This window comes from Fulmarus glacialis, unplaced genomic scaffold (genome assembly GCF_000690835.1).
Source record: "Fulmarus glacialis isolate BGI_N327 unplaced genomic scaffold, ASM69083v1 scaffold16641, whole genome shotgun sequence".
NCBI lineage: Eukaryota > Metazoa > Chordata > Aves > Procellariiformes > Procellariidae > Fulmarus > Fulmarus glacialis.
The window spans coordinates 11,081-82,985 of NW_009194841.1; the positions used below are offsets into that span (position 1 = coordinate 11,081).

Sequence of the window (71,905 nt, forward strand, 5' to 3'; positions counted from 1 at the left end):
CGAGGGCACGTGGTGCTGCTTTGGATACTGCTCAGTCTCCAGCTCCCAAATGGGGTAAGTGCCTTTCAGTGCTCACGTGTTGTGCCACTGAATTCTGTGGGGACTCAGTAGGTTTGATTTATTTCCCTGCCTTGCCTCCCTCTTTGGGAATGTCAGTTCTTTTTATGTCTTACAGGCTGTAAGTTAATTAAATTTTTGGAGGAAAAGATGACTAGGGTATTTTGATTTACTGCAGGAATGGAACAGCTTTGGAGTATGCTTTCTGGAGCAATCATTCTCAGAGTAACTTATTTACAAGAGAATATGAAAAACATGATGTCTGCATGGTTGAAGTGCTTTCTGATGGAGGTGGTAGGCTGTGGGAGTTGAAAGGTTTGGTTTCTTTTCTGGATCTTCCTGGTGCGAAAGTACAACAAAGGTATCATACTGCTTTTGACAGGACAGCCAGGGCACAGACATATTTCCATACCTCGTGAGTATATCAAACCTTAGCTTTGTAATTTATGCTCAAGTTAGATTATATTTGGGGAAAACTACATATGTTAAAAAAAAAACCAACCAACCACAAAAACCAAAACAAACCACAAACCAAAAAACAAACCAAGAAATAGGTCTTGGTCTTCAGACCTGCAAATGTTGTGATGCGACTGTTGGGATGATTGTATTTCCCACATCAGGTGACATCCTGCAGCAATTGATATTGCTTGCTGTAGGTTTTATTTGGGATATGAGACAAAGGTTTTGGCAGCTGACCTGAAAATGTGCAGATTTGTTTTCCTTGGAAGCTAAACAGAACTATTTCTTTCACTGGCTTCAAGAGAAAATGCAAGACCAGGTTCTGTTGTGAATCTTCTGCAGATGTTAAGTTATTTGGTATTTTATTTTCATCTGAGCTCTCCAGATACCAGCATTACTGTAATGTACACCCAGGTAGACAACCTCTTGATGTATAATCTGAAGGCATCCAATACTCTGAGATATACCTGCATTGAGCTGCAGCAGCAATTTAACATGGACCTGTCTAGTTAACAAGGAGACTCTAATGTGAACTTCCAGCTGTGAAGAGATTTGACTTGACACTTGCGTATCTGTGCACACGATGATGTGAATAATTAAACTGGTATGTAATACATATGTCAGTAATGCTATTTCTAGGTATGGCTTAACTGTAGTGTTTATCCTAAGGAACACAAGAAAGCTTTCCAATAGATGCTTGAAAGAAAGTTGAGGTTTGTTTGGTGGGGGTCTGGATTGTTCCTACATAGTTTTCAGACTGAGAACAGCAGAACTAATCTTATTTCTAACAAAGAAGGCATAGAACAGCTTGACTTCTTGTATTTCTTGATTAACAAATTTGGAGCTTACTCTTTGCTACTTTTTTTTCTCAGTGCAGCTGTTTCTCATCTACGTTGGTTTGTTTACAAGGCAGATTTCCCCACTGCCCTGCCCTACACTGTGCCTCAGGTATCAATTACCAAACTTGCCGAATCTTTCTAGAAGGAGAAGTGTGAGCATCAAAGTGTACTGGAAAGGAAGGCTTTGTTTCTGACTGAAGCATTTCTCAGTTACTTTCATGGCTGCCTTCTGTTGTGAAGTTACAAGAGTACCCGCTGTTTCTGTATTTTGCTGTGGGAGTCGGTAGTCCACTAGATGGAGCAGAGGGTACAAGCTTGCTCAGGAGATTGCACTAAGTCATGCTACAAGATTGGAGGCTAAAATAAAATGGAGTAGAAAATTAGAGCAGTGATTGGCCTGCTTTAAACTTGTCTATTAATATACCTGAACAAAAGTGGTGAGAGGAGGTTGAAATCCACTGGCATATAATTAACTACTCATGTACTTTTTTTAAATTAAGGGAGTATTGTGCTAGTGATTTAGGTGCTGGAGTTTGATTGTTAGAATAATTATATTGCTGTAAATGTTGCAGCAATGAAGAAAATGGCTTTAAATGTCTTTTAGAATCTTACATTCCTGAGTTGTCACTGGTTATCTGGCTTTAAAAACAAATCCAGTCTGCTGTAGCTTCTGTGTTCATGCTGACTTCATGTTGGATTTTCTTAAAAAGTTACTTGCTTCAATAGCCAAATGTATAAATGAACCATCTCACTGTTTTCAGTCAAAACTTTGCTCAGTGAAACGCTATTTTGGCCGGAGACTAGGCGAGAAGTTGGTACTAGATCCAATTTTTAACTTGATTTTGGGTAGAAGTTGGCTTGTATATATCCCTGTTCATTTGAATTTCAACCTTTATGCAGGGTATCCTGGCATATGGTTGTCTTTATATTAAATGGTTGTAGCAGAACGTTTAAGGAGATTTTTTAAAGTTTTATGTCAGGTTTTGTGGTGATAAATTAAAGTGATTTTGTGCATCTGAGACATAGTAGATACTTGAACAGTCCAGAAGTGTCAGGGATAAGACCATGCAGCTGTATGTGTTGATATTTGCTATCAAGAGAGCATTCTTGACAGCTAAATTATCTTCATAATTGAAAGTGCCCTACTTTTTAAAGTGAGAACTAGTCTTGTAGTTCGCAGTGGTAAGAGCTACTTGAAGATGTTGGTCTTGCCAAGGAGTCGAATTTATCACTTGCTTTACAAATCAGTTTTCTGTGCTGCTTATTTCCGGGTCTTATCACCTTCAGGTTAAATACTTGTTTGATAGCTTCAGTCCATGGTTGATGTGTGTGCTCTTTAGCAACTACTTAATAGGTCATAAGGTGCTACTGGATCATGGGTTTGATTATGCTTGATCTGTATCTTAATTTCGGTATGGGAACTGCTTCTAAGAATGGAGCTGGATGAAAGCTGTCCAAGGAGAGCCCTCAGATAGTCTTAGTGCTAGGAAAGGCTCATTAATGAGCTGGATCTCTGTCCTGGCTTGTGTAGCAGGAAATTGTAATTCCTCTTGAAGGCATCGTACTGGTTGGATTTGGCGTTCTAGCAGGTCTGTTTCTCTTTCTCCCCCTCAGGCTTATCAGCAGTTTGAGGCAGAGGACAACATACAGATGGAGGGTGTTCCAAACTTGGTAAAAGCCATCAGACTTGGGAGGTAAGCTCTGACTTTTGAACAGGCAGGGTGGGCAGCTTTGCTGCCTAATTCTTCGTAATGCTGTCAGGAGGCAGAAACTCCTGCCTCTAGTTTGCTATAATATTTAATCTCCCATTTTTAGGCTTGATTGGTTTGATTTGAGACAACTTTGATTAGGATTGGTACTTGAGGTCATTGAATGTGTTACCATATTGACAGTGCTGGAGAAGGTTGCAGGTAGTCTTTGGGCATGAGCTTGTGGTGTTGTTCCAGTGGGATGCTTTTGTATCAGCCTAAAAGTACTAGAATATTTGCATTTTATGGTCATACTTATGATACTGAAAGACCTTTAAAATTTTTCCATGTAGACGTGCAACCGTGAGTAGTGAAACTTTTTAGATGTGTATTATATTTTGCATATGTGATATCTTGCACAATGTAATTTTGCAACGTAATATCTTCCATGATATAACAAGGATATAATAGCTTTATAAAGACATCTTACAACAGAGACAATGGATATTTTGCTTTTAGGACGTATATCATGAAACTGATTTAACATCTACCCATTAAGAATTTGACATCTTAGTGGAAAAAAGTCTCAGACTGAAATATCAGAGGAGCTTTTTTTTATTGTTACTTAAAAGTCAAATTGATGGGAACCATGTCTGGCTGCCACTTCGCAGACTCAGAGTGTGTCAGGCAGTGCCAGTGCCCAGCTCTGTTCCTCTTGGGGGGATGTTACAGGGTGGTGGCAGACTTCCACTCTTTTGCGCGCTGGTGGAGTAAAATGGAACCGGCGACAATTCGGTTTTAAATGTACTTCTGGGTGCCAGTGGAAGGCATTTTTTTTGTCTCCTATTTAGTTTCCTGTTGCTGCTGATGGGAGTGTACCTTTAATAGGGACTTAGTAAGCGTCTCCAAGGTTTTGGGGCCAGAATCTGGTGGTCTTCCTCAAAATTCTTCTGGCTGTTCTTCATTAGGTTCAAGTATCTTCTGTGTTCAAGTCTCAGGGAATCCTCAGGGAATATCTGATCTCTTCCACAGTGTTTAATTGGAAAAGGGAAGTGTGTTTTGTTGATTCGTTTATCAAGATCTTGTCTTTGATGGGAGGCATGTTTTGGGTAGAATAGCCTTCCGGTGTTGTGTATCATCCTGCTGGTATTGGAAAAGCCTGTTTTGAGGACTGTTAATGTGGTGTCTGAGGGTGTATAAACTGAGTGTACATCCGCTTATGACTGAAACTTCCAGCTGTAGAACTGTAATGTGTTACATAGCTGGAAATGACTTCCAGAAGAAAGTGCTGAATGACAATTACATCATCTTCTAGGGCCTTCATTTTCTTTAACCTTTGTATGTTACAAAAATAATTATCAGGTTTAATGAACATATCCTCCTTGACTATGCAGTACCTGTATCTATGTACATTTGTCTTCTATGACTTGATTTAAGGAACTATTTGAAATGGGGCCATAGAAGGAGAAGAGAAAATGGTGTGCTTCAATATGGAACCTCAACTGTTGTGAAAGTGTTTGTTATATCCATAACAGTGGGAAACACTTCTGTGGATTTCATGAAGGTAGGTTATGGACAGCTACGAAGAAAGAAGAGTATTTGTAACACCTAATGTAGTGTTCATTTTCATTAAATGCACTGTCAAGTACTTTTCCCAGAATCCACCAGATAAAATTAATCTCTGGGAGCCAGTGTTGGCTGCACTGTCTAGACAAAAGCATACCGAACAACGTCAGTGTGCATCGCCGTGGTTTCTTTGCAGGTTCCTGGTGAGGCTGCATTGAACTGCAACTTCATCCAGTATGAAGCAGTGGTGTTTCACAGGGAGGCAGGACAGGCGCGGAGCTGCGGCAGGGCTGCCCGCCTCTTGCGGGGTGCTTGGACACTGTTTCTAGGGAAGGGAGCTGGTTTCACAAAACAGGAAGCCAATTAGTCATGCAGTTTGCACTTTCTGATTTCCAGGCTATCTGCCTGTCCTAAAGCAGGTCTAGCACAGCGGAAAGGTTACCAGGCCCTTGGTCTGCCGGGAAGGGAGAGACGCTGGGAACTGTAACACAAAGCCCGGAGATGGTGGATTCCGAAGCGAGCACAGCCGTCACTGGATGGGGTGTGGGCAGCTGAAGCTGCTGAGCTCTGCCTTGTAGCTACCGACTGGTTACTGCTAGGATGTCTCTGATGGTCAATTGTTGTAAAATGTAGTTACTTCTGACTAGAATACTGGTCAGTCTAAGTGGGTAAAATTTGGTGGTCATATCATGCTTTGCAACTACAGATTCTGACACTCATTTCTGTAGGCGCTTACCACAAGCTTCCATATAACCTCCCTTTAAACGTATGAGGAAGCTTAAAAATATCTGTTGCCTAAAAATAATAAACTAAAATCTTCCATTCGTTAGATATTATTTATGTCCCGCATTGCGTCTCAAAAATACATATTTATGTATGTATTGTGCTGTAAAATATATTTTTGTATATGTTGTGCTGTAGACACTTATATATCGCTTATTGCTATTTGACCCAAAGAACTCTTGTTCAGTCTCGTAACAGTGTAGAAATGAAAGTGTTCAATCTTGCGTTAGTATAAATAAAATTTGATTTAATACTTTTGGTCAGATATTTATATGTGGAGTGCAAAAGGTTGTGTCAAGGAACTTAATGTTCTTATAAGAGCAAGATTAGATTAGGAGCTAAGAATGTTGAGTAGACCATTGTGTATTTTGCTTCCAGCATTTGACTCAGGCAAAGATTTTTTTTCAATTGAACCGTATTTACAATAAAATACTGTGCCAAAATACAGATACATGGAGCAAAAAGAAATGGTATACTGAGAATTAATTTTCAGAAGACCCAGTTGGCAATATGAAAATGTGCAAATGGCAGAGAAGATGCTGGCATTTGTCTTCGGATAATGTGTGTTTGGCAATGAGTCTCTGGAGACGAGTAACTATAAATTTGAAGTTTCCCAGGGGTATTTAAACATGGCAAGTGGAATAAGAGAAGCTCAGTTACAGAATTTGAAACACATGCTTACATCACATAAATATGGTGCTCAAAAATACCTAAACAAAAAGATGGAATTCACATCTAAGCAGCAAAAAATGTTTTCTGTTTGAATAGAAGGAATTAGTTGTGTGAAGATAGTTCTGAATTCTCTTTGGTTTTCTGCAAATCAATTGCATATTTTGTTCCAGCTCATCTCTTCTTAATATGAACTTATTGTCTAAAGTTTTACCAAATCTGCTAGATGTATTTTTAATTTCTTGGAATACCTACAGAAATATTAAAATGTTTTCTTTCCCTGAATCTATTGCCTTAATACTCAGTGGAATATGAGTGAATGCCAGCAGAAGTCTTAATTTCTGTTACCACAACATATGACTTGAAGCTATTTAAAAAATACCTTGTTTATGTTTGTCCTAGTTAAACACCTCTGGAGATTGTGTGGTTATATTCTAGAAAACCAATGTAGAGCTTTAACTGGAGCTCACAGCTCTCATCCGAGATTGAGTCTAGCTCACGTGGCTTCTGCCTCTTCCTATGTTTTCCATGTGCACGTGTGAAACAATCTGGATTGGTGCAAGCAGTAAGCTGTCCTTGATCATAAAAATCCCCTCTCATTGGACTAGCAATCAGCTAGGGAGAATAGTACTTGGGCTTTTTACGAGGACTGCAAATCTTAAGATTACGCTGCTGATGATGTACTTGGAAAGCTCAAGTGTTGAGAGTTTAAAAACACAAGAATCAACGTACTTTTTATCCTGCTCTTCGCTCTTCACTAGTAAGAATACTCTCATCTCTGATCTGGTTGCCTAGTCCTGGGCAAGTCACAGTCTCATTTACTAGAACTCTGAATTTAATTTTAATTCCTTTTTTAATTTTTCTTTTTCCAGTTAGCAGACTTGAGGAGAGGGAGGCAGAACTCAAGAAAGAATATAATGCACTTCATTCAAGACATACAGAGGTAGGTCGCTATGCCAAGATGAATTCAGGGTATCTGTAAAAATGTAGATCTATGGAAAACTTTGTGTTGTGAGCAACTGGGAAAATTATTGGGTGCTTTAGTTTATTCACTGATGCTTCGATGTTTGTATTGGTAATGTTCGTTGTAACCAGGCTTCATTTGGTGTGTAGTTTTTCTAATTCACATCTAAGTGTCTATTTTTCCATGTTAGTTTGATTACACGTTTGTCAATTTTATAGCTTTCTCAGATATTCAGAAGTTTTTAAAAAAATAGGAATTTGCTTTTTCATGTTTCAAAGACAATTCTTCAAAGCACGCTAATAAACTTCAAAGAAATAGAAATGAAATTGCAATCTCAGTACTCTTTCCAGCAGTTTTCTGTGTTGGTTTTACTTGTACCATTGAAGGAACAAATACCTTCAAAAATTGGCCTCCTACTGAGATTCAAGATTAAAAGAAGTCACTGCCATACTTACTAATAGCTATTGAAAACAGTGTTTGCTGGTGAAGATGGGACAAGTTTGACTTTGTTAAATTAAATAAGAGCCACACTTTTAAAGTTGGTTCTAGAGCATAAAGGCACTTGCAGTGCTTTGATTTTTAGCAGCAGGTTGTCTTTCCCATGCAGGGGTGCTTACTGCCTAAATGGTATATTTATTTTAGTGAGGAAATCACTAGGTTCTCTGAACAATTCTGATTAATCTGAAGGCCCAATATTGAGCACAGTTCTTCTACTTACTCTGATTGCTTTGCCTTTGTTTGAAGGGTCAGATAGCTGTTTTTAGATCATCACTAACAGTGGGGAATGCAATACTGACTGTTCCTAGTTCAAAAGACCACATGTGGGGAAAGGGAAAGCAAACACAAATGTCTGATTTGGTTACCTCTAGTACTTCCTTAGCAATCTTAAGATGAGTATGTTATACTGACAACAGCTGAAAGTGGCTTGGAACCACAACCAGCAATACTCTTGAGTATTGCATGACAAGATTTCTGCAGTTCTTAAAAATATTCAAATATTTACTTAAATCCTGATGTATTTAAGATCACGTTTGTTACTAAATAGTTGCTTTAGAATGCTGCATCTGTTGAAAACTGGAAATTTAAGTAAAATGAGAAGTGACAAAGCTTAATGCTGCCCACTTAAGTTTTACACCCTTTTGAATTGGAAGTACTTCAGAGTACTGTGTGCTTGCAAAGTTTTGGTTTATTTTAGTTAGAACCTATGGGTACGATCACAATAGATGGCACAGGTTTTTGTTGAATCCCGTTTTGCAGAGTTCAAGATAACTAAATGTATTGGGCACCATTAATTCAATGAAATGCTAATGAAATGTTCTGAATATCTTTTTATGTAGGTTTTGCTCCAAAATGGACAACAACCTCTTCTGGTTTGATTCCAATTTATTAAATGCTTTTACATCTTAAATTCACTTTCTTTGGTGTAGGGAGAGGTGTTTCCTTGGGCTTTGTTGTTACTGAGGTGACTATGTCCTTTCTTCATAAAGAAATAACTTGTAATGCAACATGGTATATTCATACCTCTGTGCTCCTAAACTCAGCTCTCGTGTTTTCTGTGCCCCTTTCTTTCAGCATGTTTACTTCCTTCTTTCTTTGTTTCCCAGTCTCAGCATTTTAATTTTTTTCCTTTTGAATGTTTCACTTCTCTCCCTTTGTTACATAGCTTCTAAAACCAAAAACCTTTACCTTAAGTTATTTCTGGTTTTGTCTATGAAGATTTTGATCTCTGTCTTCAGGTGACAAGTGTGTGTACACAATACTAGAGGTACTCAAAATTCTCAGACCACCAGCTGGCAGCTGCTGAAATACAACAGTATATTCAAGATAGGACATGGAGAGTTGATGGGGTAATGGGTTTGTGGGCTGCAAAAGCTCAGCTCTGGGCTGGGAACTAAGGGCAAAGAATAGCTACCAGGAGTGTGATTGTTTATTAAAGGTTGGGAGCCTTTTTAATAACTGTGTGACTAACCTTGGGAAGTTAACTAGATACTCCTTATCTTCATTTGCAAAGACATTTTTGAGCACAATTAGAGAGACCATTGTCAATCTTGCAAAGTACGAACTTCCTGATGTACTTTACTTTAGTCATGGACTGTCTCAGGTCAGCATTTTTAATGCTGGTATCTGGTGTGTGTTTAAGACTCAGGGACTGAAATCCCTGGGGACTGGAAAGGACTGTCTGATAATAGTGCCGGTCTTCCCCCATCCCCTTTGTGATTTCCTGCTTCCCCTTCTCCCAACAAATTCTAGTGTGTTAGGTCTGTGTAGTAACTTTTTTCTTTTAATGCAAGATATTTTGGCAAATATCCAACCTACTTTAAGCATTAAGTTATCAAGTTTATTGGCTTAAATACTTCTATCACAATACTTGTTTCTGAAACCTTTCTTATTTTCATGTTTTTCTAGGAAGGAATACCTTTTTCCTTCTGAATCAGCTTCACCATTGTCTTTGCAAGTGATCCATCTTTGGTACTTACTGAAATGGCAATTGTTTTTCTATCAATTGGCCAAATACTGAACAGAGCATTAGAAAGATTTTTTCTTTTTTTTTTTTAAATCTCTAAGATGTTGGCAGTGATTACTTTGACAGATGTCGCATTAAAGATGTGACTTGACTGCCTTTTCTGCAGTCTTAATTTCTAGCAATTTTTTCTGTTCTGCCTGTCTTTGGTATTTGCTTCCCTTTATTTCCCCCGTATTCTTTAATTCACAGCTTAGTATTTCAGACTTCTTTCTCTTCCAACTCTTGACTTCACTGAGGTTCTGTAACCATGTCCTCTTTCAGCACTAACCCTACCTGCTTGTGGCTGGTAGATCACTGCCCAGCAAGCTCGCTCGCTCAGCAGCTCGTGGGAATTTCACCTAAACAGTTTCAGTCAAAATGGACCAAGACCTACTTAAAACTGATTAAGCCGTGGGAAGTTACACCAGTGATGCGAACCAGAGAACTGAATCCCTCTCCCGCGGCGTGTGTGTTGTGATGAGTGCTGGGAGTGCTCCTTGGAGCTCAGCCTGCCAGCGACAGGGCTCTGCATTGCAGCTCTGGGGCACCAGCCTGCCCTAGCAACAAGGTGTCTTTGCAGCTGCAGAGACAGCAGGGCTGCTGTGACTTGTTAAAGCTCTGGGAGGAGGCTTTAGCCTTCTTCAACCTTCTGTCAAATTAGCCTCTATCTTTCTTGCTGCTCTCTATAGAGTGGGAGGTGAGCTAATGAGTGTGAGTGGAATATATCCCCTTAAGCTTCCTCCCCTGGTAAGTCTGTGCTTGAGCTAACTGGCTTGATTTTAAATGGATTAAGGTATGATAACCTGAGCAGTTGAGTTGGTAGATTGGAAGATGGAGTGTAGCTGGGCATTTGTAGCAAGTAGTGGAGAGCATAACATGTTCAGTCAGAACATCATGTGTGAATACAAGCTGAACACGTTCTGACATCCATGTCATGATTCCCTGCTTAGTTAACATGCTCTGGTCCCTTGTCTTTCCTCTGCTTGCAGCCTATTTTGATCTTGCGCTGATCTTGCTCCGTTCTAATGCTCAGAACAAATGAGCAATAAAGCTGCATGCTGGAGTTCCTGAATCTGAACTTCTGGAATTTAACTACACAAAGTCTCGTTTCCATCTTTCTCTGGCTATAAAGGACCAGATGCAGGAAATGATCGTACAGCCACAAGGACATACGCTAGAAAGTTGAATGGTTGACAGTGGTCTAATCCAAAAATGTTTGGACCTTTGCTCTATAGACTTAGAAAGGAATTTTATTACTTGGTTATAGCTTTTATCTCAAATACTGTTCTGTTTAATAGAAAATTTACTTGTTATATTACCTGTATAAAAGCAGTCTTGTCTTCTGCACGTACCTGCTGGTGCTTTTTGCCTTTGCTGCAAAGAGATGATGCGCTGCTGCTAGTGACTCTTTCAGAGCAAACCTCCTGAGTAGGAGGTGAAGGGTCTTATTTTCTTTTTCTGCGTAGTTAATGGGGCACAATTCATAACTATGGCACTGGCTTTTTAAAGGCTTGGCTGCAGGCTGTTTTACATTTACTACTCAGTTGGGAAATTGAGGCAAAGCAGTACTATAGCATCTACTTGAGAGTTGACTAACACCTGTGGCACTTCTCTGCACAGATTTCCAAATTAAAACTTTTTTTTTTCTGTTAAGGAAGTGATTCTTTTTAGCCTTTGGGAAACATAAGGCTAAGATGGTTCAATATCTCTTTAAACAGAATATGGGCTTAGTTTAATGAAGCATAATTGGGCCATGGAAATTTCTCAGTGTTTTGCGCTGATACAATGTGACAGAACAGTGAGCCTGTCTCTGGCATTGGGAATGTACTTTGTCAGGTTCATTTGGATGAACAGATAGCCCCAGCAAGTCCCTGTGAAAGTAGGGAAACAGGAAGAGAAGGCTAAGTGGAGATGTCTAATTACAATTGTGGCTAAGCATGGGTACCAGTCCTAGTGTTTTTGAGATTAGACTTCAGGTATCTGTTCAAGCAAATAGTTTTTCTAAAGCCTTATGCTAAGCATTAACAGCTTGATGTATAAAGCCTGGATTTAACATCTTTGCGTGCTATTGTATCTGCCAGCAACATCATCTTATATGTGGATAAAGATGCATCAAGCTCACCAGTGGGAATGCTTTTACTTAAGTGACAAGCTCACCACGAATCCTTAAAGGTAAAAGGTAGTTACATGGAAGTATGTTTAGGACTTTCATACTGAATCAAGGAGATTCTAGAAATGTCTATTACCTTAATAAATCTAGATTATGTGGGACAAAGAAAGATCTATATATACGCAGTTCGTCGCACATTCCCAAAGGGAGGAGCCGCTTGTGCCAAATCTGATTGGATCTGCAGGATGAACAGTGAGGGCTGTAGCACAGAGCCTGGTCTGACAGTGAAAGAATTACTAAAACCTGTCCTGGGGGAGTTAAAGCGTTGACACAGAAAGGAAGGAGGAGTGAAAGAGAAAGGAAGGTATAAAGGAGATGCTCTCAAGCTGGTTAAGGAAAAGGTGCAGGTAACAGTAACCACAACATGGTATATACACATTTGTTTGTGATAAAGAAAGTATCAGGCTTGTGTACATTGGGAGTGGTCGTATTTGTGAGGGTAGGAATAGAAACTAGTGATAGGATGTTCATTGTGTTTCACTGAATGCTAAAGCTCAAGACATAGAAAAACCTGTAACGCTTTCTACAGTTGCAGAACTTGTCAAGTGCTGTGTGAGGAAACCAATCTGAGTATTTTTTGAGATGAAAAATACTGCATTGCTGTCACTTGCATTCGAAGGGAATGACTTTCATATTCATGCTGTAATGTCTTCAAGAGCCCATTATAGTCAGTTTTTACATGTTGTGCCCTAAAATGAGCTAACATGTGAATTATGAAATGCTGTTAACTACATAAGGTAATTCTTCCAAGTTCTGAGTTTATCTTTAATCCCCTCAACTAATGGTAATTGAGCAATGTATTTAGTTACAACAATGATGAAGAGTGGTCAGTATTTATGATGTCTTCCTTGGAACAATTGGTCATAATCAAAATACTTGTGGACTTCAGGGGCAGCAAGGTGAGCTGTCAATAGTAGAAGGTTATGGATGATTAAATATTGACTGCAACTCTTACTGAAGAGAAGGGTAGTAGATACAGTCTTTTATTTGTCATCTGTCCTTTAGTGTAACTTCAATAAGAATTGTGCTGAGTAGAGAGCAATTATTCCATTTATATCTATTTTTAATTGTCAGTAATATTTTTTTTTCTTTGGATAGCCGAGTAATCTCAAAACATAGCAAAACTTTTCATCAAATTTCTAGCACTTGGATTTCTAGTGTGTTAATTCATTAGACTTTTTATTTTGGATCGGGATGGCACTTCAAGGATATGCTAAGACTTGGAGTAATTTAGATTGAAAAGAGCCTCTGGAGGTGATCTAGTTCAAATCCCAGTGGTTTTGGAGGGAGTCTTCAAAATGTTGTTGTAGACGAGAAGTTAGTGAGCTAAGTTCCCAATAAGTTATAGTATTTAATTTTTTATTTCAACCTTTTTATTAACTGATTTCTAGATGCTGAGAATCCATGTGCTATGTCTCATGACTCTACAGCACCAGCTGTGTAGCCTCTGTCCCCTGTCCCATGGGTAGGGAGGGAGGGTGAGGAACTTCGCTGCTTGTGGACAGTATTCCAGTATTGTCAGCTTTTATCCTTGGGACCCTGGATCGAGGCAGTGTGCGGGCTTTACATGGCGGTACCACTGTTTTTCAGATTTTTGGGACACCATTGGCATGTATAGCCTGGATCTGTGGACAAATTGCCATGCTGCACTGCACATGCACATGATGTACACATTTGGTTTTTCATCTTATTTTTGTGTTCCTATAGCTTACACGCTTTATGCTGAAGTATGTGACCTTCAGATTTGCTTATTTTACCATCAGCAGTATTTTTATCTGCAGCACAGTGTTAAACTACATAGTCCTTTTGATTGACCTGCCCTCTAGCCTCTGTATGTGGGTAATAAATATGATGAGACACTTCAGTAAACAGAAGAATAGACTGAGAGGAGGGAAGAAAGTGGGTTAAACCATGTATTTTGCAAAACATGAAAGTTGTGCAGGTTTTCCTGACCCTACTCTTTTTTTCCCATGTGTTAGTTGTTCCCTTGAAAGGTACTAGTTACTCAGCTTCTGTTCACTAGCTACAAAGCACCACAGATGTTCTGTTTAAAATTTTACTTAGAGAAACCAATTGGTGTGCTGTAAATGGAATTGTTTGCAGGTAGGTCAGCTTTTGTTCAGTAATATCTCCCCCCCCATGATGAGGGAATATGTGAACAGGATACAGAATGGTCTAATGTGCATTTCAAAGTTATTCATTTTTTTTTTTCCTGGAATTTCTAAATTAATTTGGATTATAATAAACTTGTGTAAAACTATGCACAGGAACCATTGGAAGACCTGATTTTGGTTGCTTGGTGGAAACAGAAAAACCAAGAAATGTGGATAGGTGAAGGTGGAGCTTTCAATTCTGATTGCGTCTGTGTATGAGCTAGCATTAAAAAAATTCAGAAAGCAAATGAGATGGTCCTAGTAAAACACTGCTTTTATATCATTTTGTTGGAGGATAAATTTTGTAAGCTTTTGACAGCAGTTAAAGTATATTATATAACGTTTCTCTAAAAAAGCATGATTTTTTTTTTCCCCTGGTCTGAATTATATTAATTAGTTCAGGTGAATGCTGGGAAAACCAGGATCTGTATGTAAACAGTATTTACCATGTAAGTTACTGATTTATAGGATATCCATCAATCAGGATATCTTAAGTCCGTTCACTCTACCAAAAAAATCTCACACTAAGAATATATATTCATATATAGCTAATGCTGGCAAGCAGTGTTTGTGGAGAAGCTGGTATCAACTGAAGTTAGTAGCATCCGAAGGTCAAGCTTACTGGCCTTGGACAGATCAGCCCTGACTTGAGAGTAACACCTAGGTGTAGGTTTCCAGGTCCTGCTGAAATGTATGCAAATGTCCCCAAAATAAAAGGTTATGTAATATTGGTTGTACAAATGCCTGTTAATAACACTATTCTAAAAGTGTGTGTATACCCTTTCTAGAATAGCAGAAGAAATTACAGTTTTAGAGCATAGGTATTTTTTTCTAGAGGAAGCCTTTGAGATGTGACCTGAATATGTCTCAGGAGAAAAGTACACTAAATTTTTCTGCAGTACACCTATGATTTCTTTCTTTCTTTTTCTTTTTTTTTCTTGTTCCGAGTGCCCTATTCATCTTTGAATGTGAGTGCAGAAATGCTAAAAATACCAAATGTCATGTAGGCTTCTCTTCAGGCTTTCCCAGTTTTCATTTCAAAGACTTATGTCCAAATTAATGTTTTGGAGTAACGCAGCGATACCTGTTACTTCTCCCTATGCACGTCCTGGATCAGTTACATCTGAGTAGGATCATCCTTTGACTGATTGGAATCGGGGTTCATTAAATAAGTCATGACTGCGGGAGTCAGCATGTTGGCCTGTGGCTGTCTCTCTTAAAAGAAAGAGAGCAAGGAAGCAAAGCTCTTCACGAGTGCTAAAAATCCACAGGCACTCGGTCCTTTTTATGAGATGTCAGTTTAGATAATTTAAAACCAAAGCTTTCTGTATTTTCTATAAGTGAACTTAAATTTATTTGGATGTTGAAAGAAAAAAGATAACAGATGCTGACTTCGTATTTCTGTCTATGGAAATAATCTGATTTTTAGTTTGCATATTTATTATGTGTAATATTTGAGGTGCATATTGTCTGACCTTTGCAGTTCTTTGCAGTTAAGCTATAGTGAAATGTATTGTGTGTCATATAGTGAATTTTAATACCTGTTGGACATAGAGGTCTTAAACAGCCTCTGAAATGGATGTGAACATGGCATGTCTGTTCAAAACTCTTTTTTTGTAATATCATATGCACTTTGTGCACTTAGGATGTTTCCAGTGCATGAATGCACAAGTAAGTTCTCCAATTTTTTTATTTATTATGGGCTTCTCTTCTGGTTTGTGGTTTTACACACTGTATAATTTTGCTTCTTTCTCTATTTCTTTAATGTTTCTGAATACTTTTACTATTTTTAGCATTACAGGGGAAGATTATATTGTATTGGCCAAGAATTATGCAGTTATAGTAAAAGTAAATGGTATTAAATATTTCTTGCTGTTCTCTGTCATTTTAAACAGATGATTCACAATTATATGGAGCACTTGGAAAGAACCAAACTTCATCAGCTAACGGGGGGCGATCAGCTAGAATCCACAACACACAGTAGAATTAGGTAAGCTCTTTATTACGCTCTCGCCCTGAAATGAAAGAAAGAAAATCCATTCATTTGTGTTTGCAAGACTTTGTTCTTTAATCCCACAACAACGGTTTGGCTGAATCGGAAAGATTTGTTGTACGATTGGAATGCGGTAAGAGAATAGTGTAGAAATCAGTAGAAAGAGGCTTTTGCTGTTGTACTGCTAAACATTGAGATATACTTTGTACATTAGCCTTAAACAATTTCAGCTTTTTTGAGCGTTTGCATTTGGGTAGGCAGGGAAAATGTCAGCAGCTGTCCCAAAATAATTGATGTCTTGCCATGGCTTTGTGTACGGCTTGCTGAAGGTGTATGTCGAGGTACCCATTTGTTCTAAGGGCTTGATGTGAATATATTATGCAGATTTTGAAGCTTTCTAGCCTATGAACTCTGCGTGGAAGGAGGGGGGAATAACTCCAGGGCTGGCTGTGTCTCTGCGTTGCTGCATAGATGCTGCGAGGAGCCCGGCGGCTCCCGGCGCGAGGGGGAGGAGAGCGGTGATGTCATTGCTCTGGAGCTGCTGCAGAAGAGTGGAAAGCTGCTGCTGATGGCATTGTTTTTGTGGCAGCGGCTGAATGACAGACTTTGCCTACAAAGATACACCCTCGGCCCCTGTGTAGCCTTCTTGGTTCCGGCGTTTCACCATGCCAGCACAGCGCCATGAATCCTGGATGCATGCTGCTATTTGTGTTTGGCTTCGTTGGCGGGGCGGTGGTCATTAATTCGGCTATCTTGGTATCTCTCTCTGTTTTGCTGCTTGTGCACTTTTCTATTTCTACTGGTGTGCCAGCTCTGACGCAGAACCTACCAAGGATACTCAGGTACTCTGACCTACTGAACCTTAGCTTCATGCACTTTCTTTTTCTCTGCTTTCCGTTTTCCTTTCAAAAAGAAAGAGCAAGGGTAAATTAGAGATGTAAAGTATGTATAAATTTCAAATTCTTTTTGTAAACATAAAATTTATGGACTGGGATATGGCAGTATATTTTTTTATACGCTCATATTTCATTGCCTTATATTCAGCAAGTACAAGGTCAGTTTATGGTTTGTTGTTTTTGGTTTTTTTGGAAAGCTATTACATTGGCTTATTGTAACCTGCAAAAAAAGCTGTGATAATGTCATGGGTAAAGCTCACGTTCAGTGTATTGTCAGGTACTTGGCTGATCTTGTGTAGCCATAAATGTATGCAGTTTGAGGCCTTGTACTATTAAATTTCACTTTTTTTAATTAAAAGAATTACATAAGATCAGTTAATTGATAATCTGCTCAAAACCACAGAAATTAGTTGATCACATTATTTTAAAAAAATCTGATTATTGGTTGGTGGGGAAAAAAGTCTTTCATTATTTAAGCATTAGAGCTTTTAAAGCCTATTCACTATTGTTCAGCCAAATGTTATCCTCTCCTCTTTTTCTATACTTGTATGGCGAGCTGCCAACTCTATCTGTCCCCCCTCAAGTTATGTTCTGTTTGTCCTAGTTGCCTGGAGCAGTAGCAGAGATGCATTAGGATATTGTGACCAAAAGTAATCTTGACACATTTTAGTAGTATAATTACAAATGGGAAAACAGCTGGAAAAGTTTTTAAATGTAGCTTTCTGACCTGAAAACTTGACATATTTTAACTGTGGTTGTAAATATAATAGTAAACTTTATTTAAAAAGGGAAAAATGCTGGAAATAGTTCTGTTGAAAGAGCTATGTGACTCTTTCTCCTTAATACATGGTGCGTGTAGACTTTCTATGATAGTATGCTTTTAACTTGAGTCTCTGAGAACAGAAGGGTTGTTCCAAAGGTTTAAAGCCAATCAATAGATAAAAGAAATACTAATTATTAATAACTGATAATAAATGTCTGTGAATATTTAAATACAAAGAAATAAAATCTCTCTATAGACTGACCTAGTTAGTAATGCTGTGCTTGTTTAAAGGGGGGGAAAAAACCAAACCCAAAACAAATAACCCCCAACTCTAAAAAAACCAAAGCAAAATATTGAACTTCATGTTGAATAACTTCTGTTAGATTTTTTTTTTTTTTTTTAAATATATTTAAGCGGTCAGATGGTTTAAGAAATAATTCTTTTGTAATGTGCTTTTGCTCCCCTGGAGAATAATGGATTTGAGGGGTTTTGGGAAGCTATCCTGTTTCCTGCCCCTAGTAATTTGTTTTAGGAATTACAGGAATTGGAACTCAGTTCAATGAGTTCAAATAAGTTAGTCACTTATTCATTTAAAAAAGATGAAAATATAGGATGAAGGAATTGCAGAAGAACTGTTTCTATTTTTTTAACATTTGTCAGATTTTAGAACAGAGCATCTGGTTGCTTGTCCTAAAGGTTCCTGTAAATGCTTCGATACATCACTTCAGAATATTAGTTTAGGCTTTTAAAACACGTGCATGTCTTCTGCTCATTGTCGTGTTTTCAGGTATTTGTTGGACACTGAGGGAGTAGAAGGGGTTCTTTGCTTTCCGGTCAACAACCAGTGAAAAAAGTTGAAATTGCTTCAGTCTAACCAGATGATTTCTTTTAATGCAGACACACACATAACAACCTTCATTTCCAAAATAAGCCCCCTTTTCAAACTTCATTTACTGTGTGGTCTTGCAATGCACCTGAACTGTGTTTTAGCACATCAAAATATGGTCATTATAAAATTCATTTAAAACTATTCCGCAAAAAAAGCAAATGTCAGTTGTGAACTTTTTTGGTACCCATTTTGTTTAAATTCTCTCTTCTGAAGACTGCAAAGAAGATAAGCTTTGTGGCATATCCTACAAGTAAGCAAATCTGTCTGCTCCGAACCATTGCTCCGGGAGGCGTTTTCCAAAGCGAAGGGCCCTTCACAATGCATGCTTTATCACCGGCTTTCTTTACCGCTGAAGGGCTGCTTTTTTTCCTTTTTTTGTTGCTGGACTTCTTAACCAATGAAATGGTTTCAGTCTGTCTTTTGATATAATCTAAGCTTATGTGTTGTCTTTTGTTCCCCACACACATTAGAGTTGTGGGAAAACTAAAGAAAAGCAGAACCTGTTACAATAGAGGGAATTACTGGAATCAAATTTGGTTTAGTTCCGTGGCTATTTTTCAGCACAGTTAGCTTGCAGATGCTGGAACAGTATCTGATGCTTTTTATTTTGTAACCTTGACTGATTTTGCTTTACTTGCTTTGCTGCCTACTTTGCTCTGCTGAACTACTTTCAAATTAACAATGTAACTTGGAATAACGTTTATGAAAGGCCAAGACACATGCAATGTGAGAATTAGTTGCAAAGATTTTTGTGGCAGGGAGCATCTTTTGTACACCTGTACTGGAAAGGTTCATGCCAATTAAAATTGTTTGCTATTTGAACATTGGTTTTTGGCAATGTAAAATTTACCAAAAGGAGCTTACTACTTAATTGCTAAATAGAATCCCTTCCTGACTACCTTTTCTTCTAAGTAAACAAAAAAAACCCAAAAACAAATAAAAAAAATTTTTTTTAAGTGCTTAGCTTTTTCTTTTGCTTTTCAATATTCCCTTTCATATTTTTGCATATAACTTATGTGCAGATACTAATTCTGCACATAATATTCTGCCTAGGTTCTGTTTAATTTGTGAAAAGCCTTGCAAAAGAAAGTATATGTGATTGTGATTTGACTTTCTATAATGCTAAAATGTGAGATCTCTCAAATCTTAATATTGTGTCTGGATTGTCTCTGCAGGGATACTTACAGGCAGTGCTTTCTCAGGAAGCATAATTTTTGGCCATTACTTGTGCACGCTCTTATCTTCTGTCTTTAGTGTACTTAAGGCTGTGCTAGTTGATTACAGTCCTTTTTTCTGCATTTCATTGTTCTGACTGAACAAATACTTTGCTTTATCTCAATTCTATGCCTGGCTGATATTTTTCCTTTTCAGTGCTGGCTGTAGCATCCTATGAATTGCGTTCTACACAATGTTTTTGTCTCTTGCTAGCAGGAAGAATTAATCTTTGTTCACTGATCACACTACTGACAGCAAGGTTGACTTGGGGATTTTTTTTTTTATGTGAAGCTTTGGAATTTCCAAACTTTGTTTGCCATGAAGAACTGATAAAGACAACAGAGATGGTGAAGAGTTGGGATGAAGTCATCTGCCTTACTGGCACAAGCTTTTGTGCAGCTTTAGGGTGAAGTAGAGTGTTGAACTGATCTTGGTTAAAACTACGCAATTTTTGGCTGGGCTAGTTTTAACATCTCTGATTCCTTGACCCAGTTCTCTTCAGTTATACAAATCCATGTAATTCCTGTGATCTTCAGAAGAAAAATACTGTAAATTTTGAGAAGAGTTGGACTTTAAGCTGATTGTTTACAACTTTCCCAAATGCTTCAGTTAATGATTTAGCTGTTGGCTGTTGTAGGAGTTATGTGGTACTGTATCTTGCAAAAAAAACCAAAAGTGCAAGATTTTTTTAAGAGTGGTGCTGAAAAATTGTAATTTAATCTGAAATAAGGAAACATTTTCATCTTATATTCCTGTTTGTGTTCCACTTCTGTAAAACTTGTTTACTATAGATTAGCTTTGGTGCAATCAATATCTGCTGCCTAAAGCCATGAAATAGACTATTTGCAATTAAATAATATGAAATGAGGAATTATGTGCTGTAATACAAACGGTGTATGCTACATTGTATATTTAATAGAGCATAGTGTATGAATGTTTGAATCTGTAATTTTACCACTTTCCTCCTGATTTCAGAGGCATACAGGAAAATAAATTGTGTGGCATCTGAAATGGCTGATGAAACCTGTCTCTCTTTCAAACAGAAAGGAGCGTCCAATATCACTGGGCATCTTCCCATTACCTCCAGGAGATGCGCTACTTACGCCTGAAACTCAGAGAGAAGCAGGGGAAACACCTGGGTCAGAGCACTGGAAATTCCATGAGCTAAGCCAGCCACGGTCCCACACAAGCCTAAAGGTGAGCACTCAGCTCGGCTGCCTTGTGTGTTAGGAGAAACTCCCATAAGCAGATTATAGATCCTTAGTGGGGAGAAAAAGGAAATTGAAGGGGTGGAGTGAAAACCCTAAATCATCTTTGTGTAAGCCAAGTATGTTGCTTACTCAAATGAGCTTTGAGGGAACTTATTTGCTGGAAGAAATGGAGTTTGGGTTGCGTTTTCCGAATGAGTGGTAATACAGGCTAGTTCTCCTCTTACATGAGTGGTTTTTTCTTTCTGACTAAGGACCCTTTCCAAAGGTCAGTCGCTTGTTCTTTACACATTAGATCTGTAACTAGGTAGTATAAACAGGTCTGCTGGTTTAACATCGTTTTAGAAGGAAAGCTTTGATTACTACACAGGCAGTACTCCTAACACAGCCTCTGCCTGCTACCAGGCATATAGCGTAGGTATGCCGCAGAGTTGAGAATGACCTAACTTTCCTAAATTAGCCTGTGATTATGATTTCCCTTACATGTACTTGGCTATAATTCCTGCAATTGTTCTGTGTTCCAACAGTGAGAGGGTGGTATAGAACAAGCTGCAGAAATGGAAAAATGGGGGAGTGGTGTTGGAGTGTGATGAATCTGGCAGCCAGGACTAGGGCGCACTAACAGTACAGCGGGAGGAGGGATCTGCAGGGTGAAGAACTCCAGAACGTGTAAAGCCTCCCTATATCTTTATGTTGATGGGGTTTTTTTGGAAGACTATGGATGTACTGTCATTTCTGAAAAGGCATACAGGTGAGGGGAATTTCCTCCTAAGTGAACTTAATACCTAGCAGGGCAATATTAAACTGGTAAGAATTAAAAAACTATCCAGACATAATTGGAACCCAGACTTTTTTGCCTGGAGGACATACGGAGGTAATGGGAAGTGTAAGTAGTGGTTGATTATAAACATATCAAAGTGACAACAGGGGTTTGGATCTAAAAAATTGTCACTTAAACTCTTGGCTAGGACCATTTTTGGATCTTAAATTTGTCCTATTCCCTTTGTCCTATGCCAATTAACATCAATAAATTGACAGACTTTAGGAGAGGTGATTGAAATACAACTTCATGTTATGACTAAGAGTAAGTGGAGATGAGGTATAAAGGGAAGTCTCTGATCCCATCCTGTCCCCTCAGAAAATCACATTGGTTACTATATATTGTCAACATAGGCTTCTTGGTATAGTTCTTCTAAAAGTAAAGAATTTAGCGCTGTTAAAAGAGAATTTATAAAACAGCACAGACTGTAATTTTTCAAACCTGCTTAGTCAGAATAAGTTCCTTAGATCCAAAGCAGCATCTCTGCTTTTTAGCTGTGAATGTAAAGTGCTTCTGAAGTGAAGGTGTTGAATAACATGATACACTGAAGCCATAACCAGAATTCGAAACTTTTTTCTCTAATACTTTTATTTCCTCTAAATACTTCTAACATCAAGTACAGGGCACAGAAAGATTCTTCTGCTTTCAGGCATCTGTTTTCCATTCATGCATGAGCATTTCACTAATGGTCAGTGTTTCCTCTAAAAGCATCACAGAGACTAGGTGCCAGGGAGAAACCCAGACTGAAAAGACTGGGTATCCTGTAGCTTGTACAGCAGTGACATTGCTGGATAGCATTGTAAGTCAACATACAATTATGTGCCATTCATTCTCTTCCGCTTATTTCTGCAAAGCATTGCAGCTGAGCTACTACTTCAGATTTAATTATCTAATTTTTAAACTATTTTTTCTTTTTTCAGGAAAAGTCTTTTGGCAACATTGCCAAAAAAGTCAAATTTGCTAAGTCAACACTGCTCTGACTTTCAAATGCTTAGGCTTTGAGATATTTTGATTAATTCATTGTCACTTAATGGAATTGCATTTCATTTTCATTAGTTCTAGAACAAACATTCATGATAGTTTAATCAGTATAGTTTCCAAAAGATAGCTAAAAAAATAAAGTAGATAATAAAGTCAGAAATATAAAATAGATGGGATTATTTGAAATTCCTTTAAGGAAAGGACCATTCTCTTCACTGTTTTCTCTTGCGCTATCAAGCTGTTTTTCTTGAGCTTTGTGTGTGAAAGTCAGTGATCAGTCTGTGTTGCATCAGTTAGTGGATGCTTTTGGAATACAAAGATGTAGAAATGTTTGAACAGAGCCAACAGCTCTGTTGAGGTTTTATTCCCTGTTTGTGTGAACTCCAGATTCCCTTTGTAGGGGGTACCATTTCCTCCCTTCTGTATCTGCTTGCTGAAGTATGAATCATTATCCAGCAGCTGAACTTTCACCAGTTCAAAAAGCAATTGGCAAAATTGTGTAGCTTTTCTTTTCTTTTCTTTTTTTTATCTCATAAATGTATCTCAGTGTATCTCGTATAACACTTTCATATGTTGGTTTTGTCACCTTGTATAACTATGGGTAAATGTATGTGTTTTATTCCTTTAGAGGTGTCTGTTAGTTGACTATATTTCTGAATAATTTTGTCAGAATATCAAATATTAATAACTGGTTATTTTGAAATGTACTAAAAAAGGATGAAAACTGGAAGTAATTGATAGGCAGGTCTTGAAAGTGCTGAATTTTTGTTTCTTGGGCTTGCATATTCCACAGGGGGTTGTCACTATAGGATGCAAGCTTTACATTTATGCTGATATACATACACGTGTGTTTTCCTCCCTGCTCCCACAAATTAAAATCTTATCTTTCCAGGAAGTTCCAAAAGTGAAAATTTAGAAATTACAATTCTTGGTCATCTTGCACTAAGTTCAAAGGAGAGAATGTGTGTCTACATGCAGGTCTCTTGGGTTTTTTAAAATAACCTTGAAATTCAGTTTCACTTTCTTCTCAAAGTACAATGAATTCATGCTTCACAAAATCTAAACTTGCTTCATTCTTGACAAGTTTAGGTTTCCTGAGCTAACAGATACGTTCTCTTTAAATGTCACAGACTTGTCTAGGAGCCTTGCTTTCACCTCTGATTCCCAAACAAAACCCTAAAAGAACTTTTTATCAAAACTGCCATCCTGCCTTCATTTTGCACATACCAGCCTCAGTGTTTCATTTCCCAAGGAGATTCCTCTAATGCTGTAAGCTAGAAAATATTGGCCTAAACAGACCGATTTGTTTTCATATCTGCAGTGAGATCTTGTTCACTCTTATGTGCTATTTAAGTCATAGTTAAGATGTCTGGATGCTGGTATGGCTCTGGTCATGAATGAGGGGTAAAATGTGAATGAAAGGAGACAAAGCCCAGAAAAGGGCTATTCATATTATCAGGTAGTAGCCTGTAGTTACATCAAACGCAGTCTAGCCTGCCCTCAAACTCAGTGCCTGATGCAGCCCTGTGTGAGTAATGATCGTAATCTTGAGTCCAGCAGCTGGATTAATAGCCATACTTGTGGTTCTTCATACAGTGTCACTGTAATGTAAACTGTTGCCAGGAATCAGATTCTAAGAAGGAGCTATTTACAGATGTTCCACAGTTGATCCGAAATCTAACTGGACAAATAGTCACTGCAGTTCAATGTCTTATTCCCGATGTCATCCAGGGCTTACAGTTCAGACTGGAAAGTGCGTAAAAACAGTTTGAGTGAAGTGCTTGCAAATACTATACTTTTATATCAGTTAAATCCATGTTCTGCATCAGTGCTTCAAAGGCTACTTTTTAAGGAAATGTTTTAAGATAACATGCACATTTTGAGCAATTAAAAATTTTGTAACAGCTCAGGAAGATTCAGCAGTTCATTGTGCAGCTAGGAGGATTATTAATATGGGAATGCTGCCTGTTGTCTGGAAGACTTAACAGAAAAGCACCCTAAAGTTGTGGCTATAATTATCAACTGAGATCAAGCATTAGTATTAAAAATAAGGGCGTGTTTTTTGTAGCTATAACCTCCTTAACAGAAGTGAAACAGCCATAGTCTAAAGATGAATTTGGTGGTAGTGGCTTAAAGTATTCTTTCCATTCTTGTTTCTTTGCATATGCATATTCTTCAATAAAATACAGTAATTTTGGTGTTTGTTCTTCAGTTTGTATGCCTAACTCTTCTAATAATACTTTAATTTGTGTTCATTTTTTTAATGGCAATGTTCAATTTTAGGATGAGCTCTCTGATGTTAGCCAAGCAGGCTCAAAATCTACTACTCCAGCATCCACAGCTGCTTCAGATGTACCTGTACTGCCTGCTGAAACTCCTCAAAAGGAAGATGTTGAAGGGCTTGCAAAGGACACAGATATGCCAAATGAGAAGCTGGACGTAAGCAAGAATATTGAAGTACAGGTAGCTCAAGAGACAAGAAATGTATCCACTGGTGAGCTACTTTAACTTTTTAGTTTATGGTTACTATGGACCTCATATTTAATCCGTTATGAAATATCTTAATTGTTGTGCCACAAATGAGAAATGTTTTTTTACTCAATATTTTTAGGAGTTCAGAATATTGGTAAGAGATACAAATACATTATTTATTGGTGGCTTCGGTCCTTATTTTTCCAGAATGCAAATTATTTATGACATTTCCTTGTAAACAGCACAAGTGGCACTAATCTAGACACAAAGTCATGCGATGATAGACATCTGCTTGGTTTTGATTGCAGAAATAGTGGGAAATAATTACAGTTGGATGACTTAAGTTAAATTCAGGAGAGACTTAGAAATTCCAGTGTCTGCATTAGAGTAGCAAAATCCATAGGTCTTCTCATTTAATTGCCTTGATAAGTCTTTGAACAGAAGTCTACTAATTTGGTGATCAATTAATAACAACTGCATGTAGATAATGTCATATGTCACAGTGATTTTTGTTTTATGGAGGCATACCACTTGTTTTTCCCTAGGTGGAAATGAAAATGAAGAAAAATCTGAAGTTCAGGCAATCATTGAGTCAACTCCAGAGTTGGATATGGATAAAGATCTCAGCGGATATAAGGGTTCCAGGTAAGTTGTGTGTTGATTTGAGTAGGAAGACCAATTTTGGAAGGTACCAGACTTCATTTTTGAACTTGTGACTTGTTTAGCAATTGTACTGGACTGAGATCATGCATTATATAATGAATCTCCTACTTCTGTGACCTTACTTCCCCAAATTCCTCAGGAGTTCTTAAGTGCAACTGCAGTTCTTCATTCTGTTGCTATACCTGATGAATATTCAGGGTACTTCATATTACAGCAGACTTAAGAATAATTAAATATTTTTTCCATGTTTCAAGTAAAGGGTCTATACCAAGAGGCCTTTTCTCCTTAGATCAAGGTTTCGAGGTACTAGCAGTTTCCAAGCTGGACCCTTGAAAAAAAAGGGATTTTTAAAATCTGGATTTATGACTGATTTTGCAAATGTTACCGCATTTATTTATCAGATTCTGATGGTGGAATCCCAGTGTTGGCAGAATGCTTTTGCCTGAGTCTGCTTCTTTGCAGGCTTTTCTTTGTGAAGGATAACGTTTCTTTCAAAAGCTCTAAAGCTCCATAAAAAATAAACAAGTGTTGTTTTAGTAGCAGGGGGAGTGCCTGATCTTCTAGGCAAGCCCTGAACAATTTAGGGTCTAGCCACAAGTCCTTCAAATATGTTATGTGTCTGTGTTTCATTCATGTGGCGAGATGGAAAAAATGACCTTGTATAGTGAATGTTAATGGCATAAGATCTTTGTGTGAAAGAAGCCCCCTTTCTGGCCAGAGGAATATTTTGATCTCTATTTGGTTCTCTTGCATTCTTGTTACATTAAATGACTTCCAGTTTGGCTGAGCTGTCTGTTCTTTAAGCGTTTGGGCTGACTAAGTCCTGACGGGGCTGAATTTCTATATGCCAAAACTTGATATGCTGTAATTTATTAAAATCCTGACCAGCTCAAAATCAGCAGCTACCTCAAGTTTGGGATCTTGATGCCAAAGTAGTATTTGAAGATAGAATCTAGGACTCTAAGCCAACTGAAAGCTGCTGAAAATTTTACTTCTGGGGTTTTTTTTTGGGGGGGTAACAAATGAACTACTGGTAAAAACATGGAGAAAAGTTTCTTCAGTGTGGGAATGTTTTCTTTCTGCTTTTTTATGTCTTGTTTTAATTCTTTGAATAGCACTCCTACCAAAGGCATAGAGAACAAAGCATTTGACCGTAATACAGAGTCACTCTTTGAAGAGCTGTCATCTGCTGGTTCTGGCCTAATTGGAGATGTGGATGAAGGTGCAGATTTACTGGGTAAGAAAGGTTATTTAAAGAGGAATTTTCCTTGTTAGTGGAGTGCTTAATTATCCGTGCTGGATTTACTGTTAGGATTCATTTGCATTAAAATCTTTTGAGTATCATCCTAAAGTGGTTATTGGAATGCAAAAAAACCAGGAGAAGGTGTTTGTTCTTTCTTTCAATATAATGATATCAGCCTTAATCTTTTGGGGCACTTCTTACGCTATTCTCTATTTCAGTTTTCCCTATATGTTCTCTGACACAAGGATTTTTATCTTGAGCAAGGATTTTTATCTTGAACTAGTTTTAGGTAGTTTAATTCAGATTGTGCCCAATCTGTAATGGCCTGGCTTTATCACCTCTCTATGGAATTTAACTTGTAAGAGAATTGCAGCAGAATGCAATGGTGGTAATTAGAGAATCAAACAATTAATTGAAAAGGGAGGGGGAACCCACATTTCTGTTCCCCCTAAGCAGCTTGCTGCTACTTGTGTGCTGACTGAACAAAATGTAAGTTTTGGGAACATGAGTTGATTAGGCGCAAAAAGGTTGTTAAAAGAAGGATCTTTCTATAAACAAAAGGTATTTTTGGCCATATGAGTGTTCAGGCCTCATTTTGAAATAATGAAAGCTGGTACTATGGAATGTATAAAATGCAGATGCAACTCTTGTGTGTTTTAGAAATGGGTTGTATACAGAAAATCAGCAGTCTGTCTGCCTCTGTCATCTGACCTGGCAAAAATACAGATAGTTTGTAGTATTATTTGGAACTGTTGTGTATGCAGTCTGGATTTCTGGTTGTTCAGTGTTCCACCAGAAACTTATTTTACATCAAGTAGGTGACATTTCTGCCAAGTATTACTCCTGAGGAGTAATGGGCCTATCTCCAGTCTGAGATGGTCTTTCTTTGTTGTCACTCTCTGCTGCTTTGAATCCTGAGCAGTGAGGACCACCACATCCTGCTGGAACACACTTCATGCAAAACTCTTGCACGCTGTTGTCGCGGAGACAACTAATGACATACTCTGCATGCAAAAATATAGATACTGGAGAACTATTAACATTTAGCAACTTCCATCCCTGAGCTATGGGATAAATTGTTTAAAGAAATCAAACTACTGTCAGAACTTCCTGATAATAGATGCTTTGTTTTCCATGGGCAAAAATAATATACTTTTTAGTATAACGTATCAAAAGTTTGTCACTGACTTCATTACCATTTTCTGTAAAACTACTGCTAGACACACCGGTGTGTGCAAAATGAACACATTGTTAAACTGTGTTTGTTATGCAGAATGTGTTGGTCTAAAAGTTTTACTATATAATCATGATTTCACTTTGAGCACAACCATCATCCAAATTACTGTGTTACTTAAAAGCCACATCTGCATTCAGGATAGTCGGTGTGTTTCAAGTATTTGGATCTGTTCTAAGTGAGCATTAAATTTTAGTTTGGAGTTCTGTAAAAGTAGTTAATTGGGATTCTCTAATCTGTTTTCTCTTGGGCTGCATACCCAGGGGAATATTCTGGTGTGTATGCTTCTTTTTTAAAAAAAATTCTTTGAAATCTGTTGCTTCTACAGTTAGGCGTTCTTGGCTGCTGCTCTCATAAAATACATTCTCTGCATTTTTTTCCTGCTTGGTAACTTTTTTTTTTGCCTTTGCACTCTTGGCTTTCTAGTTTTTGTTCTTGCATTATAAAGGATCCTGAAACCTGTTGGGAGTGATCCTAGGTACTTTTATCTGTGAATACTGAAAACATTTAAAAAGGTAGCCACTTGAATAAAACCTCTTGATGACTGGTAGTGTAGGGGATTTCTCCAGATACTGATAAAGTAACAATAGCTGATCTAAGTTCCTTCACTATTAAATGTCATTTGCTTTCAATCCAAAACCCAGAGAGAGAAATTCCAGCAGAGGGAACTTTGACTTGCATGTCTATTTTTAGATACTTTTTTTTATTGTTATCCAAATATCTTTTAAGTCTTCTGTTACCAAAGTTGCTTAGAAGATTGTGTTCATAGCGTATTTCAAAAGGCCTCCACCATTCAGATACCTTTTTCATTTGTTGTGTTAATCTTGAATTAGCATAATTTCTGCCATTATCAATGTGGTAATTATTTTGCTGTGCAAGATGTAAAATAATTATTTTCTGCCTGAAAGTTTATCTTTTTAAAATCCTGCAAATTATGTTATTTTAGGCGTGCAAACAATAGGGTGAGAAATTATTTTCCAGAAATTTAAATAATATTGAAGTAGTTATAGGAAGAGTTAAGTTCACTTTTTTTCCATAGTAGCATATTAATTTGAAACTTTTAATGAATGGCTTAGCATTTCTGGCAAGTACTGTGCTTCTAAATTATTTCACAGAAAATGAGATAGACTTCTATTAAGTTACTAATTTTTATAAGAGTTCTGACCAATAGAAATGGTTGTGACAAACTTAACTTTTTTAACATCTGTCTTTCGTATAAATCCTGCTTCTAATCACATCACATTCCACTTCAAATTTTTGGTGATAGCTTTGTTTTAATTCACTCTTACTTCATAAGTCTAAATATTTTATTGCTCTTCACTCATACTACACCTCACATGAAATGTTTCTTGTTCTTGTTTTTGCTCTACATGGAATGCATGGGCTTTAAAGACCATAATTTCTTTGGTAAGGTATCATTTGCTCTGGGGAAATCTGCAGGGCTTTCGCAATCTGAGCTTTATAATTCAGCATGTCTTGTGTCTATAAGTGATAATTTCTAACATGGTATAAAAGACAGTCGAGCATTTTAAACTTAACTTTTTGTGGACTAATGCCATGTTTGGTTTTTGACTTAGTGGTACTGTAACCTCTTCAAAATATATAGAATAGGTGGAGGTAGCACTAGCCTGTGGCTAGCCAGGGTTGCCTTTAGGCTTTAACTGAAGGCAGATTGGGAAGAAAGTGGAGGGGAAAGCTAATTGTAGAAGGTAGGTCCTGAAACTTTAGGTAGCTCACAGTTTTTCTGACAAGTTTGTCATACTCAAAATTCAGCTGTTTTTAGACAATGGCAAAACATAGGTTTTATAAAGACATCTATTTTATTTGCTAATTTTATGTGTTTGTTTCCTTTGGAAAGGAATGGGTCGTGAGGTTGAAAACCTTATTTTGGAAAACACTCAGCTGTTGGAGACAAAGTAAGTGAGAATGTGTATGTAAAAAATACTGACCTTCTCTGTTATTTTGTAATATCTTCGTACACAGAAAGTTGAAATTATACAAATGTGCTTTCAGTTCTAAGAGTAGTGGTGGTATAAGTATTTTGAATTTGTAGGTATATTTGGCTAAATATGTAGCTTAGTTGGTATTCTTCTAGAAATTAAGGACTGTAGAAGCAAAAGCTGCTTTTATCCTTGTAAGGCTACAAAAAATGCACTGCTATGTCCTAATGAGATCCACTCCCTGCCTTTTCTGTTAGAAACATGGCTGTAACTGCAGAAGCTAATCCATTGGAGCACTGTTGAGGAATTCAACCTCTAAGCAAACTGATTTATCGGTACTTTTTTCTAATACGGAGGTATAAATGTGTTTGAGCATTTGAGATTTGGGGGGAGAAGCTTTGACCTGTTTTAGAAAGCTGTATCTTTTTACAGCAGCTCCATGTAACAAATTTGGAGGTCTTCAAATTCAAGAATAAAATAAGGCTGAAGCTGAACTATGAGACCGTAGTCATCGTTGTAATGGTGTATTTTAAATGTTTGTGTAGAAATGCACTGAATGTAGTGAAGAATGATTTGATAGCAAAGGTGGATGAATTGACCTGTGAGAAGGATGTACTACAAGGTGAATTAGAGGCTGTAAAACAAGCAAAACAAAAGCTTGAAGAGAAGAACAAGGAACTGGAAGAAGAGCTGAGAAAGTAAGTTTAATTTCATAGTTGTGAAAAAGAAAGGGAAAAAAAAAACCCCACTGTGGTATCTAATGCAGCTATGTTTTATTTTGTATTTAGAGCTCGTGCAGAAGCAGAGGAAGCAAGACAGAAAGCTAAAGAGGATGATGATGTACGTGTATGTGTATATGTGTATTTTTGTTGTATGGTCCACAATGGGACATTAGAAGCTCACGTGTGTTTAGTGAGTGCTACTAAACTTTACTGCTTAGTAAGTAGTGGTAAACTTCCTCCATGTGTAGAAAAGATAGAAGATATAAAGAGCACAAGTAGACTTAGACTGACCATGTTTAGTTTTCTTTCTTTCCTCTCTGCCCGTTATTGTGTGTCACATTCTTTTTGAAGAACTGTTTTTTATTCAGATTATACTACATACAAAGGATGGGAGGAGAGGAAGGTAAAATTGAGTTAGTTTTACAAAGCCCAGAATGATCTGCAATCTGGAATTGTGCCCTAAACTGACTCTTATCGGAAGGCAGAGGCTGATTCTGCAAGGCCCTACTGTGCTCCTTTGTTCGTCCTATGTTTGCTTTTTTTCTGTGTTCAGAGTGATGTCCCCACCGCTCAGCGGAAGCGTTTTACTCGTGTTGAAATGGCCCGTGTTCTGATGGAAAGAAATCAGTATAAAGAGAGGTTGATGGAGCTTCAGGAAGCTGTCCGATGGACTGAGATGATAAGGTAAAAGGCTCTTTTAAAAATCTTTGATAGATCTCCTTGGATTTTACAAGCTTTTGATTTTTAGTTGCAGAGTGATCTGATCAGTAGTTTGAGGCCTTAATTGCCCTTCTGCTTGTCTCCCCACGTGCCCATGAATAAGTTTGTTTTAAAGTTATGTGCATATAACTTATCTCATCAAAATGGGTTCTTGGTGAGACCTCACTGAACATACGTTACTTCATATGATGTGAAATAAGCATCCCTTGAAGAAATGTGCATATTTTGGAACGGTTACAAAACTTGGTAATTGTAAATAACATTAACTTAGTGGGCAGGAAAAATTACTGTGTGTATGCATGCACATACCTTAAAGCAGTGGGTCCAGTTGTCAGCTGAGTTGTCAAAACAGGACTAACATACAGTCTTCAGATTGAGTAGTCCATTTGTAAGGACTTGGTTTGTTCAGGAAAAAATGCAATTTTAAAACTGTGCAAGGTTTGTTAAATATAAGCAATAAAGATGGTGATCTGGTCTAATTTTCATCATGAATATTGAGTTGTCTGGAAGGTATGATTTTAAAAACAGAAGTCTTCCGCCTCGGACCTGAGCCGAGCTCATTCTAGTCACATCCCCAAGCCGTGTCTGTGTCCAGAGGTAACAGTGTCATTTGGAGCCACCTGCCGGTCAGGTAGAACAACGGCATCTAATTTTTTTCTATTGTCCTCAATACCTGTGAGCCATTTTGACTCTGAGTCTGTGAGAGGAAAAACAGATATTGCCAAGCAGACGTGGCTTGCTTTTCTATAGCTATTTCTCCTGTAGAAACCCGCTCCTATGTCTGTTAATGCATCTGTGGCTTCAGGAATGATCACGTTATTTATTTACTGATGTGTTGAGCAATCGGAGGTTTTAAAATAAAAGGCAACGGTTAAAATATTAAAAAACAGGAGGCAGAAGAATTTAGAATCACTTGCTGCTTTCTTCTAGCTCTTTCCGTTGCAAAGTGTTATACAGATTTCTCTCTTCTGTCTGAAAAGCAGTCACCAGTTGTGTTTGTGATGCAAATAGATGTGGATGATGTTTATTATGTAACTTCAATTCATCTAGTGAGAATTTCAATATTGTGCTCTGATCAGAAAAGAAGTGGCAATGTGAAAAAACAGGCTTTGATACTTTCTATATGTTATCCTGTTTTTTTAAATAAGAGTTACACACTGTTCTGTTCCTTTCCTTTTTTTAATTAATGCTTACTCAGTAAACTTGGAATTCATTTCTTGTAGAGCATCAAGAGAAAATCCAGCCATGCAAGAAAAGAAGAGATCAAGCATTTGGCAGTTGTAAGTATTGAAACACAACTCACTGGCAAAAATAAATAAAAGACCCTAACCAATTAGCTGGCACATTTTTGTATGTTAGCTAATTATCTTTTGGCAGATGAAGATGTCTTAACTGTTCTCCTCTTGTTACCTAGCATGCCAGCTCGGTAAGACTGTTCTTGAAGACAAAATGTATCGTAAGCTGCATCACGTAGTGAATGGCTGTGCACTTTGTGAAGTTAAATGCCAAAGTGCTGTAATTTTTTTTTCTATCTGAATATGCACCAGGACTCTTGTTCTGAACATTTTTCTGGATTCTTTTTTATGATGAGAAATAGAAACCTGAATTGCTCGTGTGGATTGCATTTATTTCAGCTTCCTTTTCCTCTGTAAAGTATGGCTTACTGATTGTTAAATTTTCCTTTCTAACTTCAAGCTCTTTAAATCTAGAACAGTGTTATTCACAACAAGATATTTGTCAAATAATCCTCTTGATGTTGTGGTTTGCTGATAACTATCTTTTAGCCTAGAACATGGTGGGGTTTGTAAAGTGCTCTGTGCATGAACTAATATGCTTCATAAAATTGTCTTCCAGGTGTGACATTCACATCCGAATTTTGTTGGTTCCCTGCAGATCTTCATTCAAGATGAAGATCCCATTAAATCTGATAAATGAATGGGATAATAATTATTTAAGAATTTTTCTTACTGACATGAGTTTCTGTGCTTTTAGAGTGTTGCTGAGGGTGTGGTGGCTGCTGCTATGTTGGGCTCCAGTTTCCTAGTCTAACTGGCTTGAGCCGGCTAGCATATGCAGTGTTTTGCCTGCATAGTCAAATTTGGATGTATCTTACAAATCTTAACTCTCATCTTTTTTTTTTTCTCTTCTTCTAGTTTTAGCAGGCTCTTCAGTTCATCTAGCAATACAGCTAAGAAACCAGAACCTCCTGTCAATGTTAAATATAATGCTCCAACCTCGCATATTACTCCATCAGTCAAGAAAAGAAGCAGCACCTTATCTCAATTACCTAGTGACAAATCTAAAGCCTTTGAATTCCTCAGTGAAGAGTAAGTCGTTTTGGTTTCATAATACTAGATATGCTCTACCAAGTATTTACTCTTTTAATCCTCTGAGATAAATAGCATGCTGCTAAGTGAAGTATAATGTTCTCCTGAAGTGAATGTTGATACATAAGAAATCAACATAGTGCAGACTGAAATGCACAGCAGTGGATGAGTATTCTGGGTACCTGGCAGTAGTATTCTGTTTGGCAAATATCACTGCCTTTCATAAAAGTGCATTTAGGCACAGGAGGCAGCACTTGGTACGCTTTTATATGCAAGTATTGTAGGTTAGCAATAACTGTACAGATACTTTCACTTCAAGTTCAGTGGGAAAATAGAACAACGTGAGTCAGGCTAACAAGTGTCTGTAATTATTTTTTTTTTTTTCTCCTGTGCTTCTTTTTGGCAATATATCCTTTTGATTTACAATTCTTAAAGCTTCTAGAAGAGGTACATAACCCAAGTTAATTTTCTTTAAGGATACTGACAAAAGCCTTTCTGGTTTTGCCTGTCTTTCACAGGTCCCTTAGAAATAGCTCACAGGAAACCTGGTGTTCTATAAGTGATGTGTGAAAAACTAGGGATCTCTTTGGTAACCCAGTGCTTCCACAGACATCTTGTCTATGGAGTTTAGTAGCAACTCCCATTACACAAAGAATTCTAAAGAGCATAAATAACAGGTTCTTTAATAATGATTCTTCCCTAGAACTGAAGCCAGTTTAGCTTCACGCAGAGAGCAGAAAAGAGAGCAGTATCGTCAAGTGAAAGCACATGTTCAGAAAGAGGATGGTAGAGTGCAAGCATTTGGCTGGAGTCTACCTCAGAAGTACAAACAGGTATTATGCTTATGTTTTCAAATATAGTAGTAACAACTCCATGTTTGTGAAAATCTAAACTGAGTATAATTTCACAGCTTGTGTTTGAGTGATTCCAGCATTTTTTTGTTGAACTTTTGCAGTTAGAGGAGTCTTTCAATGCAAAAACTCTTAATCGTGTTTAACAAAGTCTGATCAAGTGATTCCAAAGATTGTAAACCTCTTTTAAAGGGGAAAGCTTTTCTGGTTTTTTGTTTGTTTGTTTTGCTTAGGTGGCAAATGGTGGCCAGGGTGACAATAAGATGAAAAACTTGCCTGTACCTGTTTACCTGAGACCTTTAGATGAGAAGGATACCTCTATGAAGGTAGGATATTTCCAGCGATGATATAGGGAATTGGACGACCTATAGCTTGAATATTTTTATTTTAGACCCAATTATTTTCTTTTTCAAATAAAGTTTTTCTTTTTAAAACATAGGTGAATCAGAATTTAAGCTTCAGTGGAAATGTACATGACTTTAATCTTAATGAATTCCTTAAAATGGACTGCAGATATAATTTTGATATAACTTAGCATATTTAACAATGGGTGTGTCTTTTTTTGGTTTAACATTTAAGTGAAGCATTTATTTTTTCTTTCAAGCTGTGGTGTGCTGTAGGGGTAAACCTATCAGGAGGGAAGACACGAGATGGCGGGTCTGTTGTTGGTGCTAGCGTATTCTACAATGATGTGACTGGTATGGATGCAGATGGCAACAAGCAGCAAACAGGATCTCAAAGTAGCTTAGACAGACTAGACCAAGAGCTCAAGGTAAGATCACAGTAAGGCATGTTGAATAGTTTATATAGTTAAACATCTTTACTGTATATCTGTAGATTAGTAATATATTTTGTAATCAAATTTATTGGTAATGAATAGATTCTTCTTGGGTAGTCATCAACCCAAGATATTTGGGTTATTGAATCCATCTACAAAAATACTGTGATTCTTTCCTGCGTGCCAGCTTGTTGGTAAATCTGCGGAGCAAATCAATTTTACATCAAAATGATGCACTGTTTATACCAGTGCTGCCTGCTTTAAAAAAAACACTTGTGGCAGAATTGTTCATGTTCTGGCTGCCATTTAAAAAAAGGTTTTTTTAGGTATCTGTGCCGTTGTTTAAAAATGTGTTAGTCTTCATGTTTTCATGAAGCAGCAATGAGTGGAATTCATATTAAGGGCATAGAAACAAAGGCTTAATTTTGAAGTGCTTTGGGACATCACATTAATCTGAGTATGGTAGCTGGCATGTAAATAGTATTCTTATGTAGCTTTATACTTGTCTAACTGTATAATTGTGCAGTATAATTATTTTCTATAGTTTTCTACACAAATGTGAAATATGAGGGGGTTTTGTATTCCAAATACATAGAGAACAAGTAAATACATGTAATTTTACAGTGGCATTAAAGGTATTTAACTTATCACATATTTATATATATTTCTGTAGTTGATAATTTAAGAACATACAAGATCAAAGGCAATAGTTCTATTCTTGTGCACCTTCCTGTTGTTCACTTCTGTTCTGCCTTTATTCTCCTTCAGGACCAGCAGAAGGAGCTGAAACACCAGGAAGAATTGTCCAGTCTAGTTTGGATCTGTACTAGCACACATTCTGCTACAAAAGTTATCATTATTGATGCTAATCAACCAGGAAATATTCTGGACAGTTTCATTGTTTGCAATTCTCATGTGCTTTGTATTGCTAGTGTGCCAGGTAAAGACTTATGATGTTATAACTCCTGCTTTAACTGTATCTTATTCAGATTTTCTTATGCAATGAAAAACCAAAGATTTGTTAATTAGTGTGATAAAATGTTACTGTAACACAGTGATAAAAAGTGTTTAGTTGGAGGGAGAACTATTGGATTTCTACTCTACTGTTCCACTCTTCAGTTGGCTCTTGATCTAAATTAACTCAAAGGTAAAGAGATATCAGTAACCAGGAATAAGTATTTTGTCTGCTGTATTATAAATTGTGCAGTAGTGCCAATGTTTTATGGAACTGTGAACATCACAACAGAAAAATATGTTGGCCCTTCAGACCTCTTCAACCTGTTGAAGATAAGTAGCAAGTCTTGGAGCTTCCTGTAGAGGGTATCCTTGTTACATTGAGAGTGTATGTGGAGAGTGTACTGAGGGAAGTTTAATAGGAGGATATTATGATTCTGGAGAAGAACTAATTGTGCTTTTGATTTCTTGTTTCTTGGCTTACACTTACAGAAGTCTGTAGCACTAGTTCCAGTGAAGTAGTTTTGTTTAATAAGCTCAGAAGAAATCTCTTTCCAGTGAAGTTGGAGGTTTTGCTCCTTTGAAACTATGTAGAACTTGTAAAATCAAAGCAGCATAAAATATAATAAATATGATAAAAATTTCAAGAAATCAAGAATAATACTTTAAGTCTTGAAAGTATTTGAGAGGGCTGTACGAGAGAAAAGCAGCTTTTCTTCCAGAACAAAGGATCTATTGCAGTTAAATTCTTCATAAAGGTGTAGATAGGTATCCCTGCATATATGCACTGTTATGAAATCTAATTTTAATGGAAAATTTATTTGAAATAGAAATAAACTAGTTGTAAAACTCTGCAGATTTAAATACAGCTTATGACATTCAGATGTGCAGCATGTGTAGATAACTGCTTTTGCTTTTTGAGCTTTGTGACAGCATCTTTAATGTCTGCTGATCATGTTAAAATAAACTTGTAGATAGTTATCTGCATGTTAAATCTCAGTTGCTGGAGAGTTCATTCAGTTTGAAAGCTTAGTTTGTTATTAGATAGAAAAGTGACTCCCCTTTATGCCCACAAGAAACATGTGAGTTTAATTTCTTTCAGGGGCAAGGGAAACAGACTATCCTGCAGGAGAAGAAGGGTCTCAAGAAGCAGATCCCAGTCAAGTGGACAAGTCATCTCTGTGTGGAAGTATGACTAGCAACAGCTCTGCAGAAACTGATAGCTTGCTAGGAGGAATAACAGTGGTTGGCTGTACTGCAGAGGGTATCACAGGAGCACCTGTAGCTCATGATGCAAACGGTGGCTCACCAATGACAGATAAACAGTCAGGTACAAAAATCTTACAAGTATGCTAGGGATGGCCAAACACCATTAGGTGGAACTGAGAAATGAATGGTACAAGTATTTAATGTAATAGCTTGTCTCTAAGCAGTGGTAACGTAAAACAAGTACTCTGTGGGAAATGGCCTGTAAGTCTGACATACCTGCACTGTATAATTTTAGCTGAAAACTTTGTGGAGGTGGTATTAAACGGATATAGACAATTGCTTCTTTCAGATACTTTTGAGAGAACTCTATCTTGAGTATGGTCTAAAGAGAGCTTTTAAGTTACTCAGTATTTGAAATGCAGACCTTGCTGACAGATGAATAGAGAGAATGTGGATATATGCCTTAAATCTTGTAAAGTCTTAATGGAGATTTAAGTGAAGCTGTTTACTTTATAGGCATTCTTAATATTTTCTGTCATATACCCTTCAGAGCTGTATGGTGATATGATTGTTAATAGATATGTGGTTGTTGGACTTGAACGTCTTTTATTTTCTTATGGCATATAATGCTGTTGCCATAGTTGTGTTTTTTAATTGATTGGATTTCACTGCTAGTTAGTTAGTCACTTAAAGGGCAACCTGTGCCATCAGTCACTGGTTTGATACTTAAAGTGCATTTGGCACTTGTTGATATCCATACTTTAGTAGGTTGCATTGTGTCTGATCTGATTTTTTTTTTTTTAAGATATAAAATCTGGATTATGACTGGTTATTCCAGCTATTCACTTAAGTTTCAAATATCAAGTTCTGGCTGTTTTAAATAATTGAGAATTCTCTTGCAGTTGTTAAGTTTTTTAAATTTTTCGTTCCATAGATATTGCAACTGAAAGTAATTCAGTGGATGAGAACATTCCAACAGCAGAGGAGGCAACAGAAGCAACAGAAGTCAATGCAGGGACAGGAGAAGACACAGCTGATATCGCACAAACTGGAGTCTACACAGAGCATGTCTTTACAGATCCTCTGGGAGTGCAGAATACAACAGAGGCGTCTCCAGTGTACCAGCCTAGGTACTTAGTCCTCATACCTCTTAAAATGTATTTAAAAAGAAAAACATGATGTTTGGAGCAACACAACATGGGGACGAAACGACTACTTTTTTTTCTCGTTAAGTATGTTGAGGTTTATATAAGTGGTCTTGGTACAAGACACTCTCTGCTTTGCTTGCATGAAAGGGTCACCTATATACCAAGAGTCTTTTGTATGTGAACTCATATCCCTTGAGTATAGACACCTCCAGAATGGAGTAGTGAGTGTCTACCAGTTTGTCGCTAAGTCGTCTCACAGACTTAATGTGAATGGTGCTGATCTGGAGATGCCCATTTAAATTCCCTGTTTTGATGTGAAAATAAATAAGAATCACAGTCCTTTCTTCCAATCAACTGGTTGTTAAAACGTATGTTTCTTTTCTCAGAAGTCAGTCTGTGAGTAGTTACAGGAGTAGAGAACCTTGAAAATAATTGGTATTTCAAATCTTCAGGATTCTTCACTCTCCACATACAGGCGCAAAAGTATCATACAGCTTTTTTAGAAGTGTTTCTCTTAACATGTGCCTCTGATGTCACAACTCTCTTCTGCCATTACCCAGAGATATCAGCAATATTGACAGGCTTGAATGGAACCTAAATTTCCTTGTATAAGTAAATGGCCACTTGAAGAAATTAGTTGTTATTGAGGTTTTCATCTGCATTGTTGTATTTTTCATGCACAGTTACTGTTTTTTTAAAATACCTTATGTACTCTAAAAGCCAGTGTAGAAACTAGCAGCAATGAAGTAAATACTAGGTTATAATCGGAGTAATCTGTGCACTTTATTCAATGTATTTTAACTGGGTTTTTTTGTTTGGTTGGTTTTTTTGTTTAGCACTGATTCAGAGTTATATAAAGACGTTGCAGTTTTGCCAAATGAGCAAGATCTAGTGAGAGAAGAAGCACAGAAGATGAGTAGCCTTTTGCCGACAATGTGGCTTGGAGCACAGAATGGATGGTGAGAAAATGCTAATCGTGTTAAATTTATTTGGAAAAATTATTTTAAACTTGCTTCTTGTGCCTACAGGCCTGATAACTGTCTTGAGTCAAGATTAAGTGCAAGACGACCTCAAGAGAGCCTAAACTTTGTACGCTTTGCTACATTTAGGCATTATAGAATTCAAGGAAAGTATTGTAGGTGATTAGCAAGCTCTTTTTGGCAGATAACACTTTTATCTGCAGGAGAGTGTTGGTTGGGTTTTTTTGTAGTCAAAGAAATTGTTATGGTCTGATAATTCCATAACTTTCCATATTTTATTATGCTAGAAAAATATATTGCCCTTTTTACTGCAGATGCATCTGCAAAGGAGTTGGTAATGTTTTAGGCCTCTGAAACCATTCTGCCTGCTCATATGCTTCTTTCATTCACTCTATACATAGTTTTCAGTGGAAGATGAAAACTTATTCTCCCTTTGATTGTGGATTTCAGTTATAGGGATTTTGCTTGTGTTTTTTCCTGTCTGGTAGACCTTTCCTAGTGCTTTTAATCCCTCCTGATTTGTCTTTGCAGCCTGTATGTTCATTCGTCAGTGGCCCAGTGGAGGAAATGTGTTCATGCCATTAAACTTAAAGATTCTATTCTCAGTATTGTGTAAGTCCTGAAAGAATGTCATGTAAATCATAATGAACTTTTGTTAAAATACTTGCAAAGTAGTTCTGTATTTCCTCCTCAGATATTGGAAATGTCAGTTGCCATAAATGCATGCATATTCTTTGGGGGCAGTGCAAAACGTATGGGGAGTAAGGAAAATAAAAGGAATCTTGTATCTGTTTGAAATACTATTGCTCAAATGATGAGCTGTAGCTGTATACTTGGTATTCTTGGTAGTTGTGTATTCAAAACAGTTATAGGTTGTTATCCTTGATGTTTTCTTCAGGCATTGTAGCTAGATATATTTTAAGCTTTCTGAACTGGATTTTGACACCTTGTTACTGTCCCTTCTCTTGAGCTATATTGTAGAAATCAAAACACTAGGGCTAACGTGAATATAAAAAGTATGCTGAAGTACAAAATTTTTATACCTTATTTAAACTTGCAATTTGAGAAATGCAGTCTAATGGCATGTATTCTTATACCTCCTTTTTTTCCCAGACATGTAAAAGGAATAGTATTAGTTGCACTAGCTGATGGAACACTAGCAATATTTCACCGAGGAGTTGGTAAGCATTCTATTAAATCTTGAAACCAGTGAAGTTGTAACAGTATTTAGGAAAGAAACGTGCCGTTTATAAATAGTGTTTTGAAAATGTATTCCCCAATGGCCTTTTACAGGTTGTCTTGAGAAATCTTTCTAGTATTTCAGTTGCAGTTTCAAGTACCATTTTTGCACTGTCCTGGTGCATTCCTGGAATTTTTTCTTACTTTGAGAAGAAGAATGCGATATATCTGAGCTAAATAGCGAAAAGCCAGTTCATAAAGTCCGCTTTGATCATCATCTCTCTTGCTTTTTCATCATGCTCAGCAGTCATGTCTTCTCTTTTGTTATTAGTGTTAATAATTGTCTGTGGCCAAGTCCTTCAATGAGAATTTTGTAAGCATCCCTTCAGAATTTCTACCCAAACCACTCCTGGATGAGCTCCATTCTTTAGGCTCCAGAAAAAGGACCTGGAGGGGAAGGCCTTACTATGAGTAACTGGAGCTTATCTGTTGGCTTGTTTCCACAGACTCCCTATTCATTTCTTCTTTTCCTTGTGGAGTTTAAATCTCTGTGCTGAGCATTTCGAAGAATTAAAGAGGTTGTACAGCACTAATGCAAATATTGGGAAAGATGCATCTGAGATGAAGTTATGTTTTCAGCGTTCTTTTTTGGTTTTGTTTGGTTTGGTTTTTTTTTTTAAAGTCAGACTCTAGTGACTTACAATCCTTAAGGATCTCGAGTAAATGTCAGTGATGATCTGTGGCTTAGCTCAATCTACAGAAGAATTTTACTTGGTGTTTAATGACCAAGTTTAGTATGCCTTTAGTAGATTTCAGGTGTCTGTCTTAAGATCTTGCAGCATATTAAAAAAAATCTTAATGCACTGGCCAACGTTTCTATGTTCAGTCAAGAAGCAAGTGCCTGGTGCTGTGTGGGTAGTTGCTTGTTGTAATGTATACCGATGCCTATCCAAGTAAAGCATTTAGCACTAGGTAACTTGCTGTTTTTAAAAATGTTTTGATGTGTTTTGAACATGAGTCACTGTACAACCTTGTATTAAAAACAAAGTAGCATTTGGGATGTTGGTAGTTCGTATAACTAGTTGCTGGTTTCTTTATGAGGAGCCTAGCCATAAATTCATGTTGACTTATCCAGATTATTTCAGTGCTTTTAAAAAATTAGACTATTAAGATATTTGCCTGTGCTTTTAAATTATTTTTAAACTCATATGAACTTGTGTTTTGTTTTTCCTTTTTCTTCTGTTTTTAAAGATGGTCAGTGGGATTTGACCAACTATCACCTCTTAGACCTGGGTCGGCCGCATCATTCGATAAGATGCATGACAGTGGTACATGACAAAGTCTGGTGTGGCTACAGGAACAAAATCTATGTTGTTCAACCAAAGGCCATGAAAATAGAGGCAAGTTAAAATGGTGTTTAAAATAATTAAATGTTATGTTTTAATGCAATCTCATGCTACAGCTCAAACTCCAGAGTAACTCCAGGGAACAGTTATTTGTTCATCAGTACAGAAATAAGCAACCAAACAAATTTGTCTTGGGAAACACTATTACATTTTCTTAAGATGTTTTCATTGGTTTGGAAGATTTTAAGCCATGATGAGACAGTTCTCATTTATTGAAACCAATTTGGGGGGGTTAGTTCTCCACTTCTAGCTGGCCAGGAACTGGAAAGTGTCCTTGTGCAGAGCTTATAAGGCTAGCTTCCAGCTTACTCTCTCCATGCATGCCTCATTATGTTCTCCACCCACCTGTAACCTTCTCTATAATCTGTCTTTGCATAGTTTAGAGGTTTGTAAGTGTTAATCTTGAACGTACTCTCCCTCCAGTTATAGAATAGTTTGTTTATATAAGGTGTGTGAGCTGGGTTTCTGCAGTGTTGTATGTGTACCTGACATCTCAAGTACAGAAAGTGGCTAAGGTTTCTGAAAGCCGTTAGCAGTATTAATACTTCAGCTTCTGCTAATTGGCCTGAGACATGGGCCAGACCTTTTGAGAGTGACTGCTCAGCTCTTCTGAAAATATCAAGCATCCAATTAATAATCTATTTTTGTGAAGAAGACGAGAGAGAGAGAGAGAGAGAGAGATGGGAACACTGGAATGAAGGAATTCGTCCAACAGTGAAATTGTGTGTATTTTGCATGGGTGGGTTTGTATGCAAGAGCAAGACAGAACTAGGAAGAAAAACACTTTTTGGGCATATGTATCTTGTGCTGTGACAGGAGGACTTCATATACCAAAAAGACTCCAGGTTAAATGGAGACAGAAGCCACAGTAGGCTGGTTTATGATATGACACAGTAGGAAACAATGGCTTTGAGATCACACTCCAGGGAAGGGAATCAGCATTTTTACTGTTACTTTACCAGCATCATATGGTAATTGTAACTAAGCTAAACACTGTATCTGCTAGTGATCTTGCAAATCAGAGGTTCATAGATGATTAAGAAAATGGCCAGTATTGACAGTGTAAGAATAACAGAGAAGACTTTCTTACTCTTTCCTTTGTTTCATCTTCTAATTTAAAACCCAATCTTTCGTAGAAGTCATTTGATGCACACCCAAGAAGAGAAAGCCAAGTGAGACAGCTGGCATGGGTGGGTGATGGGGTATGGGTGTCTATTCGTTTGGACTCCACCCTGCGTCTCTATCATGCGCACACGTATCAGCATCTACAAGATGTGGACATTGAACCTTATGTAAGCAAAATGCTAGGTAAGTTGATAAGAAAAACTGTTGTATTCTTACGCGTCTTGCTGTCTGGAGCTTTCTTTTCCTGTTACGGATCACGCAATTCTCACTGCAAACTAGTGGGAAGGGTGGGTGGAAGGTTAGTCAAATCCTGTTTGTGTAAACTTGAATCTAGAAGTAGAAGCCTAAGTCAGTCTGTAAAGTGTGATGAGGATACAGTCTGTTGATTCTACCTGATGTCTAAGGTGTCCCTAAAAACTCAGAACTAATTAGGAAAAATGGTGGTTGGGTTGGACAGGCATCAATAGAGACACTAAAATCTTTCTCTTTTTTACTGTGCTGATGCCTCTGTTAAATCTAAGAGAGGGAAGAATCCATTACTTACCTGGAAAAATTGCCTCTTTTTCAAGGAAATACAAATGCAAAATAGCAAACTTTTATTGCTATTAAAGCTAATAAGTTTGTGATTTTTTTTCATTAATGTTTATATAAGAGCAGTTTGACCACCTATGTAACACAACAAATACAGGTAATTGGGCCATGGGAAATCCTTCACAAGTAGCTACTGTGCCATTGTGCATTGGTCAGCCGCCACCTTCTCCCCTCATAGTGCTAATGGATGAGAAATTAATTTTAATGGATGAGAAACCATTATCTTACATCTGTAAACTCACTTTTTTTTGTTTGTTTGAAAAGCTGCTCTGGTGCTGTAAGCCCCAAAAGATTTTATTGTGCAGCATTATGGAGCCGTTACACCTTTTGTGCTTTCTCAGTTAATGTTAGTCTCTTTCTGTATAGGTTCACAACTTAATTAACAGAGTGTTTTAGCCTTTTAGGTTATCTTTTCAACTTAAATGTACTCCTCTACCTTGTTTTTGTTTGAAGTGGGAGGGAATTACTTGTCTGCGTGGTTTGGGAGTTGGAGTTAAGATTCTCTGTTATGGAACTAAAATTATTCTTGCTCATAATTTTTGATGAAAAGCATCTTTTGTTTTTAGGTACTGGTAAACTGGGATTCTCATTTGTGAGAATCACAGCTCTTATGGTGTCTTGTAATCGTTTATGGGTAGGAACAGGAAATGGTGTCATCATCTCCATTCCATTAACAGAAAGTAAGTAAAAAATAAATGAATAGCACTGTGCAATATGCTGTAGACACAAAAAGAGGATATTAAACGTCATTCAGATGCTTGCTATTGGATAGAAAGCTTTACTGCCAGGTCTGAATCTTTCAGGTTTGTAACAGATTGGGCCTGTGTGATGTTTAGCACCTAATCTGTGTACATGGTTACAATTACTCTGAGCAAAAAAGCACATCTCAAATCTCCTTCAATTTGAGCAGAGTTGCTGTGGCTTGAATGAAAGAGACACTTTGAAGCCTTAGATGTGTTATGAGCATTAGCAGCATTTATAGAAGTTTATTGCTTGTAAGAGATGGCTTTAGTTTTCTAATTAATGTTATTTTTGATTGCCATGTGATCACCAAAGTAGATTTTTGTTTGATTTGAGCAAGTTGGTGTTGTTGCTAATACAATTTGATTGGCTTTAGTTCTTGAGAATTCATCACAAAGCTCGTATAAAGGACTGGAACAGCAGTAGTACCGACTGCTTTAAAGGACATGTTCAAAGTTATAGGAGTTGTAAACACATTAGGAGACTAACTTCTAGGTAAAATTCCAATAATGTAAATCCAGGTATCTGCTTAATAACAGACCCCAAACTCTTGTCATAGGCTGAAACTACTTGGTGGGAGGGGCAGTTGAACGTCGGGAGAAGGGAACAGTCCAGTTCAAGGACAAAACAAATCTTAGATAGGTGAAGCTTGGGAAGGATCTGTGTAAACTGCATTTAAAACAACAACAAAAAAACCCCAACACTTGTGCCTCAGACTGATGTTAAAACACATGGACGGAAGTTTCAGAAAATAAAATACAGAACTTTGACAGTCCTAATTGTACTGTTGTTGTATAGAAAGTAGTACAGTCTGACAGGTGAAATTTTAGGGTAATTTAACAGTAAAAACTCTTCATGTTGTATCTGCTTTGTTGAACAGCACATACATGCGTTGTTTCTCATACTGTTCCATTACGTTGTCCATCCATTCAGTAAATGTCTTTTTTTGCATTGCATGAATATACTAAGGAAGGACAGACTTCCTATCATGAATTTGAAATAGTTTAAATCATGCTTTCAAAAATTATAGCTCTTAATTTGCGTCAAGCTTAATTTAATGTTTCCAGAGGAGTTTGTTTTAAAACAGTAGTGAACATGAAAAAATCCCTATCAAAGTTATTCAGTTTAATTTCAGTTTTGTTAGTTGTTCATGAATCAGAACAACCGTTTGCAGGTAGCCTGATAGTGGGTTTGAGAACTCTTGTTACAAATATTCATGGTTTTCAAAAACAGTCGCATCCTTGCATAAGCAATTGCATATCTCAATTCCCTGGGTGTCAATAGCAGAGCATCTTCCAGATCTGCAGATGTTGTTTCAAAAGGGCACTTGAAAACATGAGTTGCTATATATTATTTTGGTATCCGTCTACCAGGGAAATAGAGAAAGGGGAAACGTTTCTAATCAATAATAAACTTTATAGCGATAAAGCACGTGAAAGTGGCAGTGCTTTTGTTTTCCATTTTGTATTGAAACTTTTATAACAAGATGCTGTTCTTTGTGACTTTTTATTGAATCTTCTGTAATTAGATATTTACTGTTTTTAGGAGCTAAAATTTTAAGCTCTACCTTATCAAAAACCAAAATATGAGTGGTGGGTTCTCATTAATCCTTCTCCTCTACTGTCATACCTATCCATTTCCCCTTTCCTCCTTTCTCACTTTAGCTGTAATCCTCCACCAGGGACGTTTACTGGGGCTGAGGGGTAAGTGCAGATCCTGAACAAAAATCTATTTTCAGGCTTCTAATAGCCACTTCGAGGCTGTTTCCCACTCCTTATAGATTTACCCTTTGTATGTTCCTAAATGTTTTTCCACTTGCAGTTACTGCATTGCAGCAGTTTTATGTTTGCTAAATGGCCACCAATCTGCTCAGCAGTTTAGTATATCATCCTGTGTTGCAGCTGAACTTTCATACAGACTTTGTTTTTCTTCCAGCCAATGTGATACCATATCTTATAACTTTGTCATTAATCCACATCATTTACTGTCTTGTTACAAATCACTGTTTCTTTCACTCCTTTGATAGCCTTTGGAATGGAGATGGCTTGTATGTCTAGCATGAGTACTTCTCTGTTTTAATGGATTTTAAAACTTCTCAGTAAAAACTAGATGTAGAATTATGATAGGGTAGCTCCTTCATGCCCACAGGTGGCTATTTTTAGAGAATTTTTGCTGGCAAGGGGATACCCTATGATTAGTTGGAATGAAACTGTCTTTAATTATATATTTAAGTACATTGAATTTGCTCATACTGAAACACATTAGAGGTACTTATTTTCCATGAAAGATACAATCCTTTCACAAATTATCTTTTTCCAAAAGTAGGATATTAAAATCTGGTGTTTATGCTAGACTAATAAGAATCCTGCTCCATTTTCTGATGTACTTAAAATAACGAAGCATGCGATCTTTTTTCTTTCCAGCTCTGTCTTGAATTGGCATTGCTGCCCTCCTGTTTCATTTTTATCTAAGTTGGCTTTAGCTTTTAGATGGTACCATAAGGTTTCTTAACAAATAACCATTTCTGTAATTTGTATTTTCAAGTAGAAAACACCTCTCTTCTTTTACAGCTAATAAAGCAGCAGCAGGCTCCGGAAACCGTCCGGGGAGTGTAATACGTGTATATGGCGATGAAAACAGTGACAAAGTGACTCCGGGAACCTTCATACCGTATTGTTCAATGGCACACGCACAGCTTTGCTTCCATGGGCACCGTGATGCTGTTAAATTCTTTGTCGCAGTACCTGGTGAGGTTTTATTACCATTCTTCAAACGAAGTTTCTTTCTCGCCCTCATTTGCTTAGTTAAACATAGTGTTTAGGTAAAGATAGCAAGTGTATGAAATCTTACATTCAGAAACAGTTGATTATATATTTTATTTACAAGGCTTATCTGATTCCTAAGCGCAGTATTGTTTAATGGGAGGAAAAGGGTTTGGTCACAAAGAAAGAAGTGCTTTGCTTCCATCTGGGGAAAAAGGTCCTGTGGTAAGTGAGTACTCGCCTATTAAGAAGGCAGGCAACTGCTAATTGATGTAGGGTCCAATTTAAGAGTCTGACGTCCTGCAGGAAGGATGAGCTACTAAGGGAGAAGCCCCCAAAGGAAAGAATCTCAGTTGAAAAAGCTAAGAGTTTCCTAGAAGCTGCAGTGCTGGTTGAATACCCTCTCAGTGCTTATATGCACCTTGTGTGCTGGGAGTAAATGACAGAAGTTTGCTTAATGGGCTGACATGCGCTGAATCATTTCAGTTGTGTGTCTGAAAGTCTTTAAGTCTGTTTCAATGTCATTCTCCAGATCTGCACGCCTGTGCTGTGAAATCTATCGAGAGGCATTTAATTCTCTGATTTCCATTGAACTGACCTGAACATACTCTTCATCTCTTTAGAGAGATAAAATTGGAGCAAAGCTAGCTTTCTGTCCCTCGTTGAAGAGATACTAGAATCCAAAGTTAAGTGTATCATTAGGCATTAAGTATGTCATCCCATGACTAAATACAGGTGGTGGCATTCTGTGAGATGTGGCATAAAAATGTATTCTGTTTTTAATCCAGGTCAGGTGGTTTGCCCACAGAGTAGTGGTGGAACAGAGCTAGCGGCTGATAAACCGGCCCAAGAGTCCTTCAACCAGAGTCCCTTAAAATCGATGTTGGTGATAAGTGGTGGAGAAGGATATATTGACTTCAGAATGGGTAAGAAAACTGAGCTTAAAATCAGTTGTAACCTCTTCATACTGAAAGGTCATTAACCATATAATAACTTCCATTGTGATTGCAGAGTGCATTTGTGTGGTCAGCCAGTACATAGTCTTTACAAAGCAAGTGTGAGGATAGAAGTATCTTTACTCACACCCACACTCATACCCTCCCTCCTTCCCCCTTCAGCAGCATCTCCTCCTCCCAAGAAACCATGACCTCCGAGATGACTGTGTAAAAAGGTTTATTTGAAACTCTGCTTTGGAGTCATGTACCACCTTACCGTTTATGCTTTCAGTCTTGCTTTGACAGGTTAGTTTTCCATCTCAAACTGCTGGAAAACATGTCCTTAGTTACTTAAATATGCAGACTGACTATAAAATAAAGTCACGTATTACATGAAGAACACTCAAACTAAAATTTATTCATTTTTGAGTGAACAGGGAAAAAGTAGTTCACTGTTATCTTTGCATGCCCTTCTTATTTTGATCACTGCTTTTCTTGGATAACACTTTTGCATGATCTAGCCCATAAAAGATTTCTTGTGTAAACATTGTTTTTAATTGAAGCTTTTGGAGAAATATAACAAAATGAGAGTGGTTGCGATTCTATGCTTAGAATCTGCAGCTGGAGACCGTGACAAAAAGTGCATAAAAAAGTCACAACTCCTAGACCTGGTTTTGACCTTTTGCCTAAATCTGTCTATAGTGTTTTCCAAAAACAAACAAACAACAAAAACTCCCACAAAAACCACTACAAAGGAAAACCCATGAAGGCTAGCCCAGATTCTGTCATCCCACGAGTCAATGAAAAACAAGATCCTCCTGGTAACCACAGTGGAGTTACGTGGGAGGCAGGACTTCAGGCAATTCTCTGCCACACTGTAGCAAGTATTAAAAACCCTGCATGCATTTCAAGCAAGCTGGTATAGCCGCATACCAAATGTGCTGTCCTTGTGGCATGATGCAAAGCCATGAACTTAAGCATCAGTACTGTAGCTGCGTTAGCTCAGCTATTACCACATCAGTGCAGCAAACTGGCTCAAGAGCAAGTTCAGGCTATTCTATGTTTAGATTCCTCAGACCTCCAAAGTAGTCTAACCAGAAAACCAGCCAAACTGTGACTTGAAACCTTCCTGAAGTTGTAGGTCAGTTCCCATTTCATCTGATTAAACTGACGTTCTTCTGTACCACAAGACTGCCTCTGTATTGATGTTTATTACTGTCTACGTGCAGTTTTGTTTAGTGGTTAGCCTGTCACCTTTGATCCAAGTCAGCTCGTGTCATCAAGAGTTTAGACGCAGTTACAAAACTGCTCTTCTCTTTTGAAGAGCAGTGACGGAGAATAGGCTTAAGGCTGTCGTGTGTCAGTGTGTGCAGAGTTGTAACAAGCTAGGATAACTAGAACAAGAGGAAAGAAGGGGAAAGGTTCATCATAGACGTGAATGTTGCATTGTCTCACTTGTGCTCAATTACTGCCCTTACTTCTAGAGCACTTTATATGGTTTATGTGTTTATGCTAGCACACTTTCTAGTAGCGTAACCATCTCCATTTCCGCCTGGGAGATACTGCAAGTTTGCAAATTAGGTTGTTTCTCTGCCTCAAAGAGTTATAAGTAATGAAATGTGTAGAATATGGATACTTAGAAAACTACAGTTAATTTTGGGGGCTAGAACTGAAGAATATGACCATCAGAATACTATGCTCTGAAATAATTATGCAACAGACTTTCAGTCTGTAATGTACATATTCACAATCTTGCATATGCTTTTATATGAGCATATGGCAACTACTGTCTTTTATAGTGCTTTTCTTGTAAATCTAGATGTCACTTGTCTTGCTGCATTTGGTGTTAATACTGGTTTTTACTGGCTGCCTGAATCAAAGCCGTTGTTTTTCAGGTGATGAAGGTGGAGAATCTGAGCTCCTTGGAGAAGCTCTACAACTTGAACCTTCTGTAGCCAAAGCTGAGAGGAGTCACTTGATAGTGTGGCAAGTAATGTGTGGCAGTGAGTGAGCTTGTAGGATGCAGCTGGAGACCTTAAAAAAGAAAAAGCAAAAAAAAAAAAAGCAAAAAAAAAAAAGCTTCTGCATGTTTTTTTATTTTGTGAAACCTGTTTCACTACATGATGTTGAAGCATTTCTTTGCTGTTTAACTTCATATTGCGGATCTGTCATACCTTTAACTATACAGGAACTAGCTTGTGCTGTTTTACTGCACCCGTGTTACATGGAACAGTATAATGAAATCAGATATTTCTCAAAACTGGTGTGCACACCATAGCAAGCAACTGAGACATTAGTTTTACTGTACGACAGCAATCTAATGTAGTTCACTTCTTTGGTAGTCTCACTTGAGTTCAGCTTTATTACAACTGAGCTTCAATTCACTGTATAATGCATTGAGTAAAACAGCAAAGTTATTCCCAGAGTATTAAAAATTTGACAAATTATAAGGTGGATTATTAAGACTCATCTAAATATTCAGTGAGGGCTAAAGCAAACTGTAAATTTCAGCTTATGTTTTCAAACCTGAAAAATCTTGCATATATAGTGTATACGGTTTAATTTGTTACGTTCATCAGAATTTCGGGGGGGGGAGAGGGGATTGTGTAGGAATTAAGATGACAATATTTAAATAAAATTACATGTTTTCACTATTGAACCTTAAAGTTTGAGAACTGCTGCCCTCAATAATGAGCAATTTTGAGTATAGTGTTTTCCCATTTCCCTGACATGTAACAACTCGGTTTCCAAAGGGTATTCTTAGGATGATTTAAATTTTGAAAATAATGGTAAAATTCTTGAACAGGGGATATGTTTTGTTCTTTTCTTGTCTTAATTCCTTATGTCCTAAGCACTAGAATGATCTTCTCTGCCTAGCTGGTCAAACTCATGAGGCACTACATGTGTGAAGGTTAGAGACCTCGATTAGAGCATGAGAAAAGACTGAGAGTGTACAGGAAAAATGCATTCTGCCCAAGTGAGATTGTAAACGAACTTTAGTGCCAGATAATTAGGTACAAAATGTTTGGGGTTTTTTTTTGTAGTTGTATAGCCCAATTTAGTAAAAAAAAAAAAAAGTTTAGCAACAATGTTAGCAGGTAACACTAAGATTGAGTAAATTGATGAAAGTCAGGAGACTCTAATATTAGGCTGACATTCTGTCTACTCACCATCTATTTTTTTAACCGTAAATGTGAGTTGAAGACTGTCTTCCTTTTACATTGAATTTCCTACATTAGTATCAGACCTAAGTTAAACACTTCATGATTTCTGTACTTCAGAATATTTTAAAACCCAGATTTGTTCTTTCACTTAGTCTCTGGAAAGTAAAAGTTTTGAGGGGTTTTAATAAACATCCAGCACTTACCCTCAAAAGGCTGGGACTGTTCTGTTCGGATTAGCAGAGAAATTTAGTAACTTGATTATGTGAGAGAACTGAACAGTTTCAGAGGCGTAAATATAGAAACACTTTTTTAAAACTGCCTAAACATTTTTATGCAATAGGAGCAGTTCTGGTCTATCAGGCAAACATGTGTTTATATATTTTCTTAATTTTTTAAATGAACACATTTAGCTGAGGTCTATTGTGTAAATATATATTTAGGCAGCTTTTTCAAATGCATATCATAGCTGATAAACCAGAAAAACTCCATTCAGGTCTATTGGTTAGATTTATATGTATAAATACTTTTTAAGCGACATATTTTGTACACAGCTGTTCCTCTCGTAAATATGTATTTAGGACATGAACTATGTAGTAAAAATCCTTATTAAAGATGTCTAATATCTTGGTAGTATTTTTCTCTTCAGAATGCCAAAAGTGATGAGAGCATGTTGTTCATAATTTGCTTTCCAAATTCATCTTTAACATCACTGTTAAAGTACTTTGGCTTAAATATAAAGTCTAGGGGCTTTTTAAAAATTATACAAATACAGAAAGTAAACTGACTAAACACTCTTAGAAAGACCTATTTAAAACTTATAGACATGTATGCTGAACCTGAAGCACATCTGAATTAACTTACGAAATCGGATGTCCAAGAAAAATGCTGTCTAAACTTTTACTGTTGTGCAGAATCTTCACTGTGAGTGGTGCAGTTTCATTGCTTGCTGCCATTTTCTTTAATTTTTTTTCCTCTTTGGAAAACAGAGTCTCCAAAGCTTTTACTCACTGCTTGATTGTCACATTCTCATGTTCTCAGAAAAAAAGCGCACAATTCTGTTCCTTCATTCTTGTATAGCATTTTATTTGTAATTAGTGATGAGCTGTTTTCTCTGAATGGCTTTACTGCTATCAAATAGAGCAGTTCAATCTGGCAAGTGTGTACCTGGTCTTTTGCCAAATATATCTGGTCCACCGTGCCATTTTAGTCACCTCAGTGGGCCAAGTTTTGCAAATTTTTCAGAGAATGATTGTTTCTGTCCGAAAGTGGAAGGGTTTTAAAGAAAACAGTAGGTTAACTATGTACCACTGTGGGTGTAGATAAAGGCATGTGCACTTCTCTGTATTTCTCATTCAAAAACTTTATCCCCTATCCTAAGGTACAGTAGATTAAATGGGTCCCTATTGTCATCACAGTGCACTGGGATTTGTAAACTTTACTTAAGGTTGCTTTGAATGGTGAATAAAGCACGCAAAACCCCAGGCGTTGAGATGACAATACACACCTACAAATCCGTCTCAAGAATGTGTTTATGCATACACTCATGTGATTAAAGCATCATATAAATAGGAGCTAATCTCTTGATAGCTACAGCTTGTTAATAGTTTGGAAACATTTCGAGCACAAAATATGCAGCACATTACTTGCCTGGGTAAGGGTGTTTGCATGGTAAAGGTGAAATGCGTTGTATAAGCTGCTGCATTGTCCATTTCTTGTAAAGGTCTTCCTGCGTTGGATCAGATAGAGCTGGCAGAGCGTAGACACTTTATCATAGGCTGCCTTAGTAACAAACAAATGTTAAATCTGTTTTATTATACTAACTGTTCTAAAGAACGTGTGTCTTTTAAAATGCTGTGTAACTGAATATTTATTTCCATGTGAGTATTATAAAAGTTACCAAAGGATTAAACCTGACTTAGCACTCTTGTAAGTGGCCCTGTTGAGACAGGGTCTTGTGAAGGCCCTGCCCTGTAAAACAAGACACGGTAAACTCAAATACAGTTCTTTAGGGAAATTAAATGTTTTTTCTAACAGGGTTATGCCATACTGTAACAACCTATGTTGCACCTCAAAGCATTTTTCTATACACTAAATGTCTCTCCTGCCCTCTAACAAGATTAAGTTTCCTTTATTAATTTTGTTGATGCACATTTCTCAATCTTTTAAACATATATTTTAAACATTTTATGGTCTGTAATTTTTGAAAGTTTTGTCTGTTGGACACTTTACGCTGAATTTTACTTGCCTCTGTAATCCGAGATGGATACTACAGCGTTAAACTTGCTGTCTGTTAAAACTTGAGGCTTCTTTTCTGTGAGCAGAAAAGCTCATATAGCAGTGTAGTTATTTCAGTATTTATTTCTATTATTGAATCCATGGGGTTCAGAATGTAACTTTGTACATGAAATATATATAAATATGTATATGAAACATGCATCGGATTGGTGTGTTCTTTGCAGTCTTGTATTAAGTTCAAAGGTTTTTGATGCTACCAGAAGGCATAGTAATTGGGTATTTTACACTAGCAGCCAAATATTGCCATCATAAATACAGGTAGTAATATATTCGAGTCAGCCCACAACTAGTGTAATCCTGCTATCTCATACTGGGCCTAAGCAAAAACTCTGAAGAAAAACTTTGTTCACTGACTGGCTCCCAAATGATGCCTTGCTGTCTTCACCTCTTACATGGTCCCCAAACCTGCTGATTCATAGGTTAAGAACCTAGAGGAGATCCGCTTAACTGCAGCTCAGATGAAATAGGTGCTGGCAATGGAATTTTTTTTCAAATTTTCTTAATTCCTTACCAAAGATTCATCTCAGCTCAAATACATGTTGGTTGCTTACCGCAGCGCAAAAGAAATAGTGTATTTATAAGGCAGAAGAATGAGGACTCAGTGACAAGAGATTAATTTCTACTGCAGAAACAGAACACTCGGCTAGAGCCAGGTTTTAATTTTTTACTGGCTCATCTGCCACTTTCTAACCACATTTGTCCCAGCAAGTTATCTTGATTAGTATGTAACAAGTGGCTGTGCCACTGAAAATATTTGGTTAACCTTTGTTGTAATGGATTGGGGTGGGCCCTCCTCGTGCAATGAAGACATTCTGTCCCCTGGTGTGCTAGGGGCTCGATGCCGTCTAGTCCCTTGTCTTGCCTGTGTGAATGTGCAAGCATATGTTACTCTTGCTTCTCTCCAGCAGTAGAGAAGGGCCTACATAAAGTGGTTGCTTTTGAATACCTCTAGGATGCAAATACTTCATATATGCACGTGCAATCATCCACGGTTCAGAAAACACAGTGTCCTGTTACCAGTGTTGTACCAGCTCGAAATGTTACCATCCTGGTGCTTTTAAAAAAAAAAAAAAAAATCTTTATGCTTATTTACTGGAGTTTTCTCACAAGATTTTTGCCTCTCCAGAACAGATGTACTGACAAATTTCCCTCTCCTCAAGAGTGTATATTCTCGGGATGTGTCCATTCACATGCATGTCACATCATTGCACTGTGCTAAGACAGTTGTGTGTGTGTATTAAATAGGAAGAAGCATCATAAATCTTTACTCTGGAAATGTTTAAGCTCTTCTGGCAGCCCTGACAGCACCTCAAGTCTGTGGGTAAGTAATTTAATTTTTCAGATCCTGTAATAAGAGAAGTGCTAATGGAATTGTGAACTAGGTTAAGGTGTTACAAATGGTATTTGGAGTCTGAAGTTTTAAGCCGTTATAAAATACCCAGGCACTTCAGCAATGTAGATGGTGATGGGAAAAGCACTCACAATTTCTGTAACAGATTTTTTAAAAAGTTTTCTCAGTTGTATCAGTCTCCTATAAAAAGAGGTATTCAAATCAGGATATGTAAAATGTTAATAATAATACAGGAAGTGAAAATGTTGCAATGTGAGTGCTTTTTATTGGAAAATACTTGTTTGCTGGAAATTAAACCTCAAACTTATTGAGAGAGATTGAGATAATTTCCCTTTTTCTACAATGGAGTAGCAAACCAAAATGAGGGATTCTTTTTGCTGTCACACCCCTTTTTGTCATCCTGTAATCTATTCAAAAGCTGTTTGAGCAATACAGTCTGTAAATGTTATTTAACATTATGATGATCTCTGATCCACAAGCGCCCTTCAATTCTACTGTAAAAGAAGCTTTGAGGGGGCCTTTTGGCCTTGGACCACATTCCAGATTCACGGCATGGCCTTCAGGACTTGTTGCAATTTTGCATGGTTATAGTTAACTTCTTTAAAAGCTATTCTGAGATGACAAACCCAAGTATGAGAGTTGTTTTCCTGCTTTTCAAAACACTGTAAAGTGATGGTGGGAACAGAGCTGATGAGACTTGATGTGGATTGCTGCTTGTTACTATCTGCTTGTGCTTCTAGATGGGATGGAAACCCCCAGGACTGGGTGCAGTCTGTTGTGTTTAAACACAAGATGGTGCTCTTACAATTCAAAGACAACATGGAGACCTAGAGGGAAAACTCATGCTGGAGTATTCTCTTCTCCCTGCCTTTCTCTCAACATCAGCGTTTCAGGTTTCCTCTAACAGCTCTTCAAGGTGAAGCTGTTGTGTCAGCAGTCAAAGAAAGGAAAGGAGAATCCGAGCATTTGATCATCAAAGGGTTCAGAAGATGGCTCTCCCTTGCCTTCACCTCTCTGCGGTGGTTAAGTCACGTTGTGGGGATTCGTCTGCCGCCGGTACGGCCCCAGCCAAGAGGCTGGGCTGGAGGCGGCTGCTCCGGAGCTGGGACCTCTTCAGCCCATTGCATCTAATGCTTAGAAAAAGGAAAGAAAAAGGGTTTCCTTCTTTAAAAAAGATCATTCTGGGCAACTCTTGTGCCCCAGCCAGCGGGAAGGAGCAGGGCAGGGTGGGTGCTGCCTGCAGCATGCACTGGGGCCAAGCAGCTGCTTTGCAGTGTCCCCCGGCCTGCCACTTCTCCAGCTTCAGGAAAGTCCTGCTCCAGTTTGCAGGTGGGACATTAACAATCCCTTTAATTCATACCCTGCCTGGAGAGCAGCCATTTAAAAGCTGCACAGAAGCAGCAGGTCTGGCTGCAATGGCGAGGGGGCTGCTGCTTCTCGCATCTGGCCATGGAGCTTCCCCTTCTCTGCTCCACCCCAGAGGCCAAGGGCTTTGGGACACGCAGGTGGCTTCTGCAGTGAAAGGGAGGGTTGCTGCCATCACCCACTGCTGCTGCCACCTCTGCACAAAATGTCACTGTGCCCAGGGGCTGTTGCTTTGTAGGCTGTCTCAGGTCTGGAGCTTAAATGAGGAAAAAAGAAAAACAAAAACAAAAAACCACACACACAAAAAAACCAAAACAAAACCAAACAAAACCAAAACCCATGTTGGAAACCTTCCCAGGCTCTACATCTGCTTTTCACTTCCACCTTTCAGCACACGGGGCCGAGATGGGGAGCACTGCATCCTGGTGCCACTGGGGCCCTGCCCCGGCTCTGCGCTGCAAGGGATGGAGCTGCTGCCAGCCGGGTCCCTCGTCCAGACCAGCGGATGGTGGCGGTGGCAGCGCCTTGTTATGGTGTTGTCGTTATGCTATCTCGTGGCCTGGGTTGCAGATGCAGTTCTCAGGGTCTCCCTGTAAAATAAAATTAGCCTGGTGCTTGCTTTGAGTTTAAGGAAAAAAAAAAAAGCTGATAGGTGCTGCACTGGGTCAGACCACATGTCCTGGTGTCCTGTCTGATGGTGGCTGAAAGCAAACGCCCAGAGGAGAGAGCAAGAACGGAGCGGACCCATAGGTCACCCCGCAGCCTGCTCTGCCTTCAGGGTTAAAGACTCAGCTTCTTCCTCGTGGGAACAACTGGGTTGATGGAAAATGGTGCAGCTGTCTGCATCCCAGCAGGCTGCACTGGGTCAGACCACATGTCCTGGTGTCCTGTCTGATGGTGGCTGAAAGCAAACGCCCAGAGGAGAGAGCAAGAACGGAGCGGACCCATAGGTCACCCCGCAGCCTGCTCTGCCTTCAGGGTTAAAGACTCAGCTTCTTCCTCGTGGGAACAACTGGGTTGATGGAAAATGGTGCAGCTGTCTGCATCCCAGCAGGAAATTGGTTTGCTAAGGTGGCTGGAATACCTCTGGATATTCCTCTAGATGTGGTAAATACTGAGAATGAGATAAAGCTTTACATTTCTTCCACCACTTACATTTCTTTCGCCGCTGCGCAGGCGCTCGCGGCAGATGCTGTTGCAGGGATGCGGGTGCCATGCGCAGCTCTGTCCCTGCTTGCTTGGGGCACTTGGTTTCTGCTCCCCGGGATGGCAGACATGTCTGCGGAGATGAGAAGTACGTGGATCAGGTGTGAAGAGTTCAGTCTTTCAGGCCAGACCTGGCAGCAGCTTGGGGTGTGTAATTGCACTGGGAAATGGCTTTAAAGGCTGATGGAAGAGGCTGAATCCGGGAGAGAAAAGATACTGAGGACTTTTTTGGCTGCTAATTGATGTGTTCAATGAGAGAACAGCAGGATGCGTGCGTGGGCATGGAAAATTGAATTCTTGTCAAAATTGCCCAAAAGGTAATGAAAATCCCTGAGATGCGAGAGAGGTGAATTGTGCGACATCCACAAAACCATTATAGTCCGGTTGACTCACTTGCAAATAAACACTGTGTGGGTGCTCACTAGCAAAAAAGGCTCTTCTGCCCTTTGCAGATGTGCCTGTATCTTGTTCCTCCTGGGAAGGAAGGATGCGGCAGCCGGGGTCCCTGTGCCCAGCCAGACCTCGGAGGTGCAGCGGGAGCAAGATCAGTGCCCAGCAGCGACGTTGCAAACTCAGAGCACCAGACACGAGGTACCCATCCTTGCCTTGCTGCAGGGGGCTGTGGTTTTCCACGTGTGGGAAGAGAAAATCAGAAAGGACATCTCAAGAGGGGGAGGTGGCACCAGGAACATCCCTGGCAATGTCCGACTGGCAGTACCATTGCTATAAAACACCAGGACAGAGTAAAGACTTCATGCAATGGGGGTAAGGAAACAGTTTTGCTGCCTTTTGGGTGACGACGTGCTGTCAAAGCAACCTGCCATCAGCTCGACACAGCAAGTCAGATGACCAGCTTTTGCAAGCATTTTTAAGAGTCATTTCTCAGCCAAATCTCTGAACTTTTCAGGGTGCTTGGAAGTCATTTCACCATACAACCCCCACCTGCAATAAAGCCCAAAATGTCAACTTTGGGCCAAAGCCAGGGTTGAACTGCTGCAGTGAGCTGTGAACAGATGGGGGGGTGTAGGGTGTGCTCGGGTGCAAGGCGAGGTGGCGCTTGTACCACGACCCCTGCAGGGTTGGTCCTCTGGGGAAAAGTTATGGCTCTTCAGACGCTTCCAGGCTGGCTCTGCTGCAGTCCTGGTTTGCAAGAAGCTCAGGACTCTGATGGTCAAAAGCTATTTGGCATTGGGAAGGCAAAATGCCTGTAACTGGCCCGTTCTCATGAAATGGAGTAGTTGTAACTGCTGTGGGGCTTATCGGAGAGGCCGGAGCCATCCGAGCCCCTCTCGTGTGACGGCAGCGGAGAAGGCAGGAGAGGCGGTTCATCACCATACTGGGTCCGCAGAGGAGATCAGGGCACCCAGCCTCACCCTGGACATCCCCTCGCCATCACTCAGCCTGGGAATCATACAAATGGGTCAGAAACATTGCAGAAGGAAGCACGGAGGAAACTTTTTGGAGGAATGAAGGACTTCAACAAAGCTCTGCCTGAGCTGGCAGCAGTGTTTCAGGCTGACAGCAGCGCTTGGGTGTTGAAAGTGTTTTGTGAGCTGGGTTTTGCAAGCACCGTAAGGTGTGATCTAAATGAGACAAAGGAAGGAGAAGTAAATCAAAGTAGATCCTAAGGAGCGTTTTCAGCTTGTGGAGAAGGAAGGCCAGCAGCACTGGCTGGGCTTGCCCTGCCAATGAAGTGACAATTTGTTTCCATATTCCTCTTATGGTTAAAGCAGACATTGCTCAGCTCCTTGCACCTCGAGCAGCCGGGTTGCATGATCCCAAGCTGGACTGTGCTTCTTATTGCTCGTTCAGTGTTGCTTTAGGCTGGTATCTACACACCATAAAATATAGGTCTATTCTCAGGCTGATCCCCAAAAGAGAAAATCTCTGCAGCTGCTGCGGTTTCCTCTCTTGTTTGTACAAATGCTATTTTTTAAGTATGTCTCACACCCTGCGTGTGCTGAACTTGAGCAGCTCTGGTCACTTCTCATCAAAAACTAAATAAATCACTGATGTTGCAAATCCTGCCTTCCCCTCAAGCCATGAATCACCCTGCACAATGGCAACAACTTCCTCAAGGCTACTGAAGTTACTCACTGAGCAATCAGGATGAAGACATCCTGGCCTGCAGCTGGTTCAGATGTAGTTTGGGATTATTCAAATTTGGGCTGCTTTGGTCCAGAGGTGGGAGCTGCTGTGTGGAGGCAGCCGGGTCCTGGTGTGGGTGCTGATATTTGCCTACACGTGTGCTGCCTGTAGAGTTTCAGCAGTTGGAGCCAAACCAGCCTGGAGGGTTAATAAGCCTTGGAACTTGCAGATTTGGGGCATAGTGGTGTAGTCCTGAGAGGAGGGCACTGATTTGTATCATGGGTACGGTCCAACTGGCTGCACGCCCTGGTGCCATGGTACTGCTCGCAGCTCCCGCACGGGGCTGGGAAGGGCCGGGGGTAAATCTGGGCAGATGGAGCAAACACTCCGTGGGTTGAAGCCACCAGCACTGGCTGTAATCAAGGGCTGTTGCTCCTTAATGGAAGAACGTGTTGGTGCTGGACAAGGAGCGAATCCGCAGGGAAGCCTCCAAGGTGACGGCATCAGAGCGGCTTGTGATGAAGAGATGCTCTGGGAACACCTCCAAAGCTCTGGCCTCGCAGAAACACTGCAAAGCCCTGGGTCGCCTCTTCTCCGGGACCAGCTCCTCCTGCAAGCAAAGAGGTGGATGCAACCCCCCTGCTGAATTTACCTCTTCAAAGATTTTGACTTGCCATCACCTAAAAGGATGGGCGAGGGCTAAGAAAGGAATAGCTCTCCCCATCCCTCCTGGCAAACTCCTTGTGTCCAGGGCAAACACCAAGGGCCAAGACTGGGTGGGTTTTTTCCACTTGGTGCAGCCATGCTCCTCAGGAGAAGCTGAATGTCAGCACTGCCTGGCTCTTCTGTGCCTGGGAGCAGACGCCCACCCGCCCTCTAAGACCCCATCTCTGAACCCTCTGACTGCCCAACATCGCTGCATCTTTAACAGAGCCCCAATAAAGAAGTGCTACAAAGTGAGCTTAGCGGGTCGCTGGAATAGGAGCCCCATCCAAGGCCAGTTGTAAATACAGTTACATAAGCCAGTAGGTCATAGCTTTAACTAAGCCTTTTATAGGCCATAAATCTACATTTCCTGGATTTTATAGCTTCTGGTTAAAAATATAAAAAATACTATGTGATTGGAATAAGCCAGTTGATTGTCTCTTAACACCAATACTGTGCTGGGAAAACCTCCTCATCCCAGGAGCAGGGGGGTGTACTCTGCGGGAAGCCCAGGGATGCTCCCAGAGGAAAGCTGGACGCAAGCAAAAAATGAGGTGCTCCCATGTATATATATGCTGTAATTGAGGGACTTGGCCAGTGCCACATCACCATATGGTGACGTGATGTTGTGCCCTCCCTTTAAATGGCGTCAGTATCTGGCATCTTTATTTCTGCAGGTTTTATGGCTGTGGAGGGTGCAAGAACCTACTGGCTTTTAATAGCTTGGAGTTACTTAGAGAGTTTATTTGCCTGACAGCACTGTGCTTTCTGGTATGCTTTAGGAAGTGTGGTAATTAAATGTTTTTATCAAAGTACCCACCTGGGGAATGTTAAACATTTTCTATTGGTAACTGCAATGCAGGGACTGTCCTGGTCCATTCCAGGCTGTGACAAGCACCGGAGATGAGCAAAACGCCGAAAGCTGAGCTGGTGGCCCAAAGATGGGCACCTGGGCTGTGCCGTCGAGCAAAATGCCGAAAGCTGAGCTGGTAGCCCAAAGATGGGCACCTGGGCTGTGCCGTGCATCGAACTTCCCAAAGCAGGCTTCAAACTCAATATACCTGCTAGATGAGTGGCTCTGAAACCATAATCTGGGTACGTTTGGTTTCTGTGGGGTGCTTGGGCTGTCAGGGACACTCCTCCCAAAAATGACCCCTGGGCTTGACAGCCTCAATCCTGCAAACTTCTAAGCATGCACGTGAAGTCGCAGCACATGACTTCAATGGGGCTATTCATGTCCCCATGAGAAGCGTCCACTTCGCTTCTTGTGGGATTAAGAATGCTACAAGCCTTAAATCGAGGGCATGAGAAGGGAGGGGAGAAATAAGATTTGCCTCCAAAATACCATGAGTTCCTTTATTACCAGGGAGGAAGGGCATGGGCAGCAACTTTAGACTCCAGGAACTTTGGCAAATGGGGAAAAATGTTGTCCTTTCCTCCTCCTCAATGAAATGACTTATTCACAAGCTAGTGCTTTCTTGTTTCCCAGCAGATGAACATTAGATTTGCTCTTTCGCACTGCACGTGAGCATGCTGGGCTGAGTCCCTGCCCTGTCCCGCAGCGAGGGGGCATTACCCGGCATGATGCACCTCTCGGCAAACGCCAAGGTGGTCCACAAGGTTTCTAAGCCCTTTTTGTCCTGTCTCTGCTTTCACTTTGTTGTAATCCTGGTTTGCCATCTTCTTCACTTGACTGGTATCTGTACAAACCATGAGGCACCTGTTGCTTTGTGTTAGCCTGGTCCACGGTCTGATCGATCCCTCTAACATTTGGCTCATTTTCATTTCCTCTCTTCCCCACTTTGTTCATGAAGTTTTTGTACTTCCCCAGGCCGGTGCTGTATCCTGCGCTGCCCCGTAGCTCCTGCAATTAAACCTAGTTACAGTACTCCATGCTCACATGTCTGGCTCAAGAACAGAGCCTTTAAATGGATCTCATCCAGCATGAACATATATTTTCTATAGCTAAGGCTCTGTGCCCTAAAGAAGACAATGAATAACTGTGATTGTTAACACAGATCACTTTAATTTCCGATCACAGATCGCTCCTCCCCAAACCCATTCCAAAATAAGCATTTCTCAGTTTGTCGGTTCCTTTCTTGCTCTGGTTGCTCTCCCCAGAAATCTTGCTCTTCTTGCTCTCCCTGGGTCCCACAGCTGGGCTTGGCTGGGGTCAGCTCACCATAGTACCAGAGGACACGTTAAAAGCAGCAGTAGCTGGCTGAAAGGCCTCTGCGTCTTTGCTGGAGGAGAATTAAGCTGGAAGAGGGACCTGTGGAGGCTCCGGAGGGATCTGTGTTATGCCTGAGGTAGTTCACCTTTTTTCACCACTGTCTTGAAAGCAGATTTAAACATCACAGATAAGGCATCCCTTCATCTGGGGCTTTCCAGGAGGTCACGCAAAGCAAGTCAGGACAGTCTTGCTCTTATCACAGTCTGGATATGGAAACCAGTTTTATTCCCTTTGTATTTGCAGTAACTTCTGGAGACTGTTACCGTATCTCCCTTGGCCTTCCACAGCCTACAAATGTCTTTCTCTCTCTTCACAACCCATGTTTTCTGATCATTTCCCTCTCTCTCTGGACTTTGCCTCCTCGGTTGTTCACCCTGAGCAGAGCACACCTGACGTGTGACAGTCCCCACAAGATGTCCTAACCCGTGCAGCACAGCGGACCCTGCGGAGCCTGCGATCCTCCCTTGCTCCCTGGTCTTTTCCTGAGGATCTCCTGCCTACCTGACTGCTCCTTGACTGTTATTTTTTGCTGAGAGGTTTTATTCTGCATTTGTGCTAACTTTCAGCTCATGCTGCTCCTTGACTCATTTTAATATTGTTACTATCTCAAACCTACTCCTTGTCACATAGTTGGGGAGTAGGCAGGAGACATCCAAGAATCTGAAGCCAAGAATAGGGAGAATGAGAGAAAATAAAATTATGACTTTCAAGCTCTTCTGACTCAAACCAGTCTAGCTCTGCAGCCACAGCAGGTCTCCAGGGCACCCAGCGGGACGCACCCTTGGCGGGATGCACCCTTAGCTGTGGCCATGCAGCTGACATCGGTCCCCTCTTCCGGGTCCCAGCGCTGCGCTCGTGCTGGTCAGGACTGCACTGGCTGTGCCATGAAATCCAAAGTTCTCCTAAACCTCAGCCCCAGGTGGCTGCAGTGCCCTTCAGTCTCCTTACATGTCCTATATACGCTGTGCAGAAGCAGCACCGGGACCTGGGAGCAGGGAGAAGGAGTCATGAGAGCAAGATGCATGCTTACTGATTAGAAAGCGTTGAGTTGTTCACACCCAGGATAAATACGTTGTGTATCCGTCCCCCTGCACCCTTGCGTAGCTACAGCTGCTCGAGCCCAGCTGTCCGCCCCCTTCCCTTCGGGTGCATGGCTCACCCCTGCAGCCAGCCCTTCTTGCAAAGCATCGTCTGGTCTCCACCATGTAACGTTACCCTGAGGAACGTATGGGATACATGCATCTGCTGGGCCAGGCATGAACCCCGCGGGGCCAGCCACATGAGAGGTAAGAGAGGCTCCAAGCAGGATTTAAAGCAGATGTACTGGGGGGATGCAAGCAGGGGAACTGGCACGTGACTGGGTACCCAAGTGAGCTGAAATGTGCTTTTGGAAAGGTGTCAGTGCTCGCCTCTCCCGCGGACCTCAGCGGTCACGGGTGGTTTTGGTACGGCTGGATCTCAGGCTGCTTCCATACATCTCCGCTTCGGCCGTGCAGGGGCTGTTCCCAGCACACGGCTTCTTCACGTGTAATAGGGAACACCAAAACCCACCACGTTCTTTATGGTTTGTAGCTGTTTTAACTTCGCTTAGATTCATGATTGATTAAGTCAAGTATTTGTTTTTAAAATCCTTACCTATTTCATTCTGGTTTTAACTACCACCCATTCTTAGAGCTGAGCTGGTTTTAAATACCCTTCTCCCAGTCTGAGCTTTCCCAGTCCCAGAAAAGAAAATGGATTAGCTGAAGGCTGTTGTTGTGGTGTTGAATTTCTTCTCCTCTCTCACAATGTCGTAATGTTTGAGTCAAATGTTTCCAGGGAATAGCAGCTCAGTTAAATAATTCTGTTTCCAGAGTAATTAAAGAAGCAGCTTTCCACTTGATCTCATGCGCAATATCGTATATTTACGGAAACTAAATATCAGATATAAATTGATTTGAGAGGAGCCTTTTAACTGACCATGATATTTTGATCTGCCAGATCCACCCCTGTGATTATTACAACATGTCACTGGTACAGGCAGTTGTCCGAACCCCAGACCCACAGGGCTTTGAGGGGGGCACAGCAGCGGGGCCGAGAGCTGAACCCTCCCTCTGCAGCAGCGTTACCGCTTCTCACAAGCTCCTCCTGCACCTCCCTCAGTGCAGCTCCTTGGTATAAAAACCCTTTTTCCCTGGTGAAATGGGGCACCCCGAGGAACGGGCGGTCCCTCCTGGCCGGGGGGATGTTGCTCTGCACAGGGTGAGGGTGCTGGGCTGGAGCTGGAGACCGGGCACGGCCCAAGGGGCTTCGTTCAGGGGGGACAGGACACATCCAGGCCTCTTGCCTTGATCGTTTCAATCACTTGAGCACCAAGTAGCGCTTGGACAAAAGCTTGGATTGCAACCACACCAAACACCCAGCACTGGTCCTGGTGAGGGGCAGATGGCTGGGCAGGGGCACTGAGAAATCTCCATGGAAGGAGCTGCTGCCTGACACAGGGCAGCCAGGAAAGCACCCATCACGTTGTCTCCAGACTCAAAGACGACCCAGAGCTGTGGCTTCTCCTTTCCAAACCACCGCAAGGGAAATGCCGGTGCACCTTATGGAGGCTCCCACAGCTCACCCCTGCACCCATTTCCCAGCAGCCCTGAGAGCTATCAGGAATATGGCAGCGGGCCCGTGCCCAAAAGGGTGACAGTGCCCAAAAGGGTGACAGTGCCCCTGGGCTGGCGCCTGCCCGCTCCTCCCTGGCCTTTACTCACCCTGCAAGAGGGGGTGGCTCGTCCCCTGGAGAACCCCGCATCTCCGTGGCGGGGAGTGAAAGGAGCATGGTGGTCCCCAACACAGGGTGGAGGAGGGTAATACCCCACCAGTGCATGGCTAGGGGACTGTCTATTTTCAGCGGTGGCAGGCTGGGAGCCCAGGACGCACCGTCTCGGTTGTTAAACCCGTGTGAGTTTCCTGTTGCAGGAGAGGCACTTGCTCGATGCCCGAAGACACTCGAGCGGTTAATTATGACCTATAGCTCTGATGGATCACATCACCACTATTTTTAGCTCTCTCACTTCTGGTGCGAGCCCTGTATCTATCTCTTTTCAGCCTTTTATTTTCAGTTTCTTATTGCCGTTTCCTAAACTCGTCGCAGGCACCAGGTGGGCAGCAGCTGGGGAAGTATTTTTGTCTCCGTGCGGCACAACGAGACGGCTCCGAGGGTGTGGGGGGACGGGTACCGCTCTGCTCGGCCAGCAGCTGAAACCCAGCCGAGGTCGCGGACAGCGTGCAGCAGCTGAGCCCAAAACCAGAGCCCTGTCCCAGGGCAGCACCCGTGCCCCTCCGGCTGCCCCCGCACGGCTTTGCTGCAGTCGCTGCAGGGACGGGCACGGCCGCTCCTGCTGGAAACCGAGACCGCGGTGGGTCTGTCTTGGCTGTTTCCAAATGTGGCTGAGGATACAGAAATGGGGTGGCATGTCAGTTTTGGGGTGTTAGTTTGGGTTTTGCACAGCTGAGGTGCGAGCTTGGCAAACACCGGGGTGCTCTCGGCAGGGGAAGGCGCATCCCTGCTGCAAATGCAACACCGGCGTGGTCCTCCCGGCACAAACGCAGCAGGATCGCGCAGAGATGAGGGAGCAGGGGGGTGACAAGGGCACAAGTTGGAGAAGATCTCTGAGTCCCTCCCCGCTCCAGCCGGGGACACCCGTGCTGCGTCACCCCTCCCTTGGCACCGGGGCCTCTGGCAGGGACCCAGTGAGCTGGACCGGACGGGAGGAGGAAACCCGGCCCTGGGGGCGAGAGCGGGGCCGGGAAAGGAATACCCCATCGCTCCTGGCCGCTGATGGGGGTACGGAAATAGCCGGTGCCCAGTTCCCTAGAGAGCAGGCACACAGCATGGACAGAGACAGGAAAACCCTCCCCTGAAGCGAGCATCCCTCTGCGCTAGCAGGAAGGTGACCCCCGCAGCGTCTGGCTTCCTCCCGGCAGTGCCACTTCTCCCCTCTGCTCCCCACCGTCTCTGGGCTTCCCAGCATTGCTCCATCCCCTCTGCACAATCCCTTCTCTCTCTGCAGGCCAGGAGTTCATCTGAAGGCCACCAAAGGGATTTAAGGCTTTGGCAGACGAATGAAAGGTTTTTGCAGAGAGCTAAACCAGCCCTGCCGCTCCATGCAACTGCTGGTCTGCAAATACCCGGTCCTGACTGGCAGGCTTGAGTCTCCTGCAACATTTTACAGAATAACAAGGCATTTCTTGTAAAACAGCCATATAGAAATGCCATTTTCACAGGTTATTGGTGGATGTCTCTGTTGTAGGCACACAGCTAATCCTGATTTAGTGCGTACAGCTCCTGTGACTGCATTGCCCGAGTGCAGTTGTATTATTGCCCATCCACCACCGAGCTACCCAGCAAGCATCCAGAAGTAACTACACGAATTAACTATGCGGAGTCAGTGTACTAACACATAACCACACTCGTTTGACCGTAATAAATCAAGGACGCAGCCCTGAAGCGAAACAAAGGGAAGTCACAGCTTAAGTGTGTATATAGGCAATCAGGATGTGTACAGGTGATGAGCGCCAGAAACTGAGTCCTCTCCAAACCCATGACAGCCCTCCAAAAGCCTTTGCAGCCTGCGTTCCTGAAGAGGATGCTTCCCCGCGTCAGAGAGCGAAGCCCGTCTGCTCTGCGGCGAGGCAGGGGCTGCCCGCAGCCCCCGCTGCAGTCAGAGCCGCTCCGCCACGGCAGTGACTTTCCCTCTGCTAATTAAGGTGTGGGAAATACGTTCAAGGTGGTGCAAGACATCTGGTTACCTCGAAATGAATTTTCCAAACTTAATTATATTTCTTCTCCTGCAACATATGCTCAGGCGAAGATGAGGACGGGGCCAATGATAGATGAAACAAGCAGATGCAACAACAACAGGGGTGCGTTGGAGCGGGGGGGGAAGCAGAATCTCAAATCTTGCTGGTATTTGTGGAGTGTATAACTGACAGCAACATTTTAGGGCTATGAATACAAGCTGACGTATGCATGTATGTGCAAGCAGTAATCCTGCTAGGACAGGACATGCTGATCACCTTCAGGAAAGGGAATTTTAGGCAGTCTTTTCCAAACACAATCCTTTCATGTCAGCTTCTAGGATTTGCTGTTGCCATGCATTTTTCTTTTTTATTGTCCCTGCTTTTTATGGCTTTTTGTATCAAACTTGGTGCTAAGATGGGGTTTATTTAGTGCACTTTTTATGATCTAGCTCCCCTGCTGCTGGCTGCTGTTGCAGCCACTCCAGGCAGGGGGGAAACCAAGCCCAGGGTTTCTTTGTGAGATGTTACCAGCTGGATGCTTCCATCAGTCTTCATGGACACAGACTCAAGTATTAGCAGCAAATAGTGGATGGCTGCGATCCTGGTATGACTATCAGAAAGGACCATGAGAGTCTCCTTGATTGACAGGCAGATCACAGCAAATGTAATACCGTGGTATTTCTGCTAATGTATTGGGAAGCGCAGGCTGGTGATGTACATGTACACACCCCTCTCTGCCTGCGGGTAGTGAGTGGCAGCGGAGGGCTCTGAGCACACAGAGTCCCCGTGTGAGAGATTTACATCAAACCAGACGGTGTGGGAGGGCAAGATGCACAACAAAGTGATGGGGCCAAAACTTAAACCCTTTGAAAGCTTCTTTTTCTCCACTAGCCCTTACGTGAACAGGGCGATTAATCCTTTGGACTGCTAAGTATGATTTAATGCACACATTGTGTCTTCCTACCCATTAATTTGGGTGGCAATGGCAGGGTCTTTCTATGTGTTTCCAGTTAGCATGAGGAGGTTCACCAGACCCCCTGAGCAAGGCACTCAATGCGGATTACCAGTAAGAATGTCCCTGTAGCTCTTAATATACAAACTGGGTAAGAAAACCAGGTTCAAACAGGCAGGTGAGACAACCTGGAGCTGTGCTGTAGAGAGCACTGACTCAGTGTTGCTCTTCTAGATTGGAAACACAACTTCAACTTTTGCTCATGGGCTGAAAAAAAAAAAAAAGGAGAAAAGCGTTCAGTAAGGGTTATGTTCACGATGGGCCTCGCCTGAGCCGTGGCTGGAAGCAGCAGCAAGTTTCTCCTGGCTTGGTCCCTCCTCCTCTCACCCCATAGACTTTTTCCATTGCACAGAACATTCATAAAAGCTTCCAGACTTGGGCTGGTCTCCAACACTTTGAGATGGACACAAAGCCCCCCCGCTACTGAAGCAGATGTGAAAATAAAACAAGTTGGCTATTTTTGATCAATGAGTAAAATCAAAACGCACGTGTCCCTGAAAGGAAGCAGGTACTGCTGCACGAGCCTGTCACCCAGGATGCAGAAGGTGACCGAGGGGACCCGCTGTAGCGTCCATCTCCAGAGAAACAGCAACAGAAGTCCTGAATAGCCGGCAGTGGTGTGTACACGGGGGCCCTCGCGCTTCACTAGGCACAGGACATTTGGATAAGGATATTGCTTGTATTGCCTTTTTCATGTGTTACCTCTTTTATTTTAGGGTATGGCTAAAACAGACCATGGAGTAAAATTCCCGAGTACCGAGGAAGCAGGATGAGAGCCTGGACTCACCGATCCTCCAGCCTAATGAGCCTAATTATCATCCTGGTCCTAAGAAAGACAACAAGAAGTCTGGAAACTGAAGATGGCGTTTTGGCAAGGGCAGGTAAAACCAATGCTAGCAAGAACTGTCTTGCTTATATTTTGATTTTTAGGTGGGTTTTGAAGGACCTGTCCCATAAGGATCCTCAATGCTATCAGCTCCAGCAGCTACCAGGTATTTAGCCGAGAGGTACTTTGGGAGACAGAGGTTCAGTGGAGCATTCAGGCGCGTGCCCATTGGAATGGCATCCGAAAACATGGCTCAGAAACTTGCTTTCACTGGGGAAACACCCAGCTCAGTAGGCACGTTTTACTGGAAAAGAGAATTTAAGTGCTGAAGAGTAGGATGGAGTTTTCTGCAATGTAATTTTATCTGTGCTAAGGCTTGCAGTCATTTTTTTCTAAATCTGCCTCCTGGTATTGTGTGACTCAAAGAAAATCTGGGGTTTGGGGGGGGTTCTTTTACAGTTTCTTACCATTCCTGTAATGAAAACAGTTCTCAAACATTCACATTAAAAGGTCAATGGCAGGGAACCAGTTGCACTTCAGTAGTCTTCAGGGTTCAAAAATACTGGGGATTTCTAACTCACAACATCTGAACAGTCAGGACAGGGTTGACGGAGAAAACAAATGCCGTTGCCCTTTTCCTTCAGCTGCAAAGGCCAGTTCGTATTTGTATCTGTGCAGTGAAATGAGGGATCAGGGAGAGAATTTGGTTTGCGGTGGAGGTTGGCTGCTATGTCACCAGAGCAGCATCCAGCCGATGCGCCGGGTAACCTTCGTCCCTGCAGAGCGCCTTTCCCTGCCCTTTTACAGACAGCAGCAGCGATGCCTGTCGGGGCTTGCAGGTGGGTCAGCTGTGATTCCTTGGATCAAATAGCGCGATAAGCGCCGTCCGCATTTCTCTTGCCTTTCTCCTGTGCCCCAAGCAGCTGTGCTGTATGTCACCTAAACCAGTGACCGAAGCCCTTTGGGCTGGATTACAGCCCAGGAAACACTTGCGGCTTTCAGAAAAGCCTGGGACGGGTGCTAGCTGCTTCCTCAGATGGCAGCTACCCGGCCAGCCCAGGGTGCAAATCCTGGGGGTGCAGCTCAGTGCTGGAAACATCACTGCTCAGGAGCAGTTTTCTTTACCACAGCAGGTCTTACTTCATATATTTATTTACTGTTAGTAACAGCAATGCATTTTTACCCAAATGCTTTTGTTGAACTGCTTCAAAATTAACTTTGCAGCTCAGACCATGGGCTTTTGTGAAAGTAAGCTGGAAGCAGACCAGTCCCTGGCCGCTGGCACCGGGAGGAGTTCGGATCTGGGTTTACTCGGCTTTGCTCGCCTCTCTTTAACATCAGCCAAACCAAACCCTTGGATCCGGCTCCCCATGAATGGTGGTAAACTTTGGATCTGAGCTCCTGTAACAAGCAGTTGTTTGCCCTGGCTGGTGGCTTAAGACTCTGTAGAAAAATATATTTCTAGGTATTATTTCTAAAGGGAGAATGACAGTTGTAAGAAGAACCTTGTCCAGCCAACTCATGTGTCCAACTCTTTGGCTTTCCAGGGGAAATGAGTAACTAGAATGAGACAATGAATGAGATAAATAACATTTAACTGGTATTGTAATAAACCTCGAGCAGTCTGCCTCTGTGTAACCTGCAAATTATCTCCATTGCCGTTCTGTGACTTTTTAAAAGAGGCTGCGAGTTATTCGCCAAATCCTCTGAAACACAATTGGAATTGAGCAACAAATTCCCAGGGGTCTCATTTGAAAATCCCAGCCATATCCCTGTGGGGAGGTAGAACTCCAGGTTAAATACACCATTAAAAGGCTTGGATTTCTTTGTGTGGGATGGCAGCGTAGAGAGGGAGGATGATTATGTTGTGCGTCATTAACAGACCATCGAGCCCATGAAGCCGTGAGGTTTTGTTACCGGTTCCTGGATAGCTGGGACGTTAATTTGGCCATGAGAGCAGAGGTGGATTTTGAAATGAGCTCTGTGCTGCCTGACTGCTGCTACGAGTACTGTCGACAGCAGGCTGAGATGGGTGGAAAAAAGAAGGTAACGTAAGACCTGGCAAAGGCTCCTCGGGGTCCTTGGGAGGCAAACTGGGGATGCGCACGTCGCAGAGACCCAAGGGCATGCCCAAAGCCCCAGACTAGCTTCGAACCAGCCATTTCAGCCAGCAGCCATGGTGCGGCTGGGTGGGTTAGCCACCCCTGGGTCCCCAGCACTCGGGCAGGTTTTGGAGCCTGTGCTGAGCTCTGCCTTGTTGTGACCTGCCGGCAGCACCAGCCTCGCCG

General features: G+C 40.5%; 1 protein-coding gene across 2 annotated transcripts; it reads left to right on the forward strand.

The window, feature by feature from the left end:
• The first annotated feature begins 16,387 nt into the window (after positions 1-16,387).
• Positions 16,388-51,104, forward strand: SPAG9 (sperm associated antigen 9). Of its 2 annotated transcripts, XM_009587903.1 has the most exons (27): positions 16,388-16,686; positions 20,651-20,804; positions 24,900-25,110; positions 25,634-25,733; positions 26,867-26,988; positions 30,087-30,144; positions 30,714-30,866; positions 30,957-31,008; positions 31,444-31,574; positions 32,834-32,890; positions 33,764-33,937; positions 34,641-34,770; positions 35,022-35,114; positions 35,393-35,560; positions 36,335-36,506; positions 37,623-37,850; positions 38,664-38,859; positions 39,714-39,836; positions 40,389-40,469; positions 40,971-41,038; positions 42,288-42,436; positions 43,579-43,750; positions 44,725-44,838; positions 46,564-46,602; positions 47,470-47,646; positions 48,450-48,587; positions 50,492-51,104. In XM_009587903.1, the coding sequence occupies exons 1-27, from the start codon at positions 16,526-16,528 to the stop codon at positions 50,605-50,607; spliced, it is 3,537 nt and encodes a 1,178-aa protein (XP_009586198.1). In that variant the 5' UTR covers positions 16,388-16,525; the 3' UTR covers positions 50,608-51,104. The 2 variants fall into 2 exon arrangements, with proteins under 2 accessions (XP_009586198.1, XP_009586199.1); XM_009587904.1 differs by lacking the exon at positions 46,564-46,602.
• Positions 51,105-71,905: the final 20,801 nt, after the last annotated feature.

Coding starts and splice junctions, on each gene's coding strand:
- SPAG9 (XM_009587903.1), top strand. CDS start 16,526: ATGAATCCTGGATGCATGCTGCTATTTGTGTTTGGCTTCGTTGGCGGG. Junction 30,867..30,956: donor CTGGAAGAAGAGCTGAGAAA/GTAAGTTTAATT, acceptor TTTTGTATTTAG/AGCTCGTGCAGAAGCAGAGG. Junction 34,771..35,021: donor TACCTCAGAAGTACAAACAG/GTATTATGCTTA, acceptor TGTTTTGCTTAG/GTGGCAAATGGTGGCCAGGG.